The sequence below is a fragment of the Ochotona curzoniae genome, unplaced genomic scaffold (genome assembly GCF_017591425.1).
Source record: "Ochotona curzoniae isolate NIBS_2020 unplaced genomic scaffold, NIBS_Ocur_1.0 contig_199, whole genome shotgun sequence".
In the NCBI taxonomy this organism is placed as follows: domain Eukaryota; kingdom Metazoa; phylum Chordata; class Mammalia; order Lagomorpha; family Ochotonidae; genus Ochotona; species Ochotona curzoniae.
In genome coordinates, this window is record NW_024465286.1 from 92,815 (window position 1) to 164,903 (window position 72,089).

At 48.5% G+C, this 72,089-nt stretch overlaps 2 pseudogenes; one reads left to right on the forward strand and one right to left on the reverse strand.

Annotated features, from left to right (window-relative positions):
• Nucleotides 1–35,091: 35,091 nt before the first annotated feature.
• On the reverse strand, nucleotides 35,092–38,010 carry LOC121150063 (annotated as a pseudogene).
• An 8,920-nt stretch (nucleotides 38,011–46,930) lies between these two features.
• On the forward strand, nucleotides 46,931–48,969 carry LOC121150051 (annotated as a pseudogene).
• Nucleotides 48,970–72,089: the final 23,120 nt, after the last annotated feature.

Sequence of the window (72,089 nt, forward strand, 5' to 3'; positions counted from 1 at the left end):
TTGTTAATGCCAAATATGTGTTAACTATACCAGTGTCATCATAGCTGCATATTCTTTTAGTCCTTTTCTTTTTTAAGATATGTGGGAGGGACCTCAGGGCTCCCTCCCATGTATCGTAAAAAAAAAAAGACGCTCTTGGGCGTGGCGCGGTGGCACAAGTAGTTAAGGTCCTCACCTTGCACGCTCCAGGATGCCATATGGGTGCCGGTTCTATCCCGGCTGCCCCGCTTCCCTTCCAGCTCCCTGCCTGTGGCCCAGGAAAGCAGTCGAGGATGGCCCAAAGCTTTGGGACCCTGCACCCGCGTGGGAGACCCGCAAGAGGCTCCTGGCCTATGCTATGCCAGACTGGGCCACAGCACATAACCATCACAAGTGAGACCCATGGGAAAGCAGCAGAACCCAGTAGGGATGCTGCAGGGAGCTCCCCCACTGAGCCACTACTCCTACTGGTGAATGTGACAGCTGGTATTTGGGCAGATTAGTCCAGGCAGGGCTATAACATCTGCTGACCTGCATGTTTAATGCAACAAGGAAAATCCAAGATGGGCAGACTGTACCTACTGGATATATATAAGCCAGATTGGGTGAGGGTTGGGTTGGATGGGCTTTGCCACAGCATCACATAGCAGATGATGGATCCAAGGGGGTATCGGGGGATGGGGCAGATACACTTTCAATTAAGTGGCAGAAACACCTGGAGAGTGCAAGATCCAGGAATGGGAGAGAGCCCATGAGGGAAACAATAGGCACCTCTCTGATACACATTCATTGGTTTGTATGGGAAAGAGGGCTGGAGGCAGATCTGATCCAGCAATATCAACCAACAATATGTGCATAAGCTGATAGGAGGTGATGGAATGTGCTGGAGCTTCTATTGGCATGCACACAAGAATCAGGTCTGGGGTCACATCAGATCAAGTTTCTTTGGGGATTCCCCCAACTGAATCACTGGATTCAGAACTCCAACCATGGAGAGAACTGCACGTTCCATGACTGATCATGGAGGGCATTTGTCAGAGCCAGGCCTCAGTGGCTTCGATGGAGCAGTGGACAGCATATTCAGGTACACATGGAGGATATAGCAATACATTGGAGCATGCAGAGAACACTTGGTACCATAACAAAGCACAAAGAATAGAACAAACCAGAATCAAGATGGCGGAATAGGGTAAGGACATGTTTAAATGGACAGAAAAACATTTAAACAGTATGAAGCAGAGAGGACATATTCCAGGAAATAGGAGAGGACAGAACAGCAGAAGAGAGGGACCTGGAGACTGACAGGCACAGGGAAGCAGCGGACACAGTGGGGTGGTGTTGCAGTGACTGATACTCCAGCAGCATTCAGCTAATGGCCATCTGAACTCCACCAACTGCTGGAACTCCACCAGCAACCAGGTGGGAAGGGACTTTCACTGGGAGCTTGGGAGGTAAACCCAGACAAAGAACTGTTCATCCTGCTGATCCATTTGATCTGACCAGGAGCAGAGACAGAGCAGCCGATCTCAGATGGGAAGTGTGAGAATAGGATGGATTTCATAGCCCAGTCAGAACCCTAAAGCTGAATTGGGTGCCATTTTGCAAAAGCAGGCAAAGGCAAGGATGAGCAAACACAGAGCTGGGAGTGAACTCATTTCTGACTCTGTGAATTGCAGCAATGTGGCATTCTACAGGTTCCACCCAAGACAGGTCTAGGTAGCCCTCAGACCCCATGGCCAGCTGATCAAGAACTCTTATGTCAGACACCATTTTGAACACTGCGGCAATAGCTTTAGGACGGCAGGGGACAACAATGAACTGCACATGTGCTGAGCTTGTGAGAACTAACTGAGTTTAATTGATTGCACTCGTCCCACAGGAAAATAACACTGACTGTGGCATTGTATGGGTCAAAATAGGACCGTGTGGCACCCAGACTTAACATCCAACAGGTTCCACCAAGATCAGCACCACCAACAATCTAATTACACAGGACACCTTGTGTCTCTCTAATCCTTGGACCTGCTCCAACCACAAATGGGAGAAAGGTTGCAGAGACAATGGTGCTGCCTCAACACAGTATTACAGGGGGTGGAGAAGGTTGAGCCAAGAGCTGGGGTTACAGAGACCATGGTGGAAATCTGGCATAAGAACCCACACGTGGAACTCTCTGGAGGTTGTGGCACAGGTGGCTACAAGCAAAATTGTGTACCAACTGCAATAAGTAAAATCGCATTGTAGACCTGTGGGTGACACAGCTTAGAAACCCGACCCAAGGAGAAGACTCTGCTAAACGGAAGTACAATGACCAAGAGAAAAAGAAGAGACAAAGGCACAATGAATATTACTGATAACTCTCCTGCAATGGAGCAAAACCTGTGCCAACCTCAGAGTTAACTGAGGAAGACATCGAGAAAATGGGGGACACAGTCCATCAGATTCATTTTAAAGCTTCTGATCAAAAATTAGAAGCTCATGCAAAAGTTCAAATAATTTAAGGAAGCAATAAAGCATATCCAGGCTGGCATATCAAAAATTAAGGACACAGTAGAGTAAATTAAAAGTACATTGGAGAGTCAGCAAACTAGAATGAAGCAAGCAGAAGAAAGAATCTCAGAATTGGAAGACATTTCCTGTCACCAGAAGGGAAGCAAACAAAAAGCTGGAAGCAGAGCTGGATCAGGCCAAAAAAAGTATTCAAGAATTGAAAGACACTATTAAGCGGCCAAATGTAAGTTATGGGAGTCCCAGAAGGTGCAGAATGCAAAGCTGAGTTTGCAAATGTATTTAATGACATAATAAAGGAAAATGTCCCCAATCTGGAGAAAGAATTGGGAAACAAGATCCAGGAGGGGCACAGAACTCCTAACAGGCTTGATCAAAAGCGATCTTCACCAAGACATATGATTATCAAGCTCTCATCAATTGAACATAAGGAAAAGATCCTTAAATGTGCAGGTGAAAAAAATCAGCTGACATATAAAGGAATGCCAATTAAACTCACAGGAGAGCTCTCACAGGAAACTCTACTGGCAAGAAGAGAATCGAGCTAAGTTTTCTTTTGTCTTTGAAAATGAAATAAAATTCTTCCAGAGTAAAGAAAAGTTCAAAGAATTAGCCTCTTTCAAACCTGCCCTACAAATGATCCATAAAGATGTTCTCTTGACAGAGAAGAGGTGTTACGACTAACAGCACGAGTAACAGGGACACGTCGAGGGGTCTGAGGGATTGAGGCACCAACTGGAGACCTGGGATGGTGGAAGTCTCTCTCTGAAGCCTCAGAGAGGCTTTATTGCCTTCCCTCTTGACCTTTCACCTACTTCTTGTTTACTCTTTACCATGCACTCACATTAGCGCATATTGGATACAGCTGAGACCAGGTGCTTCTAGCCCCAAGCCCACTCCCTGTAGTGCTTGGCTTAGGGAGTGCTAGTCAACTCCTTAGCCCACAACAAAGAGGAATAGCACCCACCAAAACCAAAGGCAAACAGGAAGAACATCCCAGTAAAATGACAACAGAAGACTGAACCAATGAACAACCCATTCTTAAAATGACAGGACCAAAGTACCACCCATACATATTAAACCTGAATGTGAATGGCCTAAGCTCAATCAAACATTACAGATTAGTAGACTGGATTAAAAAAACAAAACCCATCTGTTTATTGTCTGGAGGAGATACACTTCACCAACAAAGATCAGCAGAAACTATATTGCATGGGTTTTGTTGTTTTCTGTTGGTTTCCTCTCTTCAAAACACTTTCTTTTGATTAAATCATTCAATGACTCGTAGATCATGCACTGGCATCATTTTCTTCAAGAAGGTTCTTGATTTTTATTTCTTCAGCTACATGTTACTCATTTAATAGCATGTCATTTAACTTCTTGGTGTTGCTAATTTCTTTTTTCTCCCTGATGTTGATTTTGTTTTGTGGCTTTTCACTAAAGGGGATGCATAGTAGCTGTGTAATGGAGACTGTCATATCTAGTAACATGTCATTTAACTTCATGGCATTGTAAATTTCTATTTTCTTTCTATTGTTGATTTTGTATTATGACTTTTCATTTAAGGGGAAGTACAGTAGCTGTGAAATGGAGACTAACGTCCAGATGTGAGGATGCAGTATAGTATGCATTTGTTCTTGCAGACAAAGATGGACTTACAATGAAACTGTTTACTATATCTTGACAATAGGTTTCTGGACTCTGTGCCATCGTCCATGCCCACAATGATGGACATATGACTATGTATGAAGAACTATATGTTAGTAATGATATAGAGGAACTAGGTGAAAGGGAAGGAATTGGGGAGGGGATAAGGGAATATAGAACTGTATCATAAAATGATAATAATCATAAAATGAGAAAAAAATAGAACAAACCAATCAACTACCCCAAAGAGTGCTGGAGGTGAATACGTGGGCAAACGGAGATTCTAAGATGGACTATATCAACCAATTCTGGAGATTTCATTGTGCTTGGAATGGTGAGATCAGCAGTAATTCAGAACTGTTGAACTATCAAAACCTCATGAGTAGGACCCTCAGAGCCTGCCCCACATCAGGGATCATGGGATGGCTGGGAGGCTGGGTGGGGCTTCTCCATTCATCTCCTCCCTTCCCCCAATGACCGGAAGGAAAAAGAGAATGTGGAAATGGTGATCTCACCTAACTTCCTGTAGCCTTGACCAACCGCCCTAAACAACTATGTAAAAATCACCAAAAATAAAAATATTTTTTAAAAAAGAATTTAAACAGTCCCCAATTAACAGGATATAAAGAATAGTGGCTTTTTAATTTAAAAAAAAACACAATTTACTTACTTAAAAGTGAGAATTACAAAGCAAAGCAACAGTCAAAGCCAGCCAGACAGAAAGATCTCCCCGCCACTTGTTTACTCCCCATGTGGCCACAAGAGGCAGCAAGGCCCGGGACAAAACCAAGAGCCTGAACTGCATTCTGATCCTCCACAGGGGTGCAGGTGTCCAAGGAAATGGGACATTTTATTCTATTTCCAAGCACATTAGCAGGGAAGTAGATCAGAAGGGGAACATCAGGGACTTAACTGGTCCTTACATAGACTTCTGGCATTGAAAGCAGCAGTGGAACATGTTATCTCAAAACACGTCACAAGGATTATTTAAATAAACAAATCTGGTATTCAAAAGTCAGGTTGCTTTTCCCACTGAACCTTCTACTCATCCCATACCTGATATACAATGATGTTATCTGGCATTTTGTATAACATAAATACCACTGCTGGAAAACTAACCTTGAAGCTAGATGGAAAGATATTTGCACTGTGTTTACAGTGTTACTGTTCACTTGACATGATGAATGACAGAAAAACAGATGATTTGTGCAGTTTTTTTTTTTTTTTTTTCTGAATGTGTTTCGTAGCTGTGGCTGTGTCAGACTGACTCCAGATCTTCCTCTGGCGTCTCACATGCGGGTGGGACATATGCAAGTATTTACACCACCACCAGATGCTTCTCAGATGCAACAGTAGGAGGCCAGATGGAAAGGGTGGAGGAGCCAGGATGAGAATTAAGTGCACTGTAATTACATGCACTCATCTCACATACTGACACACCCTTACATGATTTTATTCATTTTAATACCACTGTCAACTTATTGTCAATATATCTCAAGACAGGGCAAATTACAGATGTCTAGCAGCTATGTCCTCACCTTGAACGTGCTAGGATTACATATGGGTGCCTGTTCTGATCCAGGCATCTCCAATTCCCATCCAGCTCTCTGCTCATGGCCTGGGAAAGCAGTCAAGGATGGCCCAAAGCCTTGGGACCCTGCACCCACGTGGGAGATGCGGAAGACTATTTGAGCTTTTGGCTTCATTTTGGCAAGCACAGGGCATTTGGCAAGTGAATCATTGCCAGAAGATCTTCCTCTCTGTCTCTCTTACTCTCTGTATATCTGATTTTGCAATAAAAATACATACATCTTTTAAAAAACATAAATCTTATCAGAAAACCTGGAGAGGAAGTTTCAATCAGCTTTGACAGTTCCAATGTTTAGTTATCAAAATTTTACCTTCTTTCTCTCACATTTTTTCATTTTAGTTTAAAAACGATCATAAAGCTCCTGAAATACAACGTAAAGCAAGCTGAGAAGTAAACAAACAACTTACTGAAGGTGTGTTGGTGTTCTCCAGCCAGGGAAGCATGTAGCAGGCTGCAGGGCTACACCTGCAAGAGAAGGTGGAGACAGGGAGTTATGCATTGGTCTTAATTGTTCCTAGCCTCTTCCATGGTTCCTACTGTGCTAAGCAACGTCAACTTGGAGGCAGACACAGTGGCTGGAGAAATAAAAGCTATCAGCTTCCCTGGGCAAGAATAGTGCCTTATAATTGCCAAGAAGGCATCCTTGAAACAGTAACAATAATTTCAATAACTGGCATTGATTAAACTCATATACTCTGTAGGTCAATCTAAACAATTACTATTTATTTAAAAATAATGTTACTGGGACTTGCACTGTAGCCTAGTGACTAAATTCCTCACCTTGCACATACAGGGATCCCATATGGATGCTGTTTTGTTTTCTGGCTGCTATATTTCCCATCAAGCACCCTGCCTGTGGCCTGGGAAAGCAGTCAAGGACAGAACAATACCTTGTGAGCCTGCACCCGTATGGAAACTCACAAGAAGCTCCTGGCTCCTGGCTTCTGTTTGGCTCAACTCCGGCCACTGTGGTGACCTGGGGAGTGAGGCAGCAGATGGAAGATCTTTCTGTCTCTGCTACTGTAAATCTGACTATCCAATCAAAATGTTTAAAAAATCAAAAAATCATAATGTTACTGCAAAGCACTATTTTTGCAACAACTATTGTTAAAATTACAAAATCACAGAAAAACCATATTGTCACTAAAATGTATGCTTCAGAAAAATAACTGGATGGTATTAAGTGCTTCAATATTTCTACATTCAAAGTTATTCTGTCTATAACTATATATAAAACTTGAATATAATATGTAATCTATAAAGTTTTCTAGTAATTGTTCCAAATGAAAGCTCCCAAGTCTTCAATGACAGCTTTGGGCTGTCCTCAACTACTTTCCCAGGCCAAAAGCAGGGAGCTGGATGGGAAGTGGGGCTGCTGGGATTAGTACTGGTGCATATGGGATCCTGGCGTATTCAAGGTGAGTGCTTTAACCTCTAGGCCAGCATGCCGGGCCCTGATTGTAGTTTTTTGTTTTTTTAAGAATTTGTTCATTTTATAGCCTATTCTTCAAAGACAAGCACAATAATGTTTCCATTCTCCAAAACCTCTGGACCTGAAACTATCACTGTAATTTGTGTAACTGCTGTGACCATCCCTCATGGTTACATTTATATTCAAATGCAAAATACCCTATAGAGGAAAATCACGTTTAATGCAGATTGGAATGTGACCTAGTAAAATGCACCTGAAAATTTTGAAATGATTTATTGCATCCAGTTACAGTGTTAAAAATCACCTAAGAACTCACCACAAAATTTAGAAACTAAATTCATTGTTTTTCAATTATGACCATCACCACCATAATTTTTTTTTTCTGCAAAGCCTTTTTTTTCCCCATTTTTTCTTATATTTTTGACAATTTTACATAGTTAATTAGGGTAAAAAAAGTTCAGGAGCTACAGGAAAATGGGTAAGACTGTTATTTCCACATTGTTTCCTTCATGTGTCTGAGGTAAAGGGGGATTTAAAGGGAGAAGCCCCAACCAGTCTCCCACCCATCCCAGGTCCCTGATGTGTGGCATGCTCTGAGGGCCTTGCTCAAGTGGTTTTGATAGTTCAACAGTTATGAATTGCAGCCAATCACACCACTCCAAGTGCAAAGAAATCACTGCAGAATCCACTGGTTAACATGGTCCTTCATAGAGTCTCCATTTGCCCAGTTTTTCACTGCCAAAGTATACCTGAGGCTCCACCATCAATTTTTAGCTATTTTTACTTTGTAAAAACTGTTGGAGTTAATCAAAGTGATAATATTTCTGCTTAGGAGCAACAAAACCCAGAGTGCCTGGTTTGAATGCAAGCACCATGCCTGATTTCATTATACGTGCCAGCACAAATCCACCCTATGGCATCACTGAAATGTGAAGTTCAAGCAGAAATTTCAATTATGTTGAATACTTGGATTTAACACATAGCTTCCAGCCAGTAACAATTATTTATTTATTTATTTGAAATGCAAACAAAGCTTACATTTGGTGGTTCATGTTAGCCACACGTACGAGAGTCAAGCTGAGTCATGCCAAAACTAGAAAGGAGGAACTCTTTTTTCTTACAGATTTATTATTATTGTTATTATTATTATCATTACTATCATTATTATTATTTGGAAAGTCAGGTATACAGATGAGTCAAGTCAAAGCTAGAAGTGAGAATTCTATCCATGCTCCCATAGGGATAGTGAGAAACCCAGTTTGGTGGGATATTTTTTCAGTCTATCCAGGAAGTTGCTAATTAGAAGTAGCCAAGGGCCCAGCGTTGTGGCCTAGTGGCTAAAGCCCTCTCCTTGAATGGGCCGGGATCCCATATGGGCACCGGTTTTAATCCTGGCAGCTCCACTTCCCATTCAGCTCCCTGCTTGTGGCCTGGGAAAGCAGTCCAGGATGGACCAAAGCTTTGGGACCCTGAACCCGTGTGGGATACCTGGAAGAGGTTCCTGGATCCTGGCTTTGGATCGGCATAGCATCGGCTGTTGCACTCACTTAGGGAGTGAATCATTGGATGGAAGATCTTCGTCTCTCTCTCTCCTCCTCTCTGTATATCTGACTTTACAATAAATAAATAAATCTAAAAAAAATAAAAAGCAGCAGCAGCAGCCAAATCCTGAGCTAGCAATCTTGAAGGATAACATGGGTATCTATATAACTTAATAAACTTGCTGTGATGCCATACATGCCTCTTTAGTTCCCAGTTTTAACTTAATCTAATATGGTACAACAATTTGGGTAGGGAACCAGGCTCTGAGAGTAATCTCTTCATGCTCTCTGTCCTGGCCTCTAAAACAAAAACACACAGCAAGATGGCACCAGCATCCTTGGCTAAGCATCCACCATCAGTGCTGTCATCCCATATGGGTGCTGCTTCAGCTTGGGCCATTCCACTTACAATCCAGCTCCCTGCTAATGGCTAGGAAAGAAGTAAGGATGGTCCAAGTCCTTGAGCACCTGTGCTTATGTTGGAGGGCTAGGATAAACTCCAAGCTCTTCACTAGCACCAGCTACCTTCAGCTAATGAGGACAGTTAGGAAGGGAACCAGCAGATGGAAGATGCCTCTCTGTCCCTGCTTTTTCTGTAATGCTGCCTTTCAAATAAAAATACATTTTAAAACAATGTTTATTTCAAAAGAAAGAAAAGAAAAGGAAAGAAAAAAGAAAAGAAAACCAGTCCTCTCTGGACTCCTCCCTAATATCTTTAATACTTTCAATCCAAAGTCAATGCAAATGTGCTGCTTCTATAGAGATTCCCCCACAGTGGACACTGCATATGGTGAAGATGGGATCTAGGTGTCCTCAGGATCAATCAAGAGCCTCATCGCCCTTAAAGGCCCTGGGCCCCTTTCTCTCAGCACCACTCAGCCTGAGCATGGTTCTGGCAGCAGGCAACTGAAGATAGAAAAACAGAGGTCATCTGCTGGCAGTCAGCAGGAGGTGGAGGCCTGTGTTCTGAGTCGCAGTTGCCTGGAGTGCAGTATGCATTTCACCTGATCATGATGTGGGGGGAGGAACAAGTTCTAACTTCAAATAACACTAAGTCACCCTGCCTTGATCAAATCTTGAATATGTTTTTAAAGAAGGCAATTACCAGAAACTATGGTAACTGAGAATGTTTCAAAATGCCTTAGGTTCCTTTAGAAAAAGATGCGCATGGACACAGGAAACACCACGTGAGGGTACAGAAAGATGGAGGCTCTGAGTCGGCCAGGGAGTGACCTCAGCAGAAACCAAATCTAATACCACCTTGCTTTTAAACTTTCAGTCATTAGAAACACAAGAAATGAATTACTGTGATTCAAGACAGACATTCTATAGCGTATTTTTATGGCAACCACAATACATTCTTATTTTCCACTATACTTCTTACTGCCAATGAGAAAGAACCCACCATCAGAGCAATATAGAAACCAAAGGTTATGACTTTAGATGCCTAACACTTAAAATAACAATAGCAAAAACTGAAAGTTAAATAAGCAACTTAAGTATTGATCTCAAAGTACCAGAAAAATTAAAAAAACAAAAAAACCTAGGAGTAGTACAAGGAAATTAGAAATAAAGATTGGTGAAGAAATGAATAAACTATATATTAACCAATCCTGAAGGCAATGAAAATACTGAATTTTTTAAAGACAAAATTAATACACCTTTAGCTAGATTAAGAAAAATTAGGGCCCTGCATAGTAGACTAGCGGCTAAAGTCCTTGCCTTGCAAGTGCCAAGATACCATATGGGCACTGGCTCTAACCCAGCAGCCTTACTTCTGGTTAGACTTCTGTGTATTTATTTCTTAATACTTCTTCTGAAACAACTTCATACCCCAGAAGTCTAGTTTAAAAAATCATAAACCAGTATGCTTGATAAAAACAAAGGTAAAATTCCTCACATAAAGTGAATTCAACAACACCAATATATGCACACATGATAATCAAAACGCATCTAGCCCGAGAATGTAGAAAATGGGGCAAAAAATGCAAATCAACACACCAAATACCTCACACAAGCAGGATGAAGCATTATTAAAACCATCTTACTGAAAACATGCAGTAAAATGCTACATTTAGTTTATATTAATGTGCATACATAAGTTGAGCAAACCTACAAATATTCAAATATACTTCAACTGAGGTATACTGAGATATTTCTTCCAAGATATGCAATCAAATAAGAATGCCAACTTTTCACTGTTATTTAATATTTTCCCAAAGAAAGTAAATAACAGAAGGAAATGAAATGCACAGAAATGGGAATCAAGAGACTCAACATTTTTTGCTTCTTCATTTTTTCCCTGATTTTGTTGATAATGAAACCTAATGAACATCAAGACTGTATTCAGCAATTCAAAATAAAATATTGTTATTTGCTGCAAAAGAGATGAAATTGGATATGATAAAATCAGGAAAATGTACAAACAGATCTAACATGTTATATATATAACTCAGAAGCTCACAGCTGCACTTTGAGTGGTGATTATTACAGTCTGAGAAGAGTGAGGCCTGGGGAAAGGAAGGAGGTAGAACAGGTAGCAAAGAAAGTGAGACAAAAGGAACAAGATCCAATGTCCCATCCCAGTGTGTGGTGACTACAGTTCACAATACCATAGGCTTATGCAGAAAAATGGAACCGAGCACCCTGTTTACTGTATAAACAAAGGTACATGGATATCTGGGCACCTGGTTTACTCAGCTTAGGCTGTATCTGTACACAAATACTGCACTGTACCTTGTGACAGTATTCAAGTACATGGTCATCAAAATTCTGTAGAACTTTTAGAAATCAGAATCATCCCTTCACAGTAACAATATCTAAAAACTTTAAACTGCTCCAATCTACGCAGTATAAAATAGATTTAGTAACTACTGAGTCAGTGGTGACTGCTCCTTAGCAATCTGATTAGAGATCTCAGTTAACACGAGATGAAGAAAATAATGTCAATCCAAATTCTAAAGAAACTCAAAATATGTGTAAATGGAGGAAATGTAGGACTGTGATCCTTCTACCCTGCCCATACTTCTTACACCATTAGAATTTATGCAGTCTGTAATATAAATTTTCCCATATGCAAAATACTAGCAATGAATTAGCAAATGTAAAATAAAAAAGCAAGAAAAATATGGTCATCATATCAAAAAACAAAGAAAAGCCTAGCATCGTGGTATAATGTGTAAAGCTGCCAACCGCAACACCAGCATCCCATATGGAATCAGCTGTTCCACTTCCAGCCCAGCTCTCTGTGAATCTCCTGGGAAAAGCAGTGGAAGATCACCCAAGTGCCTGGGCCCTGATCACCCACATGCAAGACCTGGAGGAAGCTGCAGGCTCCAGGACTCAGCTTGGTGCAGCACTGGTTATTTTAGCCACCTGAGTAGTGAGCCAGTGCGTAGAAGACATCTGTCTTTCTCTCCATCTTTTTCTTTTTAAGCTTTATTTATTTTTATTTCAAAGTCAGATACATTCAGAGAGAGAGATAGAGGAAGAGAGACAGAAATGTTTCCAGTTCGCTGTTTCATTCTATAAGTGACCACAATGGCAGGTGCTGTGCCAATCCTAAGCCAGGAACTCTTCCATGTCTCCCACACAGGTCCAGGGTTCCAAGGCTTTGGGCCGTCCTTGACTGCTTTCCCAGGCCACATGCAGGGAGCTGGATGGGAAGCAGGACCGCAGGGATTATAACCAGTGTCCATATGAGATCCTGGCACACTCAAGGTGAGGACTTTAGCTGCTAGGCAACCTCACCAGGCCCTGCCTCATACTTGAACTCTCATTTAGCATAAAAAAATGAAACAAAAAACATTTAAAAAAACAAAAATAAACAAAGAGGTATCTTTAAGATTTATTTACCATACAATATCACTTTAAAAAATTCACTATAAGAAATCACAAACATCAATTCTCAGACAGTACTAGGATTCAGTCACCTCTGGGGATAGTAAAGCAGAGGCCAAGAACTGAACTGACAAGGAGTTTTTTTCTCAATAGGTATGCAGTTTATAGTATTTACAGTCTCACAGAAAATAAAGCTGTCAAGAATTTAGTTTTCTTTCTTTGAGTCCATTAAAATAAACTCAGGTTCCATGCAAGACAGCAAAGATGTAACACACCCAAATCAGGGCACAGCATTCCTGCCTAAGTGAGCAAACTCTGAATCAAAGCACCAGGACATGACAGAGAATGAGCTCTGGGAAGCAGCCTGCTTACACTTCACAGGGAGACCCACACTCAGCAGCTTCCCCACGTTCCCAGGCCTTGGGGATCACTCTCACTGAGGACACAGTGCCCAGGGGGGCTCACTGCACTGATGGAGGGAATCCTAAGCAAACAGAAATGTGACAGTGTGGACCCGGGAACTCCTCACAGCCTGCAGTGTCTCCTCCAGCATCTTACCTCTTTGATGCAAACACACATTTAAGATTAACTGAATGCTGTGGCCTCTGATTTTTTTTTTAACACCACATGTGCTATGTTTGCTTAATACCAATTTACCACCAAAAACTAATCAGAACACAATTGTATTATTTCAATATCTGCAATTAGTAGAGGCTTCAGGGTCAAGCTCAATCTCTATACACAATGACTGTGGCCACTTGGGGAGTGAATCAAAGAATGGAAGATCTTCCTCTCTGTCTTTTCTCCTCTCAGTATATCTGCTTTCCAATAAAAATAAAATTTAAAAAGGACCACTGTTCCAGATATTGAGCACAAATGACACTAATTCTTTATTAAGCCTGTCAAATACACTCACAATGTTAATTACTCTTTCTGCCAGCAGAATTGGACCACTGCAATTATTCCCTGAAATAACTAATGAATCCAGTCACAAATACACTCACTATCTGATAAGTGCTCTAGGCCACTAAAATTTCACTTCAGCAAGATCCTTTGTTAGTACAAATTATCCTCTGGCAAAACCAACTTGTGGATGCAAAATGAAACTGCTGTGTCCTAGGATTTACCTGAGCCTTTCCAAAGCTTTTACTCCTTGGTAGCCAAGGCTGAGAGAACCCAGAGTGCATCAATGTTTCCTTTAGATGATGTTATTATGCCACCAAGGAATGGAGCTCTGCATGGGGAAAGAAAATATTAATGCTCCGAGGGACTGCCTATATAAAATACATGGAACACAATAGATGCCTTCCAGGTTTAGAGCATCAGCTGCCACTCTGAATGGCCACCCCCATTCTACTGCTATCGTTCAGAAGGAATGAGCGAGTCAGAGGATCAGTTAGTCACGTGTGTTTGTTACCTAGTGTTTTGAAACTCAGAACAACAAAAAGAATGTAGTGAGGACCGTGTAACTATTTTAATGGGGGAACTTAAGTTGAGGATACGCTAATCAAATGTATGAACTTAAGTTAGGTAAAAGGAGATATATTAAGAAGTCGAAGCATAATTTAGTGTTTATCTTATTGACTGAGCAGACATTTTCATCCACTCTGACATCAAACACATGCCTGCAACAGCCACAACACCAAAAGCAAGTCAGGTTTTTCACACTGGTACCCAAGACACTGCCTGCTGCCTCCCAGCTTGGGCATTAGCTGCACACTGCATTTGCAAAGAAATGAAACTCTGTGAAATGAAACTCTGTGAAACATTTTCACAGAGACACAGGAGTCAAAATGTCATCTTCATTTCTTTTTTTCTTTTTAAGGTTTTATTGATTTTTGGGTCTAGCAGTGCGGCCTAGAGGCTAAAGTCCTCAATTTAAACACACCGAGATAGGGTATGGGCGCCAGTTCTAGTCCCGACAGCTCCACTTCCCATCCAGCTCCCTGCTTGTGCCCTGGGGAAAGCAGTCGAGGACGGCCCAAAGTTTTGGGACCCTGCATCCGTGTGGGAGACCCAGAAGAGGTTATTGGCTCCTGGATTCGGATTGGCACAGCATCGGCCATTGCGCTCACTTACGGATTGAATCATGGGACCGAAAATCTTCCCCTCTGCCTCTCCTCCTATCTGTATATCTGACTTAGTAATAAAAATTTTAAAAATCTTAATAAAAAGATAGGAGCCAAGAACTCATCCAGGCAAAAAAAAAAAGAGGTTTTATTGATTGTTATTGCAAACTCAGATATAAAGACAGGAGGAGAGACAGAGATGAAGAGCTTCCATCCAATGATTCACTCGCCAAGCAGCCACAATGTCTGGAGCTGAGCTAACCAGAAGCCAACATCCTGGAGATTCTTCCGGATTTGCCACGGAGCTCCATGGTCCCAAGGTTTTGGGTTGTCCCCTACTGCTTTCCAAGCACACAAGCAGGGAGCTGGATGGGAAGCATGGATGCCGGGATTAGAACCGGCAGCAGTTTCGGAATCTTTTACATTCAAGGCAAGGACTTTAACAGCTAATCTATGTCGCAGGAGTCCCAATGTCATCTAAACCACTGTCACACACACCCACACAGGGCAGTGATGCCTTCCTGTGCTGTGTCAGGTGGCCATTCACTGCTTTTCTCCCACACCTACTGTTCACGGCAAACAGTTCTTCTAAACAGCTAATGCTTCTTTTGTGACACAGGAAAAAGACAACTTACTGAATTGTATCTTGAAGGAAATAGTGACTCCTGGTGTGGATTTTCAGGGCAGAGAGCAGCACTTGGCATTGAGGCAAGAATTCTGGACATTCAGAGATTTATTCCCTGCCTTAATGCTTTCTGCTCAACCTGAATTATTCCCTCTACAACTCATGGGGACATTGAATCCCAATTGGGAGAACTGAAGGGAATGGGTGACAACATACCAGAAGCCATCAGGATAAATCAGTAGTGCTGCCTTCACAGCTCCTTCCTCAGGTTCTTCTAGAGAAGCCCCATTTACGTGGGTCCCCATGCACTCCCTTGGCTTGTCTACAAGGTCGCTGTGCCACCCCAGGCCTCTGCCAAGCACAGCGCCAGCACCACATGCTGCCCCTCAACCTTGCAGCAAAACTCGGAGCAAAACAAGGCTGTTTGTTCTAACTGCTGGAGTCTGTGCTGGTCTGGTGTGAGCAACAAGAAAACTGCCCCGGACCCTTAGGAGGAGCTTCACTGAGGACTGAGCTGGGGGCTCGAGACGCTGCTTCTCAACTCAGGAAAATCAGCCAATTTTAAAAACAAGTTGCAAGCAGGTAAAAAAAAAAAAAAAAAAAAAAAAAAAGAAAGGAAGGAAACAAAAGAAAAGAAAAGGGAAAATAAAAATAAAAATCCTGCCCAAAATGAAGATCGAACTCTCCCTGGGCACTCCCCCCTCCTCACTGCACAATGGGTTCCACTGTGAGTCCTAGTGTTCAAGGTCAGTGCTGCAGAGTGAGGACCCCAAGGTCCCCCTCCTGGCCCCCGCCCGCCCCGCGGCCTCAGCAGATGCTCTCACACACTCACCCTTCCCAGCTTCTCACCAGTCGGGTGTCCTGCACAGGCTCCTGCGGGGAGGGAGCTCACAGGGCAGCACTGGCTCAGCCACCTGCGCCTCTCCACCAGCACGACCAGCAACGTGGCTATGGCGGCGCCCACAACAACCTCCTGCCTGCTGCCACAGGACTTCCTGGGCGCGCCTGATTGGACCGCTCCCACAGACCTGAGCACGTCACAATGCGCAGGATTCTGGAGGGAGGGGGAGCGAGGGGCGGGGCTTCACCTCAGGCTGGAAGTGGCCTCCTCTCTTGCAGCTTGAGCCTTCCAACAGCAGGGGCCGCTGTCGCCTCTCACATCAGTCCACCTCCTGGCCTCTCCTTCCCTCTCTGCACCAGGTTCAAGTCCAGTAACTAAGAAATACATGACCAGAGTCTGCAGATGCACTACACTGAATCTTCAATAGACTCTGGGACTTATTTTCTTATATTGCTGTTTTCTTTCCATTAGTTCATTTCATGTTTTAAAATGCAGAACCAAAGAATGCTTGAAAATATACCCTTTTAAATCTCTGTTACACTACTCACGTTCATTTCATGGTCTGTATATTTGCATTTTCATAGTGTTCCATATCTGTTTCTTATTAGTACATATTAATTTGATTCTCTGTATTGATCTCCTGCCCAACCCATCTTTCTTGAATCTCTCCTCTCTTTAAATTTGGTTTCCACAAAAGCACCAGTAGTGTACATTGATAGTTTTGCTGCTTAAAACTTGACAATTTGGCTACCATTTATTTTCTGTGTTTAATTTCCTGATTACACATTCATAACAATTTGTGAGAAACTAAGAGAGAAGAGGGCTTCTCCAGGTTTTATCTACGGGAAAAAAACTTGCATTGCTCCTTGTAGATATAGTATATTTACATTTCCTATGTTATGCACTATATATGTATTTGTTGCTTGGTTTCCATAATGTGTGGCTTGTGGTTTTTTATTTATAACATTTTTTTGTAAGGATTTAAATTTTTTTTTTTGGAAAGTTAGATATGCAGAGAGGAGGAGAGACAGAGGGGTATATCTTCCTTCTGCTGATTTCGCTCTCAAAATGGCCAGAATGCCCAGGACTGTGCCAGTCTGAAGCCAGGAGCCCGAGGCTTCTTGCCAGTCTCCACATCGATACAGGGTCTCACACCTTGGGCCATCCTCAACAGCTGCCCAGCCAAACACAGGGAGAAGGATGGGAAGTAGGGCTGCTGGGATGAGAACTGGTGCCCAAATGCAAGCCAGCCACGTACAAGGCAAGGACCTACACCAATAGGCTACTAGCCCAGGCCCGGTTTAAACCCATATTACTGCTAAGTGTTTCAGAATATCTTTCATAAATTTGTGAGTGATTACAAATATTATGAAGAATGATATTTATATCCCATAATTGTGTTTATATTCCTGAAATTGATTATTTACATAGCATTTCTTTCCTTCACTCATTTATTTTGATATTTAATTACTTACTAACAACACAGATTTACACAGAGGAGAGACAGAGAGAAAAGGCATGAATCTGGTCATTCCCTCACAAGTGGACACAATAGCCAGAACCGAGTTGATCTGAAGCCAGGAGCCTCATCCAGGTATTCCATGTGTGTGCAGGCTCCCAAGGCTTTGGGCCATCATCTACTGCCTTCCCAGGCCACAACAGGGAGCTAGATAGGAAGTGGAGCAGCTGTGCCTGAACTAGTGTACATATAGGATCCCAGCAATGCAAGCTGAGGATTGAGCCACTGAGCCATCATGCCAGACCCCTAATTTTGATAATGGTGTTAATACATTGCCACAATAGCTGATTTTCAGTATACATAACCAAACTCATCTGAGGCTACAAATGGATCCCCACCTTCGGTGCTGGTTTATGTGGCATATTCCATATTTCCTCCTGTGTTTTAGAAACTTATACAAGCCTTGTCTGTCTGCTCATGTCTCGAACCATATATGCCTGTAGCTAGGCCTCGATTTGTATATCTCTGATTTTGCTCCTGGGACTACAGGTCATTGGAAGTTTCAACACCTCACATGAATGTGACCTGTGTTCATCCTTGCATTTTGTCATTATAGAAATCTATCATCTGTGCCTGGCACGGTAGCCTAGTGACTAAAATTCCTTGCCTTACACTAGCAGGGATCCCAATTGAGCCATGGTTCCTGTCCTGGTGGCCCCACTTCCCATCCAGCTCCCTACTTGTGGCCTGGGAAAACAGTGGTGGAGGGTCTGAAGCCTTGGAAATCTTAGCAGCATAGGAAACCTAGAAGAAGTTTTTCCAAGCTTTAAGCTTTTTTTTTTTTTTTTCTCTTTTGTATGCTTCACTCACAGCCACCCCTGATCCAGAGGGATGGGGTACAAAATAAGCTAATTAACAACTACTTACAAACAAAACAAAACGTTACTTGCTAAACTTGTTCAGTAACTTGCTACAACAGAACCCTCGAAAAACAATGAATATTCAACTACAGATTTCTACACCTTAAACTTTGATTTAAATAGAGCAATATTTTTAAAATGTGAACTTAAGAATACCCAGCCTCTTGTATCCTATGAACAATGTTTGTACCTGATTAAATGCAACCTCCTACGTAATCTCTAAAACATGTAACCAGTATATCAAGAATATACTGGCATAATATTAAAATCTTATCCACTGTTACATCGTTCCAAGATCACATGGAAACTCATGTGCTGTTCTCTGTCTTCTAGATTTTATATCAGCATTCAAAATGGTTACATGCTTGGTAATGTGTTCATGATGAGGAAGGCTGTGAAACAAAAATCTATGCATGATATAGTTGATGATAGTCCTTAAGGTATAACTTGTAGCATTTTCTAAATATTTATCATTGATACATGAAATTGAAGTCTGATCCCCTGATAAATAAACTGTTACAATATACATGTAATTGCAACATCTCCTTTTAAATGGTCTTTATGGCATCAACCTCAGGAACCAAGGTACCTGCCAGCTGCTATGCCAGGGCCAAGCCAGACAACTGGTGCACTCTGCACCCACTGTATGCATGCCATCTGCTCATCAAGTCATCCTGGCCAGTGTCCCTGCTTCCACAGGACTATAGTAGTTGCCTTCATGGCCAGACCCAATTGTGCTCTGGAGAGAGTGCACCTCTAACCAACACCCTCCACTGCCCCACTTGCTCATCCAGGCCAGGCTTGGTGAGCAGGTGCAAGCGTGCCTCTAGCCCATGAGCTCTGCCACTCCATCCACCATCTGCTGCTGAGAGCCAGTCAGGCTTAGCAGGTGGTCCCACTCCCTCAGCAGGCAGTGCACCTGTGAGCCATCCCAGGGCTTGGCCTGTTCTGCAGGCCCCAGCCCGCATACCTGAGTCCCCTTCACGAAACCTGAATTCTCAATGGCTTCTCCCACACCCCTGGCCTGCCTGCAAGCTGCTCCAGGGCCAGGCAGGCTGGGAAGCAGCTCCAACACTCACTTCTGGCCTGCCCACCCCCACAGACTTCCTGCTGCTCCAGGACAAGGCAGGCGAGAGTTGTAGGCAATTCCAAGCAAAACACTGCAGCAACCTGTTTCTTGTCTCACATGAAAGAGTTTTCATGCAGAGAACTCCAGTTTGCAAAGCAGTATTTATTTCATAAGAGGAAGAAAAATGCTTCTGTCCTAGCGGCAGGAGGGGGCTCCAAGAGAGAAAAGACCAGAGAAAATGTTGGAAATGGTATCTTTTAAGCACCATACTGGGGGTGGAGGGATCACAAGAGTCACCCCAAGGGCAGAGACAAAGAAATTCCAGAAAAAAAATGAGGATTATAACTTCCTTCTCCCAATATTGTGAGGTAGGCAACTAGTTCATGTTCAAGGGCTTGGAAGCCACACCCCAACCCAACATCTAGGCATTCTCTTCTGCACACCTGTGATGCTCCTTTATCATCACCTGGAACCTGAGAGGGGCAGAATTGCATTGTTGTATAATCACTTCCCTCCCACGCCCCCATGAAGGCCCATGAAATGGAGGGGCTCAGACTTTTGGTCACGTGCTTCCCTCACTCTTGCACTCCAACTCTTGGCCTCCCCAGTACCTGCTTGCTCTCTGGCTTCCTGTGGAAAAACTCCGAGAACAGGAAGTCCTTGACATGAACTCTGTATGTCTGTATTCCTCACCATCTCTGTTCAGTGCTTGGGAGGAACAGTAAAGATATTAATGCTAAGATGCTTTGTATTTCTTTTTTTAAGATGTGTTTTTTTATTTATAGCAAAGTCAGATATACAGAGAGGAGGAGAGACAGAGAGGAAGATCTTCCATCTGATGATTCACTTGCCAAGTGAAGGCAACAGCTGGTGCTGAGCCAAACTGAGGGCAGATGCCAGGAACTCTTCTGGGTCTCCCACATGGATGCAGAGTCCCAAGACTTTGGACCATCCTCAACTGCTTTCCCAGACCACAAGCAGAGAGATGGATGGAAAGCAGGGTTGTCAGGTTTAGAACCAGTGTCCATATGGGATCCCGGCGCATTCAAGGCGAGGACGTTAGGTGCTAGGCCACTGCAGGGGCCCTAAGTTGTACATTTGCAAGAGTTCCAGGAGTGGTGAGGCCTGGCAGTAATGGAATGTGGATACAGAAACCCGGGAAGGTGGATGTCTGCTGCTTTGTAAGTGTGTCCATGTATGTCTCTTGGAATAACTTATATTGCTTGGGAGGCTGCAACATAGCTCTTCAGTTTAATGGGTGAGCTTCAGGGCAATGCCCTTTGTTCCTCTTGGTGTTTCCATTCACACTGGATTTTCACATGAGCTTGTGACTTGCTATTTTCAAGTGGGCACCATAATCACCAATCTTGCTAATAAAAACTCCTTAGAACACTCTAGATTGTCTGGTGTGGTCTTGCTTTCCACCCACAACACCATCCTGAAGCTGAAAGCTGAAGTGCAATTCCTTTGGCAATAACCCAGGGCTGGGATTTGAGGGAGCTAGGGTGAGCCCTGTCTCACTGCTTTTGATTGGCAACAGCTCTAAGAGATGGAGATTGATATGCTGATTCTATCCTTTTGTTCCCTCCCCAGAGGGAGAATATGCTCCAGGAAGGATAAGGAAATAGGGAAAAACCCAGTTCTTACACTCTGAAGGAGAATTTTACCAGGCACCAGGAGATTCTGACTGCCTACTGTCCAGTCTGCCTCCTCACATACTCCTCCAGTGCTTTCATGCACACAGCAGCCCTCTGCTTGTTCCAGGGCAGGCAGCCTAGGACAGCCTCCCCTTTCATTAAGCATGCCTGCCCTGCTGCCACGCTTGTTGCTTAAAGGCCACACCAGCTCTGGCAGTGCCCACCATATCCCCAGCCTACCTGCTGGTGGCTATAGGGCCAGACCTCCTCAAAACACCCTGGCCTTGTTTGGCGTAATCTCACTTGCACCCCACAAACATTTTTGCTAGTGCTTCAGGACAGGAGCATAGCCTTTGCTAGTTTCTTAAATTATTTACAACACTCGTTTACAACAAATAAGTGAATTAATAATAAAAAGGTATGTTCACTCTGCGGGGCAATAAGACATTGGAAAATCCTGGAGAAGAGTTTTGAGTGTAACATATGGGAAATCGATATAAACCACAGCACCTCCAAATACAACAGAGAAGCAGGGACTGTGATGAAGGACAGTGGGCAGAATTGGCCATCAGTGATTCCTGCAGCTGCTCATATCTAACGTTTCCCCCTCGTATATGTGCCAAATTCTGATTGGTGTTATGTGGCTTATTTCATTTTTAATACTCACAGTAACTGCATGAGGTCAAAACTACTTATTGTACATCAAGGATATACAAGTTGGGGGACATATATAAGACACCAATAAAGATGTCCGGGCCCGGTGCGATGGCACAGTGGTTAAGGTCCTCACCTTGCACACCCGGGATCCCATATGGGCACCAGTTCTAATCCTGGCAGCCCCGCTTCCCATCCAGCTCCCTGCCTGTGGCCTGGGAAAGCAGTTGAGGACAGCCCAAAGCTTTGGGACCCTGCACCCGCATGGGAGACCCTCAAGAGGCTCCTGGCTTTGGATCGGCATAGCATTGGCCATTGAGCTCACTTGGGGAGTGAATCATTGGATGGAAGAGCTTCCTCTTTGTCTCTCCTCTCTGTATATCCGCCTTTCCAATAAAAAATAAACTAAATCTTAAAAAAAAAATAAAGATGACCACATTCCATGTTGGAGTGCTTAGGTTTGAATGCATGCTCTGAATCTACCTTCTTGCTATGACACACTCTGGGCAGGCAGACCCAGTGTTCAGAAAGTTAGCTGCTGGGCCACACACCCAGATTGAGTTCCTGCTTTCAGCTCTGGCCAGCTCTGGCATGCTAGTCATTTGAACAGTGAACCAGCAGGTGGAGGAACCCTGTTGTATTGTCTCTGTCCTCCTCTCACATAAATATGTAACAAACTGAGATTTCAGAAAGATGAGTAGCAGATTGCCTGCCGGGCTCCCTGGCATGTCAGTGGCCTTCGTTCCTGACTGGCTGCGGGGCAGTGCTGAAATCAATCAGGAGACCACCCAGCCGCTCCTGGAGGGGAATGATCAGCTCATTCACTGCATCCTGGAGGACCAGAACAAGGGCCAAGCCCACGAGTGCGTCCAGTAGCAGCATGTGTTACATAGAAATCTCATTTATCTAGCTACCATTACAGATGCAGCCCAGCCAGTACTTCAAAATCCAATAACCTTCCAGTTGGCTACTGTGAAATGAAACCAATATAATCCCTCTCCTACAAAATGGACACAAGATCTTTACCAATTCAACTACTCAGAATGTCAATCAAATCCCTATTGTAACAATGTGAAGAAGGTTAATAACTTAATTATGTTTTCAATGTAAACACTGATTTTCATAATCAAGCAGAACCCTCAAGAGATTGGCTCAGATGTCATCTTTCCTGAACAAAAGTATGTTTGGATAACAGACATGATGGGCATCTTCAAGGCCACATTTTTGTTGTACTTTAAGAAGTTTCCGCTGGGTTTGTGTGGTCAGACTCTGGCCTTGCCAAATGGAAATGCCATTGTGCCCTCCCTCCTGCCAGTTTATAAATATCTTCCTGACTGTTTTTAGGTTGCTTTGGAATAAACCTTGCTTTTCCAGGAAGAAAAAAAAAAGAAAAAGAAAGATGAGTAATTTGCCCATGGTAAATAATCAGTAAGTGGCAACATGAGATGAAATTCCACTATTAAAATTTCATTTTAATCCCAACTATTCACTACTTTCTGATCACTGAAGGGATGAAAACAGTCACACCAAGCAGAAAGGCACCTCTCCCCCCCCACACACACACATAGCTGTTCCGAAGCAACATCCAGACTGCAAAGACCAAGAGATCAAACAACAAGGTGAAGTTCACAGTATATTTGGTGGTAAGAGAACAACTGCTGGGTGGGAGACCCTGGAGGTGCTCCTGGCTCCTGGCCTTGAATCAGCTCAGCTCTGGCTGTTGCAGGCATGTGGGAAAGAGAACCAGTGGATAAAAGATTTTTCTTTCTATCTCTCTTTCTCTCTGTAATCTGACTTTCCAAAAAAAAAAAAAAAAAAATGTATAAAACAACCACCAGCAGGGATTCTTCCCTAAAACACACACACACACAAACACACACTCCATCATTCTCTCTGCTCTATAACTATATGTATATCTATATTTACTAAAAAGTTTGACAGAGAAGAAAACACTTTGATCCAGAAGGCTGGATTGAAATGGGAGAACAGTTACTTGTATCTCTTCCCTGCTGTAGATGTGCACATCACAAAGATCCAGACTGGACAGCACCAAGTGGCCCATCAGGCTCTGTGTTGGCCCTTCTCGCACTGGCACAGCACTACCCACCATGACTGGAGACTTTCAGGAAAATTTAAAATAACAGCTTCTTCCTTTGTTTGTTTGTTGGTTTAATGGTATCTTGAGAATCTGATTTGTGAGTCAAAGAACCCACCCCCCTTTTTTAAGCTTTTATTTACTTTTATTGCAAAGTCAGATATACAGAGAGGAGGAGAGACAGAGAGGAAGATCTTCCGTCCAAAGATTCACTCCCGAAATGAGCACAATGGCCTGTGCTGAGCCGATCCGAAGCCAGGAGCCAGGAACTTCCTCCAGGTCTCCCATGCAGGTGCCAGGTCCCAAGGCTTTGGGCCATCCTCGAATGCTTTCCCAGGCCACAAGCAGGGAGCTGGATGGGAAGTGAGCTGCCAGGATTAGAACCTGTACCCATATGAGATCCTGGTGCATTCAAGCTGAGGACCCTAGCTAATAGGCCACTGCACAGAGCCCAAAATAACAACTTTTATACAATCCCTCTGAGCCTTTACTAATCCTCCAACAGCCTCACAACCACAATCTGATGCCCACCCAGCAGCGGCGAGTTCTGTGGTTTGAGGGCTATGGATGGCTGCCTATGTACCTCCATGTTCACTGTGCTTCTGGGATGTGAATCAGTCCTGAAGACTCCCAGCAGAGTAAACTTTTCATTTGAAGGTAAGCAAGGGTACTGAGACCTGGTCATTTTGGGAAGAGGGACTAGATCATCTTCATAGGTCAGACTGATATACCAGCCGCCTTTGACACCTGTGTAGAACTTGTGATCACTGAACAATGCTGACCACCTTACACCAGTCCATGCAAAAGCTAAGGCTGAAAGCTTGTCTATTAAGACCAGGTCCTAGTACCTGACAGATTCATGGATCAGGAGACAGGTCACATTAGGCAAGGCCATGACATGAACCAGCACATGAGAGAACCATTTCCAGGAGTATTTTGTAGAGCATGTGTAGGTCAAACCCCATGGAAATACTAGTCCCACTGGTTAGCTCAAGAATTGGGGAGATGATGTACCAAGCTAGGTGTGACCAAGGAGCCTGCCATCACTCAAGGGTAAATGAACCGACAACAGTCTGGGCTGGTAAAGCCAACAGCACCCAAATGTGCATCCCAAATAGGGTGTGGGGTGTGCTGGGCTGCAATGATCTCCAGCTCATGCAAGGCCAAATGAAAGGCCAGACTATGCCCGACACTGGCCTAACACCCGAGCATATGTATGAGAACTGGGTCTGGGAGTGGGTCAAGTGGAGGAACTTGGGAAACTCTCCTGGTGTGTCACAGCTCCTGCTGCTGAACACATGGTCCAGGCCTGGGGGTCGGACAAGCTGGGCAAAGTAGCTCCAATGGCTGGATAATTTGTGGGTTGGTAATGGAACAGGGTAGACCGGGCAGGGCCGAGCAAACCTTAGATCACAAGCAAAAGTAGAAATCAAGATGAAGCACAAATCATGCTGAGCTAGGCTCTTACACCTACTGATCTGCATGAGCCAGGGATGCTAGGACACCACATTAAAGGCAAAGGCCAAGACAGGTGAGAGGCTGAGCCAAGCTGAGTCAGAGCAACCACTGGCATCCACACAATTTATGGCTTGGAACTGGCCTGGTTGGGGAGCTAAGGGTCCACCCTAGCTGAATTGGGGTTAACACTGAGGAGTGCAGAGGCTGTAGTGGAAATGGATTCTGGTCTGGATACAACTGCAGTCTCCCTTGGCACAAGTGTGGCCAAGCCAGGCCAGACTCCAACACCATCTGATGTTCTGGAGGACCAGGGTAGATGTGGGATGGACTAAGCATGGTCTCAATCCCTACTGAGCCATGTGTGAGCTGTGTTTGGGTATGGATAAGCCTTGGCTGCACTGAAACATCCAACAATAAGCAGAATGTGTTGAAGGCCAGTCTGGAAAGATCACTGTTTCTGCTAGGACAGGAGGTGGACTGAGAAGAGCTGGCTCATGAACCCACCAGTATATGCAAAATCTGGCATTGGGAGAGGTTCTGATGGAGAAGCCTGGGCAACTCCTCTGTCAGGACAAAACCCTGCAGGTAAGCACTATAAGCACAAAAGGAACAACCCATACCAGGCCAGAGAAAGGTACCCAGTACCACACATTTGGCACAGGTCAGGGGTGAACCAGGCTGAACCAGTTCACATCACTGCCAACGAATCTGAGCAACAGAACAATGTGGGTTGAACCAGTTGTGGACACAACACATATCAGCACACATTACAGCTGGAATTGGGGGTGGGCTGGGCCGGGCAGGCTACAGCACCCACTAGCAAATGCCAAGGTGAGGAGGGCCATGCCAGATTGGGCTGCAGTGGTAGCAGGAACCAGGGACGCAGGGAGGGGGTAAAGCTGGTAGGAAGAATGCAGAGGGCACCCTTGGTGGAACACCTCATCCACCACAAAGCATGAATTGATACCAGGCAGGGCTATAACATCTGTGGGCCTCATGCAAGCCAGATCAGGGAAGAGCCATGCTTGATTGACTGTCCCTACTGGGGCTCACTGCACTGATGGAGGGAATCCTAAGCAGCCAGAAATGTGACAGTGTGGACCTGGCAACTCTGCACAGCCTGCAGTGTCTCCTCCAGCATCTTAGCTCTCTGATGCAACCACAAATTTAACTACAAGTTAAGGTTGCATTCACTGAGACTTTTTTATAACACCAGATGCGCTATTTTTGCTTAATACCAATTTACTACCAACAACTAATCACAACACAATTCATTTATCTCATCATCTGCAATTAATAGAGGCTTCAGGGTCAAGGCTCAATCTCTATATACAGGTGCAGGTTAGTATTAGTGGATATCAGGTGTCAGCTCTTTCTGGTGTTTTGTCCCCTTTTAGAAGTTATGTAGAGGACCCAGTGCAGTATCCTAGCAGCTAAAAGCCACTCCTTGCAGGGGCCAGGATCTCATGTAGGTGCCAGCACTAATACTGGTGATCCCGCTTCCCATTCAACTCCCTACCTGTGGCCTGAGAAAGCAGCTGACAACAGCCCAAAGCGCTGGGACCCTGCACCCATAAGGGAAACTAAGAACCAGATTCTGGGTTCCTGGCTTGGATCAGCGCAGCTCAGGCCTTTGCAGTCACTTGGGGATGGAATCAATGCACAGAAGATCTTCTTCTCTGTTTCTCCTCCTCTCTGTGTATCTGTTTTCTAGTAAAAATAAAATTAAACTTCAAAAAAGACCCTTGTCCCAGATATTAAACACAAATAATACTAACTTTTTATTAAACCAGTCAAATAAACTCACATTTTTTTAACCCTTTCTGCCACCAGAATAGGAACACTACAAATATTCACTGAAATAACTTAGGAAACCAGTCACAAATACACTCACAAATTGAGAAGTACTCTAGGCCACCTAAATTTTACCTTCACAAACATTGTTGGTATAAATTATCCTCGGACTAAACCAACTTGTGGATGCAAAATGAAACTACTGCGTATATCAAGCTCACTACCCTAGGATGTAGTTGGGAATTTGAAAGGTTTTACTCCCTAGGCAGCCAGGGCTGAGAAAACCCAGAGTGCATCAATCATTTCTCTGCATGACATTCATACGTCACCAAGGAATGGAGTTCTCAATGGGCAAATCTCTGAGGGGCTTAGCTATATTAAACAGAAATGGAACACAACAGATGCCCTCACATTTAAGGGCATCAGCTGCCACTCTCAATGGAAACCCCCAATCTGCTGGACTTGTTCATGGGGAATGAGTGAAGCAGAGGATAAGTTAGTCATGGTTTCTGTTACAAAGTATTTAGAAACTCAGAAAAACAAAAAGAGTATAGTAGGACCATGTAAATGCTTCAGTGGAAGTTGAAGATATTCTGATAAAATGCATGCACTTAAGTTAGGTAAAATGAGATGTACCAACACTTTTTAAGCTTCGTTTCCTCTTTTTACTATTTACTCAGCTGACTTGTTCAAACACTCTCTCACTTCCCACATGCCTGCAAGAGCCACAACACCAAAAACAGGTCAGCTTTTTCACACTGACAGCCAAACCACTGTCTCTTTAATCCCAGCCTGGGCAGTAGCTGCACACTGCATTTGCACAGAACTGAAACCCAGGCATTCTGATGGAGACACAGGAGTCCCAATGTCATCTGAACCACTGTCACACACACCCACACAGGGCAGTGATGCCTTCCTGTGCTGTGTCAGGTGGCCATTCACTGCTTTTCTCCCATGCCTACTGTTCACAGCAAACAGTTCTTCTAAGAGCTAATGCTTATTTGTGACACAGAAAAAAAAAAAGGCAAGGAAAAGATGACATACTGAATTGTATCTTGGAGGAAATAGTGACTCCTGTTGTGATTTTCAGGGCAGAGAGCAGCACTTGGCATTGAGGCAAGAGTTCTGGACATTCAGAGATTTATTCCCTGCCTTAATGCTCTCTGCTCAACCTGACTTATTCCCTCTACAACTCATGGGGACATTTAATCCCATTTATGAGAATTTATGGGAATGGGTGACAACATACCAGAAGCCATCAGGATAAATCAGTAGTGCTGCCTTCACAGCTCCTTCCTCAGGTTCTTCTAGAGAAGCCCCTTTGCGTGAGTCCCCGTGCACTCCCTTGGCTTGTCTACAAGGTCGCTGTGCCACCCCAGGCCTCTGCCAAGCACAACGCCAGCACCACATGCTGCCCCTCAACCTTGCAGCAAAACTCTGAGCAAAACAAGGCTGTTTGTTCTAACTGCTGGAGTCTGTGCTGGTCTGGTGTGAGCAACAAGAAAACTGCCCCAGACCCTTAGGAGGAGCTTCACTGAGGACTGAGCTGGGGACTCAAGACACTGCTTCTCAACTCAACACATACCTTTACATAAAGAAAAAGGAAATCCTGCCCAACATGAAGGTCGAACTGTCCCTGGGCACTCCCCCTCCTCACTGCACAATGGGTTCCACTGTGAGTCCTAGTGTTCAAGGTCAGTGCTGCAGAGTGAGGACCCCAAGGTCCCCCTCCTGGCCCCCGCCCGCCCCGCGGCCTCAGCAGATGCTCTCACACACTCACCCTTCCCAGCTTCTCACCAGTCGGGTGTCCTGCACAGGCTCCTGCGGGGAGGGAGCTCACAGGGCAGCACTGGCTCAGCCACCTGCGCCTCTCCACCAGCACAACCAGCAACGCGCCTATGGCGGCGCCCACAACAACCTCCTGCCTGCTGCCACAGGGCTTCCTGGGCGCGCCTGATTGGACCGCTCCCACACACCTTGACTACGCATGACGTCACAATGCGCAGCCAATCAGAATCACAAAGGGCAGAGGGCAGTGAGGTAGGATTCTGGAGGGAGGGGGAGTGAGGGGCGGGGCTTCACCTCAGGCAGGAAGTGGCCTCCTCTCTTGCAGCTTGAGCCTTCCAACAGCAGGGGCCGCTGTCGCCTCTCACATCAGTCCACCTCCTGGCCTCTCCTTCCCTCTCTGCTTCAGGTTCAAGTCTGGAAACTAAGAAATACATGACAAGAGTCTGCAGATGCACCTCAATGAATCTTCAATAGACTCTGGGACTTATTTTCTTATATTGCTGTTTTCTTTCCATTAGTTCATTTCATGTTTTAAAATGCAGAACCAAAGAATGCTTGAAAATATACCCTTTTAAATCTCTTTTACACTACTCACGTTCATTTCATGGTCTGTATATTTGCATTTTCATAGTGTTCCATATCTGTTTCTTATTAGTACATATTAATTTGATTCTCTGTATTGATCTCCTGCCCAACCCATCTTGCTTGAATCTCTCCTCTCTTTAAATTTGGTTTTCCACAAAAGCACCAGTACTGTACATTGATAGTTTTGCTGCTTAAAACTTGACAATTTGGCTACCATTTCTTTTCTGTGTTTAATTTCCTGATTACACATTCATAACAATTTGTGAGAAACTAAGAGAGAAGAGGGCTTCTCCAGATTTAATCTACGGGGAAAAAAACTTGCAGTGTTCCATGTAGATATAGTATATTTACATTTCCTATGTTATACACTAGATATGTGTTTTGTTGCTTGGTTTCCATAATGTGTGGCTTTTGGTTTTTGATTTATAACATTTTTTTGTAAGAATTTAAAAATATTTTTATTGGAAAGTCAGATATGCAGAGAGGAGGAGAGACAGAGGGGAATATCTTCCTTCTGCTGATTTCACTCTCAAAGTGGCCAGAATGCCCAGGGCTGTGCCAGTCTGAAGCCAGGAGCCCGGAGCTTCTTGCCAGTCTCCACATCGATACAGGGTCTCACACCTTGGGCCATCCTCAACAGCAGCCCAGCCACAGACAGGGAGAAGGATGGGAAGAAGGGCTGCTGGGATGAGAATTGGTGCCCAAATGCAAGAAAGGCATGTACAAGGCAAGGACCTACGCCAATAGGCTACTACCCCAGGCCCTGTTTAAACCCATATTACTGCTAAGTGTTTCAGAATATCTTTCATAAATTTGTGAGTGATTACAAGTATTATGAAGAATGATATTTATATCCCATAATTGTGTTTATATTCCTGAAATTGATTATTTACATAGCATTTCTTTCTTAATGACTTTCGCTAATTTATTTTGATATTTAGTTCTTTATTAACAACACAGATTTACAAAGAGAAGGAGAGACAGAGAGAAAAGGCATGAATCTGCTCGTTCCCTTCACAAGTGGACACAATAGCCAGAACTGAGTTGATCTGAAGCCAGGAGCCTCATCCAGGTATTCCATGTGTGTGCAGGCTCCCAAGGCTTTGGGCCATCATCTACTGCCTTCCCAGGCCACAGCAGGGAGCTACATAGGAAGTGGAGCAGCTGTGCCTGAACTTGTGTACATATAGGATCCCAGCAATGCAAGCTGATGATTTAGCCACTGAGCCATCATGCCAGACCCCTAATTTTGATAATGTTGTTAATGCATTGCCACAATAGCTGATTTTCAGTATACATAACCAAACTCATCTGAGGCTACAAATGGATCCCCACCTACTGTGCTGGTTTATGTGGCATGTTCCATATTTCTTCCTGTGTTTTAGAAACTTATACAAGCCTTGTCTGTCTCCTCATGTCTCGAACCATATATGCCTGTAGCTAGGCCTGGATTTGTATATCTCTGATCTTGTTCCTGGGACTACAGGTCATTGGAAGTTTCAACACCTCACATGAATGTGACCTGTGTTCATCCTTGCAGTTTGTCATTATAGAAATCTATCATCTGTGCCTGGCACGGTAGCCTAGTGACTAAAATTCCTTGCCTTACACTAGCAGGGATCCCAATTGAGCCATGGTTCCTGTCCTGGTGGCCCCACTTCCCATCCAGCTCCCTACTTGTGGCCTGGGAAAGCACTGGTGGAGGGCCTGAAGCCTTGGATATCTTACCAGCATAGGAAACTTGGAAAAGTTTTTCCAAGCTTTAAACCTCTTTTTTCTCTTTTGTATGCTTCACTCACACCCATCCCTAATCCAGAGGGATGGGTTACAGGATAAGCTAAGTAACAACTACTTATAAAAAAAACAAAACAAAAATGTTAGTTGCCAAACTTGTTCAGTAACTTGCTACTACAGAGCCCTCCAAAAACAATGAATATTAAACTACAGATTTCTACACCTTAAGCTTTAATTTAAATAGAGCAATATTGTTTGTGTGTTATAGACACATCATATTTATTACCACAGGGCTTTAAAAGACATGTTATTTATGTATTTGAAGTGCAGAGAGAGAGATCTTCCACCTGCTGGTTCATTACCCAAATGACAGTATGTGTGTGTTCAGTAAGGTTTCAGCTTTGGTTTTCAACCCCTCCAGGAGCCCTGGGATTGTCACAGGTAAAGACAGCTTGCACTGCCTGAATTTTCAAAAATGTCTTTCACATATTGGAGAGACAGAGGGCTCCTCTCTATTGACAACCTGCAACAGCCAGGCTGGGCTGAAGCTGTGAGCCAGGCACCACAAGGGTGGCAAGGACACAACTGATGATTTAGCTATCACCTGGTACCTCCTAGGGGATGCATGAGGAGGGAGTGAAAGTGGGACTGGACCTCACACACTGACTCGGGATGTGGTGTCCTGTTGGTGTCCAGCCTCGGTGCCAAATGCCTGTTCCCACATGCACTGTCATCACAAACATCTGAATATGCGCCTAGAGACGAAGAGAACAGGGATTCTCTCAGTCAGCTCCTCACCCTGCCGCCGCAGGCCACATTCTGGAATCTTCTCTGAAGCTGTCTCAGCCTGCTGCCAAACCCCATTCCTCTTATCATTTCTTGCACCTTTTGCTGTCTCTCCCTTCCCAAAGGCAGCAGGTATCCTGTCCCAGGTAGGGACCTGGGAGGAGCATGTTTGACGTGGGAGTTGTAGTACTCACCCCAGGATTGGGCCTGGGAAAGTTGAGAGTGGAAACCCAGAAACGTTACCATTCCAGCTAGTGCCTGTCTGAGGCTGGGCGAACCCAGGGGACCCACTAGACCAACAGCCCCTCAAATGGCCTATGTGTAGAACTGGAGAAGGGTGTTGGGGGCTGGCATGGAGTTCTTGGAAGGGGGGAAGGTAATAGCCTCCGTGGGGGGTCCTCACCCCCACCAGCAGATCCCAGCCCTTCCTTTCCCATGTGTGCAGACTTGTCCAACTTGGTGGCCGTCATGCTGGGGCTGCTGGCATCCCTGGCAGTCCTCGGGCTGGTGGCAATCAGAAAATGTGTCTCCAAAAAGAAGCTGCAGTTGAGGTAAGCATTGGGTGGTAGTGGGGGGTGGGTGACAAGCAAACAGCACAGGGGGCCCGGGACCCAGGGCCCCATGCAGCTGTGTCTGTGCCTCCCAGGGAGAAGACGGAGAGCTCAAGCCGAGACTGGCTCCTAGGCACAGGGGATCACCACTCCCGGCAATCGGTGCGCTAGCAGCCAAGACCCCGTCCCACCTCTGACCCAGGTGTCCTCAAAACTACCCAGTTCTGAACTGTTCCTGACCAAGAGATCTGATAAAGTCATTTATTTTTGAGATGTGACCCCCCCACCCCCGCCATGTGGCTATGGGAGAGGTGAGGGTGCTGTATAAATGGGCCTCTTGGTCCTAGGGAGAGAAGGATCAGGGAGGGAAGAGCTGTGGAGTGGGGGACCCCTTTCTCCTGAGGGACAAATGGGACTTCACCCAGAATCCCACTTGCTGCAGCCGAGGGCTTGCACTGGTGGGGTGCAGGGAAAGGACCACTGCCTGCTGGGGGGCACAGGCTCAGGAGGTACTGATGCACTGGGTCCCTCTTGTGGTGATGGTCTGTGAGATGATTGGGCACCACGTTCCTGGAAGGAAACAAGACCCAACCTGGGATGGTATCAAAAAGATCCCTTGGCCAGGCCTGTCGATCCAGCATGACTTTTCCTCCTCCCTACTACGGCTCAGCTGGGAGAGCTGCTCAGGCCTTGGGGAGAGGAACTCACAGGCTCAGAGCTCCCACACCTCTCTTCCCGTTCCCTCAGCCTTTATTTGCTGCTCCAAGGATCACCTTATCGAGCCTGATATCTGTTGGCAGGGAAGGGTCTGGCTGGACTGGTGCCCTCCAAGTGGATCCTGCATCCCTCTTGGGGATACACTTTGGCGGCTCTGTCACCAAGGCAGAGGGACCCAGAGACAAGGATGCTGAGGTTGGAAAGCAGCTTCCTGAACTAAGAGAAGGGAAGCGGAGACTTGGGGTCATCCCACACTGACTCTCACACAAGAGGGGGGCGACAGACACAGGAGTAGGAAGAGCAGTGGTCCACCAGGATGGTCCTCCTGGGCCAGCCCGAGCCTGTGTTCCAGACCAACCACAGCAGGGAAAATATGGGGGTGGCTGGAGGGGACTAACCCCATTCTCATTTCTTAGGGAGAAACTGAGGAAAGCTAAAATCAGGGGGCATCCCATCCCCTTCCTGAGGCCCAGAATCTGCAGTGCAGCACCCTCAAGGGATTGTCCTCCTTAAGACCCAGGCCAGCCAGGCCTGAAGGTGGAGCACAGGTTTGGGGGGGTCCCTGCCTACCACACCCAGCACCCCTCCCCCACAGCTAAGGTCAACCGACCCCCCTGCTGCTGTTATGCCAGCCCCAGCTGTCAACATCTGTTCCCCATCTGTCTGCTGCTGCTCCCCCCTGGCCAACTCCCACCCTCACTCTTGGGGGGAGCTGCAGGCCAGGGTCCTGGGCTTAAGACCTCCCCACCCTCCCTCAGGCCCTGTAAGCAGGGGAGGGCAGCAGCCCCACCCTGGAGGTGCCCCAGGCGCTTGGCAGAGGCAGCTGGAGCCGTTAGAGCAGTAGGAATGACTCATCGCCCCTTTCCCCTCTCTAAACACACAGGGGCTGAGGTGGGGGGCTTAGAACCCACCTTTCACAGACTCCCCCAGAACTAGGACACATCCCATGTTCTTTTATTAATACAAAAAAGTTTCTTATTTTAAATATAATTTAAGAATGCTGCCAGGCACCGGGATCTGTCTCTGACTTCCACCTTCTCCCCTGCCTCTCACACTCCCTCACCCTCCTCATCCACAACCCCCAACTCCACAGCGTGCGGACCCTTGCGGGATGCAGGGATATGTCTGGAGCCACCATTCACAGGAAACAGGAGGGTACCCCTGCTTTGCCCTAGGAGGAAAGGAGGCAAAGAGGTGATGGCTAAACGGTGTCCTCCCACACAGAAAGTTGACAGGAAAACAAACAAACAAACAAACAAACAAAAAACAAATGGGGAAGGAAGAAAAATAAGACCAAAACAGAAAAAAAAATTAATAAAAAATAAAACTCAAAGTCTTCAATATGAAGGCAGATGGGGGGAGGGGCATTTACAGGGGGAAAGGCTTGAGTTGGGGGCCACAGCAGCAAGCCGGGGCACTGCAGCACAATGATTTCATCACTGGGCCCGTACCCCTTCCTGCGTCCACTCTGGTGGGCAGGCCAGTCGCCTCTCTCTTTGGTCTGCAGGGACACGGTAAGGTGACGGCAGCACTTGGGGACACTGGCAGACACTGGGCACATCCTGTCCCTTGGGTCACGCCCAGTGCTGAGGGGCAGGCCCTCACCCACCCTTGTTCTGGGGGGAGGGTCCCCTCTGAGGGGTAGGAGGAAATGTGATACCCACATTCCCACAGGTAGGACCCCCAAATCCAGCTCCCCTTCCCCACAGGTTCAAAGTGCAATCCAGCAGCGGCGCCCAGGGAGGAGACCCCCGCTGTTGTCCCACTCCAAAGCTTAGAACTGAGGTGGCGGCATGGCTCCTGCCGTGGCACCTGGGGTGTTGGCCTTGGCCTAGGACTTCATGTGCTGGACACTGGCCAGGATCTTCTTCTGGTGTCTCACTAGGGTGACTCCAATTCGCAAGAGGCCCTCTGCGGAGATCCGGCTGACCAGCTCGAAGGAGCCGAACCCAGCAGCTGCGAAACTTTGCTCGTATCTTCCCATCTTGATGGCTCGAAGCCACTCGCCCACCGAGCCGAAGGCTGAGTACTGAGGCTGCCGCTGGTCCAGGAGTGGGTGGGAGGCGCCACCGTTCTCTCTGGCCGCAATTTTGAGGCTGGCTGGGTTCCGGATCATCTTGTTCAGGGCACTGACCACCTGGGGGAAGCAGGGCCGAGCGTTGCGGTCCTGTCAACAGTCCAGCATGAGCTGGTGCAGGGAAGTGGGGCAGTCTGGGGGTGGGGGCAGTCAGTAGTCCCTGTTCAATGGCGTTGATCACATCTTGATTGCTCATTTCCCAATATGGCCATTCCCCGAAGGACATCACCTCCCACATGACAATCCCCTAACTCCAAGCATCACTGGCTGATGTGAACTTGCGGAAGGCAATGGCTTCGGGGGCCATCCATCTAATGGGAATCTTCCCTCTCAGGGAGCTCTCATGTAGGTGGGATCAGACGAGTTCTCTTCCAGGAAGCGTGAGAGGCCAAAGTCGGAGACCTTGCACACCAGGTTGCTGTTGACCAGGATATTGCGGGCGGTCAGGTCCCAGTGGACATAGCTCATCTCTGCCAGGTACTGCATGCCCGAGGCGATGCCCCATAACATGCCCACCAGCTGGATGACCATGAACTGCCCGTCGTTCAGCCGCAGGAAGGAGTCCAGGTCGCCATTCTCCATGAACTCAGTGAGGATCATTACAGGCACACTGTTGGTGACCACACCCTCCAGGAGGATGATGTTGGTGTAGCCACCTTTGAGGGTCTTGATGGCCGCGCAGCTCTCCTTCTTCCCAGGATTCTCCCCTGCACGAATCACCTCTTCAATCTTGACATAGGAGACGTCAATCTCTTTGGCAAACTCCCTCACAGCCTCATTGGGGTCTTCATAAGTGAAGGGGTCCATGTAGACCTTCGTACCATGACCGATGAGATACTGTCCATGTTTGTCCGAGTACTCCACGTCTCTCCCACTGCTCTGCTTCCTGAGGCGGAGGATGGCGATGACCACGACTACCAGCACCACTCCCATGACTGCTGTGCCAGTGATCAGAGCCAGCTGCTCTCGCCAGCTGTCACCCTCATCCAGCTGGGTCTGGCTGTGGTGCTCCTGGCCGAAGGGCCCATAGCCAGCTTCGGATCGCGCCCGCACCTGCACCAGGTAGCTGGCCCCGCACTTCAACCCCCGCAGCTCAGCCCGATTTTCTGACGTCTTCAGGAACCTCATGCTGCTGAGGCCCTCTGCACCCTTCTCATGGTACTTGATCTCACAGTCCAGCACTGCCCCGCTGGGCACCTGGGGAACTGCCCAGGCCAGGCTTAGGCTGCTTGGTGAGGAGCGGGTCACCCGGATGTCAGACACAGCAGGAGGCACTTCCCGGTCAGGGGTGACATTGACCACCTCAAATGGGACCGGCCCGCTAGCCAATGAAGACACCCCGTTCAAGGCGGCGACCTCAAAGGTGTAGGTGAAGTCGGGACGCAGCCCCTGCACTACCACCCTGGGCTCCACCAGATCTCGGGGGCCAGGGTCAAAGGTCAGGTCTCCCCCACAGGGTTTTCAGGAGCCCCCAGGGCGGCACTCTCCACAGCGGATGGCATAGGTGAGGTCATTTCAGCCGCCCGACTCAAGGGGGGCACTCCACTCCAGGTGCAATGCCGAGCCATTCAGGCGGGGAACCAAACTCCGCAGGGCAGAGGGCAGAGTCATGCAGGATGCACTTTGGGGATCTGCACGGGCCTGGAAGTACCCAATGCGACACTGGCACATAGTGGACCCAATGGTGTTGGAGTGACTGTTGGGTGGGCATGGCTGGCAGGAGCCCTCCCCCGACAAGGCCTTGAAGGTTCCCTGGCCGCAGGCTCTGCACTTGGTGTTCTCCTAGGCGGCCTCAAACACTGGACCACAGCGGCAACCTGTGACAGGCTGCTCGGCCGACTGGCCATCCTCCCGGCAGTACAGGCTAAAGTTGGGGCCAGGGGCAGGGACACCATCCGCCACGCAGATCCCAGCCATAGGCACCACAAGTTCGCAGGGCAAGGTGTCTATGAAGTAGGTGAGTTTCAAGGTGAGCTGTACACACTTCTTGTAGAAGAGATGCAGGGAGAGCAGGGCCAAGCAGACGCCCTGGTCCTGGAAGGCCAGGTAGAAGCCGGCCTTGCTGAGCAGGCCCAGATGCAGCGTCGTCATGTTCACCTACCCCGTGCCTTTGGTCCCAGGACGCTTCTGGGTCAAGTGCTCTGCGGCCACTGTGTCTACCTTGATGTAGGGGTTCTCCATCCAGGCTGGCGTGAGGGCCGTGGCCATGTCGGCATCGCTCTCATAGTAGAAGACAGTGAAGGTCTCCTCGCAGGAGCGGCCAGCCCGGGGAAGTGACAATCACTCCAGCATGGTAAAACATAGCGTGGCGTACGCGTGCACAGCACCACGGCGAGTCACCCAGCCTGTGCTCAGCCAGTGGGCCGTGCCCGCGGTGCGCTGAGGGTCACACACCTCGTAAGTGCGCATGCTGTGTTGCTCCTCATCCAGGCCACTCAGTCCCTTCCACTGCCCATCGCCTGAGGGAAGGTCACCCACTTCAGCTCGGCAGTTTCCAATTTTGTACTGAGGAGGGTCTCTAAGAGAGGGGTAGGCAGTCAGTGCTTGGGTGCAGGGAGATATGGCGTCTAAGGCGGCAGCGAGGGAAGACCAACAGAGCAGCGCTTGGAATTCCATGGCACCGCCTCGCTCAGGCTGGATCCGATCCGAGTTTGGGGATCCCTAGCCCCCCCAGATCTGACCCCCAACCCTGGGCGGGTGGACGCCGACTCACCACCCTCTCAACCCCCTTTTCGCTAAGGACACCGGGTCCGAAACCTCAGCGTGAGCCCATGCGGGCGTGCTGGGCACCAGGGCGGCAGGCGCCCAGGTGATGAGCAATATTTTTTAAATGTGAACTTAAGAATACCCAGCCTCTTGTATCCTGTGAACAATGTTTGTTTGTACCTGATTAAATGCAACCTCCTACGTAATCTCTAAACCATGTAACCATTTTATCAAGAATAAACTGCCATAAAATTAAAATCAAATCCACCGTTACATTGTTCCTAGGTAAACAGGGGAACTTATGTTCTCTGTCTCCTAGATTTTATATTAGCATTCAAAATGGTTACATGCATGGTGATATGTTCATGATGAGGAAGGCTGTGAAACAAAAATCTATGCATGATATAGTTGATGACAGTCCTTAAGGTATAACTTGTAGCATTTTTTTAAAGATTTATTTATTTATTTATTTTATTGGGAAGGCGGATCTACAGAGACGAAGATCTTCCGTCCGATGATTCACTCCCCAAGTGAGTGCAACGACTGATGCTATGCTGATCCGAAGCCTCTTCCGGGTCTCCCACGTGGGGGCAGGGTCCCAAAGTTTGGGCCGTCCTCGACTGCTTATCCAGGTCACAGGTTGGGAGCTGGATGGGAAGCCGGGCTGCCGGGAATAGAACCGGTGCCCATATGGGATCCTGGGCGTGCAAGGCGAGGACCTCAACCACTTGCGCCATTGCACCGGGCCCAAATTGTAGCATTTTATAATTATTTATCATTGATACACAAAACTGAAGTCTGATCCTCTGATAAATAAACTAAGTTTTACAATGTACATGTAATTGCAACATCTCCTTTTAAATGCTCTTTATGGCAGCCACCTGAGGACACAAGGTGCCCACCAGCTGCTATTCCAGGGCCAAGCCAGACAAATGGTGCACTCTGCACCCATGTCTGCCTGCCATCTGCTTCATTGTCAAGTCATCCTGGCTGACGTCCCTGCTTCCACAGGACTATAGTCATTGCCTTCATGGCCAGACCCAATTGTGCTCTGGGGAGAGTGCACCTCTAACCAACGCCCTCCACTGCCCTGCTTGCTCATCCAGGCCAGGCTTGGTGAGCAGGTGCAAGCGTGCCTCTAGCCCATGAGCTCTGCCACTCCGTCCACCATCTGCTGCTGAGAGCCAGTCAGGCTTAGCAGGTGGTCCCACTCCCTCAGCAGGCAGTGCACCTGCTAGCCATTCCAGGGCTTGGCCTGTTCTGCAGGCCCCAGCCCGCATACCTGAGTCCCCTTCACCAAACCTGAACTCCCAGTGGCTTCTCCCACACCCCTGGCCTGCCTGCAAGCTGCTCCAGGGCCAGGCTGGCTCAGCAGCTCCAACACTCACTTCTAGCCTGCCCGCCCCCACAGACTTCCTGCTGCTCCAGGACAAGGCAGGAGAGAGTTGCAGGGAATTCAAAGCAAAACACTGCAGCAACCTGTTTCTTGTCTCACATGAAAGAGTTTTCATGCAGAGAACTCCAGTTTGCAAAGCAGGATTTATTTCATAAGAGGAAGGAAAATGGCTTCTGTCCTAGTGGCAGGAGGGGACTCCAAGAGAGAAAAGACCCGAGAAAATGTTGGAAATAGTATCTTTTAAGCACCATACTGGGGGTGGGGGATCACAAGAGTCACCCCAAGGGAGGAGAGAAAGAAATTCCAGAAAAGAAAGTGAGGATTGTAACTTCCTTCTCCCAATAATGTGAGGTAGGCAACTAGTTCATGTTCAAGGGCTTGGAAGCCACACCCCAACCCAACATCTAGGCATTCTCTTCTGCACACCTGTGATGCTCCTTTATCATCACCTGGAACCTGACAGGGGCAGAATTGCATTGTTGTATAATCCCTTCCCTCCCACGCCCCCATGAAGGCCCATGAAATGGAGGGGCTCAGACTTTTGGCACGTGCTTCCCTCACTCTTGCACTCCAACTCTTGGCCTCCCTAGTACCTGCTTGTTCTCTGGCTTCCTGTGGAAAAACTTTGAGAACAGGAAGTCCTTGACATGAACTCTGTATGTCTGTATTTCTAATCATCTCTGTTCAGTGCTTGGGAGGAACAGTAAAGATATTAATGCTAAGATGCTTTGTATTTCTTCTTTTAAGATGTGTTTTATTATTTATAGCAAAGTCAGATATACAGAGAGGAGGAGAGACAGAGAGGAAGATCTTCCATCTGATGATTCACTCACCAAGTGAATGCAACAGCTGGTGCTGAGCCAAACTGAGGGCAGATGTCAGGAACCCTTCTGGGTCTCCCACATGGGTGCAGGGTCCCAAGACTTTGGACCATCCTCAACTGCTTTCCCAGACCACAAGCAGAGAGATGGATGGAAAGCAGAGTTGTTAGGTTTAGAACCAGTGTCCATATGGGATCCCGGTGCATTCAAGGCAAGGACGTTAGGTGCTAGGCCACTGCAGGGGCCCTAAGTTGTATATTTTCAAGAGTTCCAGGAGTGGTGAGGCCTGGCAGTAATGGAATGTGGAGACAGAAACCCGGGAAGGTGGATGTCTGCTGCTTTGTAAGTGTGTCATTGTATGTCTCTTGGAATAACTTATATTGCTTGGGAGGCTGGAACATAGCTCTTCAGTTTAATGGGTGAGCTTCAGGGTAAAGCCCCTTTGTTCCTCTTGGTGTTTCCATTCACACTGGATTTTCACATGAGCTTGTGATTTGCTATTTTCAAGTGGACCCTGTAATTACCAACCTTGCTAATCAAAACTCCTTAGAACACTCTAGATTGTCTGGTGTGGTCTTGCTTTCCACCCACAACACCATCCTGAAGCTGAAAGCTGAAGTGCAATTCCTTTGACAATAACCCAGAGCTGGGATTTGGGGGAGCTAGGGTGAGCCCTGTCTCACTGCTTTTGTTTGGCAACAGCTCTAAGAGATGGGAATTGATATGCTGATTCTATCCTTTTGTTCCCTCCCCAGAGGGAGAATGTGCTCCAGGAAGGATAAGGAAATAGGGGAAAACCCAGTTCTTACACTCTGAAGGAGAATTTTACCAGGCATCAGGAGATCCTGACTGCCTACTGTCCAGTCTGCCTCCTCACATACTCCTCCAGTGCTTTTATGCACACAGCAGCCCTCTGCTTGTTCCAGGGCAGGCAGCCTAGGACAGCCTCCCCTTTCATTAAGCATGCCTGCCCTGCTCCATGCTTGTTGCTTAAAGGTCACACCACCTCTGGCAGTGCCCACCATATCCCCAGCCTGCCTGCTGGTGGCTATAGGGCCAGGCCTCCTTAAAATACCCTGGACTTCTTTGGTGTGATCTCACTTGCACCCCACAAACATTGCTAGTGCTTCAGGACAGGAGCACAGACTTTGCTAGTCTCTTAAATTATTTATGTCACTCATTTACAACAAATAAGTGAATTAATAATAAAAAGGTATATTCACTCTGCCGGACAATAAGACATTGGAAAATCCTGGAGAAGAGTTTTGAGTGTAACACATGGGAAATTGATGTAAATGACAGCACCTCCAAATACAACAGAGAAGCAGGGACTGTGATGAAGGACAGTGGGCAGAATTGGCCATTAGTGATTCCTGCAGCTGCAGCTGCTCATATCTAACATTTCCCCCTCGTATATGTGCCAAATTGTGGGTGGTGTTATGTGAATTATTTCATTTTTAATACTACATAAGGTCAAAACTATTTATTTCACACCAAAGAAATATAAGTTGGGGCACACTTTCTTTTCCTATAAGAGACCAATAAAGATATCTACATCCCATGTTGGAATGTTTATGACTGATTGCATGCTCTGAAGCTAGTTTGTTGCTATCACGCACTCTGGGGAGGCAGACCCAATGTTCAGAATGTTAGCTGCTGGGCCACACACCCAGATTGAGTTCCTGGCTTGCAGCTCTGGCCAGCTCTGGCATGCCAGTCATTTGAACAGTGAACCAGCAGGTGGAAGAATTCTGTTGTATTATCTCTGTCCTCCTCTCATATAAATGTGCAACAAACTCAGAGTGCCTGCTGGGCTCCCTGGCATGTCATTGGCCTTCGTTCCTGATTGGCTGCAGGGCAGTGCTGAAATCAATCAGGAGACCAACCAGCAGCTCCTGGAGGGGAATGATCAGCTCATCCACTGCATCATGGAGGACCAGACAAGGGCCAAGCCCATGAGTGCGTCCAGTAGCAGCATGTGTTACATAGAAATCTCATTCATCTAGCTACCATTCAGATGCAGCCCAGCCAGGACTTCAAAAGCTGGATAACCTTCCAGTTGGCTATTGTAAAAGGAAACCGATAAAATCCCTCTCCTACAAAATGGACACAAGATCTTTACCAATTCAACTACTCAGAATGTGAATGAAATCCCTATTGTAAAAATATGAAGGTTAATAACTTAATCATGTTTTCAACGTAAACACTGATTTTCATAATCAAGCAGAACCCTCAAGAGATTGGCTCAGAGGTTGTCATTCTTGAAATGAAAGTATGTTTGGATAACAGACACAATGGGCATCTTCAAGGCCACATTTTTGTTGCACTTTAAGAAGTTTCAGCTGGGTTTGTGTGATCAGACTCTGGCCTTGCCAAATGGACATGGCATTGTGCCCTCCATCCTGCCAGTTTATAAATATCCTCCCATGACTGTTTTCAGGTTGCTTTGAAAAGCTTGCTTTTCCAGAAAATGAAAAAATAGAAAAAAAGAAAGAGGAGTAATTTGATCAAGGTATATAATCAGTAAGTGGCAACATGAAATGAAATTCCACTACTAAAATTTCATTTGAATCCCAACTTTACACTAATTTCTAATCACAAAAGGCATGAAAACAGTCACATCAAGCAAAAAGGCACTCCCAGCACACACACACAGCTGTTCTGAAGTAACATCCAGACTGCAAAGACCAAGAGTTCAAACAACAAGGTGAAGTTCACAGTACATTTGGTGCTAAGAGAACAACTGCTGGGTGGGAGACCCTGGAGGTGCTCCTGGCTCCTGGCCTTGGATCAGCTCAGCTCTGGCTGTTGCAGGCATGTGGGACAGAGAACCAGTGAATGAAAGATTTTTCTTTCTTTCTCTCTTTCTCTCTGTAATTTGACTTTCCAACAAAAACAAATGTTTAAAACCACCACCACCCGTGATATCACTGAGATTCTCTCCTAAAACACACACACACACACACACACACACACACATATTCCATCGTTCTCTCTACTATATCTATGTCTACATCTATGTCTATATCTATATATAAATTTACTAGAAAGTGTGACAGATAAGGAAACACTTTGATCCAAAGGGCTAGATTGAAATGGGAGAACAGTTACTTGTATCTCTTCCCTGCTGTAGATGTGCACATCACAAAGATCCAGACGGGACAGCACCAAGTGGCCCATCAGGCTCTGTGTTGGCCCTTCTTGCACTGACACAGCACTACCCACCATGACTGGAGACTTTCAGGGAAGTTTAAAATAACATCTCCTTCTGGGCCCAGCGGCGTGGCCTAGTGGCTTAAGTCCTCACCTTGAACGCGCTGGGATCCCACATGGGTGCTGGTTCTAATCCTAGCAGCTCTACTTCCCATCCCGCTCCCTGCTTGTTGCCTGGGAAAGCAGTTGAGAATGGCCCAAAGGCTTTGAGACCCTGCATCTGTGTGGGAGACCTTGAAGAAGTTTCGGGATCCTGGTTTCAGATCGGCATAGCATCGGCTGTTTTGCTCACTTAGGGAGAGACTCATCAGACAAAAGATTTTCCTCTTTGTCTCTCCTTCTCTCTGTATATCTGACTTTCCAATAAATAAATAAATCTTAAAAAAAAAAGCATCTTCTTTTGTTTGTTTTTTTAAATGGTATCTTGAGAATCTGATATGTGGGTCAAAGAACCTCTTTTTTTTTAAAGATTTTATTTCAAAGTCAGATATACAAAGAGGAGGAAAGACAGAGAGGAAGATCTTCCAATCAATGATTCATTCCACTAGAGACCACAATGTCCAGTGCTGTACTTATCTGAAGCCAGGAGCCAGGAACTTCCTCCAAGTCTCCCACATGGGTACAGGGTCTCAAGGCTTTGGGCCATCCTGGACTGCTTTCCCAAGCCACAAGCAGGGAGCTGGATGGAAAATGAACTGCTGATATTAGAACCTGAGAGCATATGGGATCCTGGTGCATTCAAGCCGCGGACCCTAGCTGCTAGGCCACAGCATCAAAGGCAAAGGCCAAGACAGGTGAGAGGTTATGCCAAGAAAGTCAGAGCAACCACTGGCATGCGTACAATTTATGGCTGGGACAGGCCTGGTTAGGCAGCTAAGAAGACACCCTAGCTGACTTGGGGTTCCCAATAAGGAGTGCAGGGGCTGCAGTGGGGAATGCATTCTGGTCTAGGTACAGCTGCAGTCTCTCTTGGCACAAGTGTGGACTGCGAATGGACGCACCCAGCCAGGCCAGACTCCAATGCCATCTGATGTTCTGGAGGACCAGGGTAGCTGTGGGATGAACTAAGCTTGATCTTTGCCCCTACTGAGCTATGTGTGAGCTGTGTTTGGGTATGGATGAGCCTTGGCTGTGCTGAAACATCCAACAACAACCAGAATGGGTTGAAGGCCAGTTAGGAAAGACTACTCCTCCTGCTAGGACAGGAAGTGGACTGAATAGGGCTGGCTCATGGACCTACCAGTATATGCAAAATCTGGCATTGGGAAAGGTTCTGATGGAGCAATCTGGGCAACTCCTCTGTCAGGACACAACCCAGCAGGTAAGTGCAATAAGCACAAAACAAACAGCCCAGAGCAGGCCAGGGAAAGGTACCCGATGGCAGACATTTGGCACAGGTGAGGTTGAACCAGTTCACATGACCGCTGATGAATCTGATCAACAGAACAGTGTGAGTCGAACCAGTATGGTTGCAACACATACCAGTACACATTACAGCAGGAATTGAGAGTGGGCCTGGCCAGGTAGGCTACAGCAAACACTAGCTGGCAGGGCGAATGTAGGAAGGCACCCCTGCTGGAACACCTCACTCACTTCACAGCATGAGTTAATACCAGGCAGGGCTATAACACCTGTGGGCCTCATGCAAGCCAGATCAGGGAAGAGTCAGGCTTGACTGACTGTCTCTCCTACAGGACCTACATTCTACATAGGTCAGGGATGGGCCAGGCTGAACCAGTTCCCATCAGCCAATGATGAATCTGAGCAACAGAACAGTATGGGTTAGGACAGTAATGGCTGCAACACATACCAGCAGTACACATTACAGCTGGGATAGGATACACGCTGGGCTGGAATTGACTATAACCCTCATCAGCTAGAATTGGGGCTGAGCCAAGCCAGGCAGGCTAGAGCACTCACTAGCAAATGCTAAGGTGAGGCAGGCCATGCCAGATTGGGTCACAGCACTCATAGGAACCAGAGAGAAAGGGGGTAAAGCTTGTAAGGAGAATATGGAGGGCACCCTGCTGGAACATGTTGCTCACTGGACAGCATGAGTTGGGATGGGGACAGACCAGACCAGGCAAGGCTATAACACCTGTGGGCCTCAGGTGAGCCAGATCAGGGAATAGTCAGGTTTAATTGGCTATCCCTATTGGGGCAAACATAAAGCAGAATAGGTGAGGGTTGGCTGGGTTTTACAACAGCATCAGATAGCAGATGCTGGCACCGGTGGCTAATCTGTCAAGTTAAAGTACAGAATCATGTGAAAAGTGCATGATCTGGGAGTTTTGAGTGATCTAGGAGGGAAACAGTGGGCACCTCCCTCTTGGCTTACCACTTCCACTGCAGAGCATTAAAACCAGCACTGGGGGAGGGGTGGTTGGACAGAATGGCTACAAACAGAATGTGTGTGGGCTGGATAGTGGAGCTGGTTAGGTTGAACTAGGCTTCAATGCCTTTGACGTGCATGAGAGCTGAGCGGGATACGGGACAGACTGAACTAGTTGGCTGCACAAATTGGCAAGCATGGGAACTAGGGCAAGGCACGGGCCTGGTGGGGGTTACTGTGGCTGGCCGCAACTAGTTTGCAGTTCCCATTGGTTTATGTAAGGATCAAGTGTGTGCTGCGCAGAATCAGGCTGAACTGCAACACCCATTGGTTCCAGTGGAAGACAGGGCTGAAAACAGACCCAACATAGTAATTACAACCACAGCTGATTGGGGCGATGGACTGTATTGGGCCCTGTACCTGCAAGTACACACAAGAATCTAGTCCAGGAGCACCTCAAAGTTTCTTTGGGGATTTCTCCACTGAAACTGCTAGACTCAGAACTCTACCCATGGAGGGAACTGCAGGTTCCAGGGTCTGCCATGGAGTGCAAGTGCCAGAGCTGAGCCACCTAGGAGGCTCAGACAGAGCAGTGGAGGGCATAACCAGGTACACATGGAGCACATGGCAGTCTATGGGAACGTGCAGAGGATACCTGGCACCCCAACAGAGGACAGAACGCATCAATCAACTACCCCAGCCATATGTTGGCAGTGAAAAACTGGGCAAATGGAGACTCTAAGATGGGCTATGTCAGTCAGTGGATTCTGCAGTGAATTCATTGTGCTTAGAATGGTGAGATTGGGCCCGGCGCCATGGCCTAGCTGGCAAAGTCCTCACCTTGAGCACTCTGGGATCCCATATGGTAGCCGGTTCTCATCCAGGCAGCCCACTTTCCATCCAGCTCCTTGCTTGTAGCCTGGGAAAGAAGTCAAGGATGGCCCAAAGCTTTGGGACCCTGCACCCAAGTAGGAGGCCCGGGAGAGCTCCTGGCTCCCAGCATCAGATTGGCACAGTACTGGCCATTGCGGTCACTAGGGGAGTGAATCATTTGACGGAAGATCCAACATGATCCTACGCCATATGCCGACACCCATCCAGCACAAGCCAGCAAGGGTGGTGTACCCCAAGCTGTACCAACCAACGCCTAAACCCTTGGCACCTGTCGGTGCCACACTCACCATCCAGGGCGAGCTGGGCTCCCTCCCACCACAGCCCAAGGCACCACAGAACCTGACCTCCATGGCAGCTGGCAAGGCTGGCCAGAACGTGGTGTTGTCAGGCTTCCCTGCACCTGCCCACCCTGCAGACCAGCGTCTTCAGGCAGCCACCAGCCACCACAACTGGGGCGGTGCCACAGAGGCCATCAGGCATCCTGAGCAAGCCCGTGAACGTGCACCTGCTGAACCAGGGCAGCAGTATCGTCATCCCAACCTAGCACAAGCTGCCTGGCCAGAACCAGTTCCTGCTGCCCAGCGTCCCCAACGTCCAGCTCCCGCAACCACTCTCCTCCCTGCCAGCCAATGTGGGTGGCCAGATCCAGGCTGCTGCGGCCCCTCACACACACGGACAGCTCATCGCCAACCCCATCCTCACAAACCAGAACTTGGCAACCCCTTTGAGCCTGGGCCCTGTGCTGGCCCCACCCTAGGCTGCACACAACACTGCCACACACATCCTCTCTGCTGCACCCATCCGGGTGGGCCAGCCCACGTTCTTCCAGATGCCCATGTCACTGGCAGCGGGCAGCCTGCCCACACAGAGCCAGCCTACAGCCCCAGGCCCCATCACCACCACCACCACAGTCCTGCAGGGCATCACCCTGCCTCCTAGTGCCTTGGCCATGCTCAACGCCCCCATGGGCTGGTACAGCCAGCAGCTCTTCCCGCTGCTGCGGCGGCTGCCTCCTCCACCACTACCACCAGGAGGCCACCCCCGTGCTCACCATGCAGCCCACCCCACCAGCACCCCCTGCAGCCAGCACGCTGCTGACCCTGGACCTCCAGCAGGCGCAGGTACATCTCCCCATTTGCTGGCAGCCTCCCAGCCCTAACTGTGACCAAGGAACCTGTATCTTAACTACAGCTGAAGAAGGCCCCTGCACTGCAACCCAGCAAGGAGGCCTGTCTCCTGGAGCATTTGCACAAATACCAAGGGTCTGTGCTGCACCCCGACTGCAAGACCGCCTTCCCCTACCTGCAGGATGCCCTGCAGGGCCTGCTGCTCTACCACGTGTACCAGGGCGCCCTCCCCTCCCCCAGCGACTACAAGGTGGACAAGGAATTTGAGACAGTCTCCACCCAATTATTGAAACGCACCCAGGCCGTCGCACCTGCCCACCAAGCTTGTGATCCGGCATTGCGGGACTGGTGGATCACCTTCCATGACCTGGGCTGATGCGTCCTCCTCCCTGTCTTCCTCCTCATGGCCCGCTGCCTCTTTCCTGGACTCCAATGAGGACAGCCCCACGCCTTCCCGCAACGGCCCGCCAATCAAGACCTACGAGGTGCGAAGCCACATCAGTCTCAAGCTCAAGATCAAACAGGAGACCAGGCTCAGCAAGGTGGTGCACAACAAGGCGCTGGACCCTGGGCACCAGCCGTCCCCCGCGCCCCAGAATGCGGAGCCCCTGCAGCGTCCACCCCCGCCACCATCAACCCCGGCCACCCAGATGAACGGCATCGTGGACCACACGCCACCGCCGGAGCCACCCGGCACTCACAAGGCTGCAGGCCTACGCCACCATGGCCGTGCCTGCTGCTCTGCAAGAGCTACCCAGAGCATGTGGCCACCAGTGCCACGCCCATGCCCGCCAAAGTGGACAAGGCCACAAGTGGCGGCCGTGGAGGACGAAATGTACCAGCAGCTACTTAAGGCCACCACCACACTGCCTGAGCCCAGCCACGCAGCCGCCCATGCAGGCTGGGAGGCCCACACAATGCCACCCGCCAAAGTGACGCAAGCCCCAGTCCACAGACATGGACCAGGCCAGCTTCTCAAGCCACAGTCCACAGAACGACACTCTCATGGAGCACTTGCAAAGTGCCATCGACAGCATCCTGAACCTGCAGCAGGTGCCGGGCCAGCCACATACACTAGCACCTTCCGTCTCCCCGCACCCCTGCACAGGCTCAACGCCTACCCACCCTCCAGCTTTCCCCGGCCACAAGCACAAGGCTGGATGGGAAGCAGAGCTGCCGGGATTAGAAGCGGCACACATATGGGATCCCAGAGCACTCAAGGAGAGGACTTTAACTACTAGGCAAAGGCACCTGGCCCTTTCCCTTACTTGAACTCTCATTTGAACACAAAAAAAAAAAAGCAAGAAAAAAAATAAAGATATTTTTAAGATCTATTTACCATACCATATCACTTTAAAAAATTCAATTTAAGAAATCACAAACATCAATTATCAGACAGTACCAGGATTTAGTCACCTTTGACAATGGAAGATCAAAGAGACCAAGAATTAATTGACAAAGGATTTTTTCAAATAGATTGTCTACAAAGTCGCTGTGCCACCCCAAGCCTCTGCCAAGCACAACTCCAGCACCACATGCTGTCCCTCAACCTTGCAGCAAAACTATCCACCTTTCCAATAAAAAAATAATAATAATAAAAATAAATCTTTAAAAAAAAAAAAAGAATTGGCCAGTGACACAGTATCTGCTTCACACCACCCACCTGACTGCCACTCCAGAGACAGCTCTGTTCACCCTGTGCCTACCATGCAACTCCCACATTCACCACACCTGCTACTCCAAGGCCAAGTTGGGGACGGGTTCTTCTAGGGTAGATCCTGCTTCCACCCCCTACTCTGGAATCAGAGGCTGGAGTCTTCCAAGGCCCATGTTACTTCCCTCCATCCTCTGCCCCTCCTATTCCCCAACAACCAGCAGTCTGGGTTATGGTCTTCCAGTGGTGGGTCCAGATTCCCTATGGGTAGTTTCCTCTGCTTGTGCTCCATCGCCTGTGACTTGCTGTCTGTAAGCGTGACTGGATGTGGAGACTCATCACCCTTACTCTGCTGGTGCTTGCAAGATGGACTCCTGGTGCCATTTCTGCATGAATTCACCCCAAGCTGCATGTGATCCAGCACAGGGTTTGACCCAGGACCAGCTCTGCCTGTCTCAGGCCATGTTGGTGGGCACCTACACCTTCCTCGATATCACAGTGCAGGGAACAAGGGACCCTCCACTGAAGGCATGGCAGATTGATTGATTGGAAAGGCATGGTAACAGAGGGAGGGATATCTCCCATCAGCTGGTTTATCAACTGTTTCAAAAACTCGGCAGTATTAAAGCGATGTATTGAGGCCATTAACGTCATCAACAAAGAGAGTGGTTGCAAAAAGCCTTAGTCAGTTAAGAAAGAGATCAAATGATATGTTAAGATTACAGGGGATCTTAATGGTGAAATAACCAACATCATACTGATTGACAGTAAAGACCTTGAATTAAAATAACCAGCTTGGACCCAGCACAACAGCCTAGTGGCTAAATCCTAGCCTGGCAGGCCTGGGATTCAATATGGGTGCCAGTTTGTGTGTCAGCAACTCTACTTATCTTCCAGCTACCTGGTTGTGGCCTGAGAAAATGGTAGTGTTTGGGAAAAAGCTTTGAAACTGCATGCATGCGGACAACCTGGAAGAGGCTCCTGGCTCCTGGTTCCTAGCTTCTGATCAGGATACTGCACCAACAGGGGAGTAGAAGAAAAGGCTCCTGGCTTTTCTTTTTCATTGTGGTCACTTGGAGAGGGAACCAGGGGACAGAAGATCTTTTTCTCAGATATAGAGAGAGGAGGAGACAGAGAATAAGATCTTCTGTCTGCTGGTTTATTCCACAATTGATCATAATGGCTGGAGCAGAGCTGATCTGAAGCCAAGAGCCAATTTTTAGTGGCAAGTGAGATATACAGAGAGGAAGAGAGAAAGAGAGAGAGACAGAGAGAGAGAGAGAGAAAAGAATTTTCCACCCACTGGTTCACTCCTCCAGCAGCGGCAATGTTTAAAGCTGAGCTGATCCAAAGCCAGGAACCAGAAACTGTTTCCCTGGTCTCCATGGGGGTTCAACATTGCAAGGCTCTGTGCCATCCTTGACTGCTTCCCAAGGCCATAATTGGAGAACTTATTGTGAAATCCAGCAGCCAAAACATAAACCGACACCTATATGGATTCCTGGCACATGCAAATACTTTAGCCACTAAGCTACCATGCTGGGTCCTAAACAGTAATCTTGAAGGAAAATGAAAATGAATTGAGGAAGCACACAAGGAAATGGTCCACTATGAGTTAGAGTCAGAGAGTGCCCTGAATGCACTGGGGGAGAGCTCAGCTCCATCTGCCCACCCAGATAGAGACCAGAAGATTTTACTCCAGCAGTTCTCAAAGCTTTCCCTTACCCTGAAAAATAAAAAAAAAAAATAAAAAATAAATAAATCCCCACTTCCTTTCAGATTATCAAGATCTGACATGTGATTCTAACAGTTTTAGAAATTAGAAAAACAAATGATAAAGAAAATATCACTCATTTTCCCTCCTCTCAGAAATTATCCTGGAATTCTGCTACCCTGGTTCAAGCTGATGCCTGCAACACTGCCATCCCACATCAGAGCACTGGTTTGAGTCCTGGCTGCTCCACTTCCCATTCCAACTCACTGATAATGCACCTGGGAAATGTCCCTGCACCCACGTAGGAGACCTGTATGAAACACATGCTTCCTAACTGTCCTGGTCAACCAGGGAGTAAACCCAGCTGATGGAAGATCTCTTTCCCTCTGTTACCATGCCTTTCCAATCAGTCAATCTGCCATGCCTTCAGTGGAGGTTCCCTTGTTGCCTTTACTGTGACCTCCACAAAGGTGCTGGTGCCCACCAGCATGGCCTGAGGAGGCCCTAGGTCAAACCCTGCACTGGGTCACAGCAGGAAGTCATGCAGGAACTGGCACCAGGAGTCCATCTTGCAAGCACCACCAGAGTAAGGGTGATGAGTCACCACATCCAGCCATGTATAGAGGCAGCAAAGTCAGGGGCCATGCAGCAAAATCAAAGGACACTACACCCAGGGAAGCTCGACCCACTTTTTATGATTATAGCACTGATATCCAGGTGTTGGGGTAGAGAGGAAGGGGAAGGGCAGGTTACAGAGCAAAACAGCAGCACCTCTGGAATACTCCAGTCCCTGACCACGTGGGGGTCAAGGGGTAGATGAAAGCAGGATCTATTCTTGGAATAACCTGGTCCCCAACTTGGCCTGGATCAGCACATGTGGTAGGGATGTGGGAGATGTATGGTAGGTTCATGGAAAACAGACCTGGCTCTGGAGCTGCAGGCAGGGGAGCAGCCTGAAGCAGACACCATGTCACTGGCCAAGCCTGCCTGGGCCTGGAGCAGCAGGCAAGGTGCTGGGAGGACTACAGTTGCAGGGACCCTGGCTGTGCCCCCTATCAGGAGCAGATATAGTGGGTGCTGAGGCTTGGTGGAGCACCCAAGGGACAGGTCTGGCCATAGAAAAGAGGCCTGGGCACCAACTAAGTCCACCTGGCCCTGCAGTCCCTTACAGGTAGGCTGGGAACTTGGGGTGGGGAGGGATGGGGGATTTATTGGTGTGAGTGAGCTGGCCTGGCCCTGAAGTGGATGGCTGGCAGTTGAGATCAGAAGAGGCACTGCCCAAATCAGCCTGGTTCTGGAACAGCTGCCGTGCCAGTGGATCAGGAAGGCTAGAGTCCCGGGGTCAACAGTGCAGTTGGCCTGTCCTTGTAGCAATGGTGGCGTGGGCATGCTAGATCTACAGCTGGCACAAAGAAAGTGGCAGGTATGCCAGAGCCCAAACTCACCTGACCCTGGGGCAGCAAGAAGGGAGGAAGTGCTGAATGACTAGATCTGTAGGGGTGCCAGGCTTGGGACCCTGGAGGTACATCAGATGGTGCTGAGTGCTGGGGGAACAAGGCTGGCTGAGCACGCCTGGCCCTGGAGTGGATGGTAGGCAGATGGGGCCTGGGGATGACATCCAAGCTGGCCTATTTCGGCAGCAATGAGCATGTCAGCAGGGTAGTTGTGTTGGATGTGTGGGGATTCTGGAAGAGCTACCATGGTTCTGGAGCAGGTAGGGGAGGTCAGCCATGACAGGGGTGCTGGGGAGCTGGCCTGGCCCTGGAGGGACATCATGGGGGCTTGCTACAGGCACTGACAGGAGTGCTGGAGGCATGGTGGGCACAAGGCAAGCAGGGCTCACACTAGAGCATGGTCCCTGGGGAATGGGGTGCTTGTACACTGGCTAAGCTGACCTGTCCTGGCACTGGAGCAGTGGGCATGGTGACAGGGCTGGCAGTCAGAAGCGCAGGATGCAAAGAAAGAAGTAGCATAGTGTTCCTGGTTTGAAAGCAGCTGGTGGATCAATGACTGTCAGAGGGAGCGCGTTGCTGGCTGAGGCAGCCTGCCCCTCGAGTTGTGGATGGGGCAGAAGGACAGGCATGTGTGTGAATCATGGAATGGTGGCCAAGCCTCTCAAACCCTGGAGGGTTTGATAAGCAGGTTTCAGAACGGGAAGTTCTGCCTGGGACCCTATACCTGGCATTGGCATAGCATAGCAGTGGGGTAGTTGTGTTGTGGCACATGTTACTCTGGCCATGCTGGTCCATCCCTGGAGAGGCAGGCCAGAGCACCTGGAGGAGCCTGAGGGAGGCGAGACAGGCAGGCTACAAGCATAGGCTTTGCCAGCTCTGAAGATCTGTGTTTGCTGCAGCAGCCAAGGCAGAAATACAAGAGGTGCTGAGGACCCAGGAAGAGTAAGCCTATTAGAGGAGCAAGATGGAGAACAGGGCTGGCAAGATCCCTGGCAGAACTAACCTAGAGCTGGCACTGCCTGCAGTGTTACAGCCTACCCATTGAAAACATGGCACTCTCCTGTGGATGTCCAACTCACCTGGTTCCGAAGGCTGTATAACTCACTCTTTCCACAAAAATACATCTAACTTTCACATTGATGTTACTCTCTGAAAGACAGAAGAGCTGAGCCATGCTGCTTGGTCTGTTTATCTGCCTCCTTCATCAACTTTGCTGTTTAGCAAACAGGCTGAGGCCACAGGGTCAAGGGCAAAAGGGGCCCGGGTCTAGGCTGCTCTTCTTGAAAAGAGGCTCTGGCTGCAGACATCCACCTTTCCCTGGATTCTCTGCCACATACCCTTACTGCTAGGCCTCAGCTTTGCTGGAACTCCTGAAAGTACAAATTAGAAACACAGGGTATGCAAGAATTAGCATCTTCACTGTCCCACCCAAACTGTGAACAGAGGGTGAGGAATACATACAGGGGCCATGCACAGGGGCTGCCTGTCCTCAGAGTCTGTCTGCAGGAAGCCAGAAAGCAGGTACTGGGGAGACCAAGAGTCAGAGTGCCAGAGTGATGGAAGCACGTGAGCAAGAGAGCGAGTCCTACCTATCAGGGGCCATTGTGGGGACTTCTCAAGGGCATGGTTACACAACAATGTAACAGGCTGGGGCTGCAGGGACACTGGCAGAAGGGGCCTAGCCCTGGAGCGGCTGGCAAGCACACTGCCTGCTGAGGGAGCAGGATCACTGGCTGCCCTTCTTTCCCCTCTCCTCCATGCAATTAGGTCTGGCCCTAAAATGGGGGACTACAGTGCTTCATGAACAGGGACACCAACCAGGATGTCTTGGCTATGAAAGATGGCAGGTAGAGAGGGGACTCATAGTGCACCTGCCTGTCCAGCTTGTCCCTGCAATTGCGGCCAGTGGGTGCCTTAGGCTCTGGCCTTACTGCCATGACCCATTTGCCCTGGAATGCACGGTGTGTGTACTGGTGGCACATGTGGATACCGACCAAGCAGCATGTGGGGCTAAGTGAACTGTGAGCAAGGGCTGAGGGTTGCACTGGCCTAGGTGGCTTGCGTGATGTGGCCCTGGAGCAGATGGAATGCATGCTCAGGGCTGTGAAGTGCTGTCTGAACAGGCCTGGTCCTAGACCAGCAGTAGGGGGCAAAGGTGATGCAGAGTTAGATGTGTGTGGAGCACCAGTTGAACCCACCTGATCCTCGAGTGGCTTGCAGGCAAGCTAGGTAAGAGGGGTGTGGTTAAGGGGAGCAGGGTTGTAAATATAGTACACATATGTCAAACTGGGAGCATGGGGAGGCAGCTAAACGTGCAGCAGTGGTCTATGGGCTGCTAGCAGAGCAAACATACCTTACCATGGGCTGGCAGGTGGGCAAGCAGCCTGTTGAGGTGCCAGGTGACTAGCAGAGCCCTCCTGATTCTACTGCAACAAGTGGAGCAGCTGGGCAGGTGTGCTGGGGTCTTGGGCAGAGTGAGCCTTGACCTGGAGCAGTGGGAAGCATAGAGATATAGGGGTCATCAGACTGGCCCTTTGGCTCTGGAGAAGGTGGCAAGCTGGCAAAGATAGCAGGGGCACTGTTCATGCAGGGCAGGCCCTGGAGTGGCCATCCTGAGTCATGTCAGAGGTGCAAAAGAGGTGGCAAGCACTGGCTGATTCTACCTGCTCTGGAGATACCTGTGGCAAAGAGGGTCAGGTGGGCAAGAGGTAAGGTGTCTCTCTCCAAGCAAGCCTGTCCCTGCAACAGGGGACAAGGCAGGAATGCTAGGGGAAGTGTAGGTGCTGGGTGAGGAGGTCTGGTGTTGGAATGCAGGCAGAGTGTGGTGCATGAAGGCTGGGGTCCATGTACTCTGGCCCAGGAGGCCTGGCTCCATCCTGGACAAGAGGTCATTGTGTCGGGTGGGGAGCGGGTGCAGGGGAGGCAGAGACCAGCCCAGGCTCCCAAGCGTGGCAGCAGCTGGTGGGCAAGAAGCTGTCTGAAGAATTAAGTGGCCGAATTGGCCTTGCCATAAAGCTGTGGACCGGGCAGGTGTGTTACAGGCTCATCGGGGATGTAGACAGGGGGTGGGCGCAGCCTAACAGCCTGGCCATGACCAGCACCAGCAGGTGGGCAGGGTGTACCTGCTGTGGGGCGGGTTGCTGTGGCAAAGACGATCTAGCCCTAGAGCAGCCTGTGGGGTGATGGGGTGGGCTGAGAAGTGGCACAGGGGATGCCAGCAGAGCTGTCTTGGAGCAAGTGAGGGCAGCTGTGAGCACATGGGGCGCTGGCTGAGACCACCTGGCCCTGGTGCAGTGGGCTTGTGGGAGGGGGCATGCTAGAGACTCACTGTGGGCCAGCATAGCCCAGCTGGGCCGGGAAGGGTTGGCATGTAGGTAAGGGTTGCTGGGGACACCAGCAGAACCTCAAGAGCCTGGAGTGGCATGCGGGGCAGGTTGGCTACAGATGCAACTCGTAGCGGATCAGCCATGAAGTGAACAAACTAGAAATCAAAGCACCAGGACATGACAGAGAATGAGCTCTGGGAAGCAGCCTGCTCACACTTCACAGGGAGACCCACACTCAACAGCTTCCCCACGTTCCCAGGCTTTTGCCCCCTTTAGAAGCTATCTAGGAGGCCCATGTCAGTATTCTAGCAGCTAAAATCCTCCCCTTGCACGCACCGGGATACCATGTAGGTGCTGGTTTTAATCACGACGACCCTGCTTCTCATTCAACTACCTACTTCTGGCCTGGCAAAGCAGTGAAGGACACCTGAAAACCTTGGGAACCTGCATCCATGTCAGAGACCCAGAAGAGGATCTAGGCTCCGAGTTTTAGATCGGTGCAGCTCAGGCCTTTGCAGTCACATGGCGACTGAATCAATGAACAGAAGATCTTCCTCTCTGTCTCTCCTCTGTGTATCTGCTTTCCAAATAAAAATAAAATGGAATTTTAAAAAGGACACTTATCCCAGACATTGAGCACAAGTGATACTAACTTTTTATTAAACAAGTAAAACACATTCACAACTTTTTGTACCCTTTAGCCACCAGAATTAGATCTCTGCAAGTATTCATTCGAATAACTTATGAAACCAGTCACAAACACACTCACAAACTGATAAGTGCTCTAGGCCACCAAAATTTTACCTTCACAAAGATTCATTGTTGGTGCAAATTAGCCTTTGACTAAACCAACTTGTGGATGCAAAATGAAACTGCTGTGTATCCCAAGCTCACGACCCTAGGATGTACCTGGGCCTTTGCCAAGGTTTTACTCCCTAGGTAGCCAAGGCTGAGAGAACCCAGAGTGCATCAATCATTTCTTTAGATGATATTAATATGTCACCAAGGAATGGAGCTCTGGAAGGGTAAAGAAAATATTAATGCTGCAAAGGGTTAGCTATATAAACTGGATGAAACACCAAGAATGTCCTCAGGTTTTAGGGCATCAGCTGCCACTCTGAATGATAACCCCCACCCAATCTACTGCTATCTTTCAGGGGGAATGAGTGAGAAAGAGGATAAGACAGCCACACTTGTTTGTCACAAGTGTTTTGAAACTCAGCAAAACAAAAACAGTGTAATTAGGACCATGAAAATGTATGAATGGGGGAACAAGAGTTGAAGAATGACTAACAGATAATTTAGTCTTTTTCTTATTTAAAGGCAGACTTTTTCATTCACTCTCCCACTTCCCATACGCCTGTAACAGCCACAGAACGAAAAATAAGTCAAATAATTTGCACACTGGTACCAAAACCACTGTCTGCTGCCTCCCAGCATGGGCAGTAGCTGCACACAGCATATTCACAGAAAGGAAACCCAGGCATTCTGATAGAGACACAGGAGTCCCAATGTCATCTGAACCACTGTCACACACACCGACAAAGGGCAGTGATGCCTTCCTGTGCTGTGTCAGGTGGCCATTCACTGCTTTTCTCCCATGCCTACTGTTCACAGAAAACAGTTCTTCTAAACACCTAATGCTTATTTTGTGACACAGAGAAAAAAAAAAAAAGAAAGAATAAGAAGACATAGTGAATTGTATCTTGGAGGAAATAGTGACTCCTGTTGTGATTTTCAGGGCAGAGAGCAGCACTTGGCATTGAGGCAAGAATTCTGGACATTCAGAGATTTATTCCCTGCCTTAATGCTCTCTGCTGAACCTGACTTATTCCCTCTACAACTCATGGGGACATTGAATCCCAATTGGGAGAACTTAAGGGAATGGGTGACAACATACCAGAAGCCATCAGGATAAATCAGTAGTGCTGCCTTCACAGCTCCTTCCTCAGGTTCTTCTAGAGAAGCCCCTTTGCGTGAGTCCCCGTGCACTCCCTTGGCTTGTCTACAAGGTCGCTGTGCCACCCCAGGCCTCTGCCAAGCACAACGCCAGCACCACATGCTGCCCCTCAACCTTGCAGCAAAACTCTGAGGAAAACAAGGCTGTTTGTTCTAACTGCTGGAGTCTGTGCTGGTCTGGTGTGAGCAACAAGAAAACTGCCCCAGACCCTTAGGAGGAGCTTCACTGAGGACTGAGCTGGGGGCTGGAGACACTGCTTCTCAACTCAAAAATAGATTCCTTTACATAAAGAAAAAAGAAATATGCCCAACATGAAGGTCAAACTGTCCCTGGGCACTCCCCCCTCCTCACTGCACAATGGGTTCCACTGTGAGTCCTAGTGTTCAAGGTCAGTGCTGCAGAGTGAGGACCCCAAGGTCCCCCTCCTGGCCCCCGCCCGCCCCGCGGCCTCAGGAGATGCTCTCACACACTCACCCTTCCCAGCTTCTCACCAGTCGGGTGTCCTGCACAGGCTCCTGCGGGGAGGGAGCTCACAGGGCAGCACTGGCTCAGCCACCTGCGCCTCTCCACCAGCACAACCAGCAAAGAGGCTATGGCGGCGCCCACAACAACCTCCTGCCTGCTGCCACAGGGCTTCCTGGGCGCGCCTGATTGGACCGCTCCCACATAGCTGAGCACGTCACAATGCGCAGCCAATCAGAATCACAAAGGGAGGAGGGGCAGTCAGGTAGGATTCTGGAGGGAGGGGGAGTGAGGGGCGGGGCTTCACCTCAGGCAGGAAGTGGCCTCCTCTCTTGCAGCTTGAGCCTTCCAACAGCAGGGGCCGCTGTCGCCTCTCACATCAGTCCACCTCCTGGCCTCTCCTTCCCTCTCTGCTTCATGTTCAATCTAGAAAATGAGAAATGTAGGACAAGAGTCTGCAGATACACGTCACTGAATGTTCAACAGAATCTGGGACTTTTCTTTATGTTTTTTTTTTTTTCCATTAGTTCATTTGACTTTGTAAAATACAGATCTGACCCGTCGAATTGGTCTAGTGGCTAAAGTTCTTGCCTTGAACACACCAGGATCCCATAGGGTTCCAGTTCTAATCCTGGAAGCCCGCGCTGCCTGCCCATCCAGCTCCCTGCTTGTGTCCTGGGACAGCAGAGGAGGACAGCCGAAAGCCTTGGATCTGGAGGAATTTTCTGGCTCCTGGCTTCGGATTGGCGCAGCTCCAGCTGATCTGGTCACTTCGGGAGTGAATCAAAGGACAGAGCACATTCCTCTCTCTCTGTCCTCCACTCTGTATATCTTATCTTGCAATGAAATTAAGTAAATTAAAAAAAAAATTTATAGGGCCCGGCGGTGTGGCCTAGCGACTAAAGTCCTCGCCTTGAACGTGCCAAGATCCCATATGGGCGCCGGTTCTAATCCCGGCAGCTCCACTTCCCATCCAGCTCTCTGCTTGTGGCCTGGGAAAGCAGTCAAGGACGGCCCAATACTTTGGGACCCTGCACCCACGTGGGAGACCAGGAAGAAGTTCCTGGATCCAGGCTTCAGATAGGCATAACATCGGCCATTGCGCTCACTTGGGCAGTGAATCATCGGATGGAAGATTTTCCTTTGTCTCTCCTCCTCTCTGTATATCTGACTTTGTAATTAAAATAAATAAATTTTTTAAAAATATAAAAATTTATAACTGAAGAATATTTGAAAATTGATAAAAATGAATCTATTCTGTTTCATTTCTCCATTGTTCATTTCCGTGTTAGTACTTTTTGTTTTCATATTGTTGCATATCTGTTTCTTATTATTACAGAGTAATTTGATGATATCTAATAATCTCCTGCCCAGAAATCTTGCTTGATTCTCTCATGATTTTATGTTTGGTTTTCCACAAAAGCACCATTAGTGTATATTGATAATTTTATTGCTTAAAACATGACCATTCTGCTACAATTTCCTTTCTGTGGTTAATTTTCTGATTACACATTCACAACAATGTATAACAGACAAAGCGAAGAGGGCTTTTCCTGATTCGATCAAACAAAAGAAAACCTGCAGTGACATATGTAATTCATATTATATTTCCTGTGTTATGTTGTGTTATGTGATGTTATGTATTTTTGTAACTTAGTTTCCACAATTTATGGTTTTTGGTTGCTGTTTTAAAACAAATTTTTAGGGATGTTTTAAAAAATTTTGTTGGAAAGTCAGATATACAAAGAGGATGAGAGACAGGAAGATCTTCCATCCGCTGATTCACTCCCCAAGCGATCACAAAGGCCAGTGCTGTGCCAGTCTGAAGCCAGGAGCTCAGAGCCTCCTCCAGGTCTCCCATAGGGGTAGAGGGGTCCAAGGCTTTGGACTGTCCTCAACTGCTCTTCCAGTCCACAAGCAGGGAACTGCATGGGAAGTAGGGCTGCTGGGATTAGAACTGGTGCCCAAATGCAATCCCAGCACATACAAGGCAAGGACTTGGGCCATTAGGCTATTACCCAGGCCCCTATTTTAATACATCTTACTCCTAAGTATTTCAGAAAATCCTCTCATAATCTGGTGAATGATTACAAGTTTTATGAAGGATGATGTTTAAATCTCAGAAATTGATTATTTGCAAGGCATTTCTTTCTTAGTGATTTTACTATTTTTTTAATTTTGATATTTACTTATTTATATATTTGTTGGAAAGACAGATTTACATAGAGAAGGAGAGACAGAAAAAAATCTTGTATCTGCTGGTTCCCTTCACAAGTGGATACATCAGCCAGAACCGAGTAGATCTGATGTCAAAATCCTCAACCAGGTATTGTATGTGTGCGCGGTCCCAAGACTAGGTACCACCGGACTGCTTTCCCAGGCCACAGGCAGGGAGCTGGATGAGAAGTGCAGCTTCTGGTTATGAACAGGCACCAATACAGGATCCCAGCACATATACAAGCCGAGGATTTACCACTGAGACATCATGCCAGACCCCTATTATTTGTTAATTTTGTTAATGGATTGCCACAATGGCTGGTTTTCACTAAATGTAACACAAACTTGAGACTATAAATGGATTCCCACCTACTGTGCTGGTTTATGTGACATGTTTTGTAATTCTTCCTGTCTGTCTCCTCATGTCTCGAGCCCTATATGCCTGTAGCTAGGCCTGGACTTGTATCTTGTTCCAGGGATTATGCAGTTTCAACACCTCACATGAATGCGACCTATATTCATCCTCACAGTTTGTCATTATAGAAATCTATCATTTGGGCCTGGCACGGTAGCCTAGTGGCTAAAAGTCCTTGCCTTACATGAGCCGGGATCCCATTTAGGCACTGATTTCTGTCCTGGTGGCCCCATTTCCCATCCAGCTCCCTGCTTGTGGCCTGGAAAGCAGTGGTGGATGGTACAAAGCCTTGGAAATCTTACCAGTGTGGAAAATCTGGAGGAAGTTCCTGGCTTCTGAGTTAGGATCAGCTCAGCTCTGGCTTTTGCAGCCACTTGGATATTCCTTGTGCCTACAGCATAAGCCAGCTGCCTGTACAGCGGTATTATTTACTCTGACCAATAATTAATAATCACACTGTGCTCCACCTACTTCTCACATCTCACTCCTTCCTTCACCCTCCTCTGTCTGAAGTTCCCTAGCTAGCTTTCCTCACTGAGAATCTGAGCGGCCACAACCACTTCTCCCCCTCCTCCTCCCTCTTCCTCTGCTTGAAACTGCAGTTTTTCCAAGGTTTAAGCATTTTCTTTTCTCTTTCATATACTTCACCCACCACTACCCCTAATCCAGAGGCATGCATATACAGGACAAGCTAAGTAACATCTACTGGCAAACAAAACAAAACAAAACACAATGTTAGTTGCCAAACTTGTACAGTAACTTGCTATAACAGAGCCCTCCAAAGGCAATGAATATTCAAGCAGAGATTTCTACACCTTAAATTTTGATTTAGGGCCTGGTGTGTTGGCCTAGCAGCTAAAGTTCTCGCCTAGAATGCACCGGGACACTTCTTGGGCATTAGTTCAAATCCAGGCAGCCCTGCTTCCCATCCAGCTCCCTGCTTGTGGCCTGGGAAAGCAGTCAAGGATGGCCCAAAGCATTGGGACCCACCACCTTTTTCCCTACGCCCGCTACTCTGGGGTGGAACCAGTCTGTCCCAGCCCTCTTGCATGGCACTCTGCCTGAGATGCAGGGCCAGACCCACACACCTGCCTACACTGCCTCCAACATTCCTGCCCTGTCACAGGCCTACTTGGAAGGAGACCCCTAACACTCAGTCTACCCTGATCTCTGCTCCACAGGTGGCTTGAAGACAGACAGAATCAGTCAGTTCTGCCTGCTCACCCTGCACCTCTAGCGCTCATCAGGATGGCACTCCAGGGTCAAGTCAGCATAGATGGAGCCACATCCCCCTAGCCTGCCTGCTGAGTGTTCCAGAGCTTCAAGGGCTAGGTCGATGATCTTCTCGCCTCTAGCCCTCCCACTATGACTGCTGACCAATAATCAATAATCACACTGTGCTCCACCTACTTCTCACATCTCACTCCTTCCTTCACCCTCCTCTGTCTGAAGTTCCCTAGCTAGCTTTCCTCACTGAGAATCTGAGCGGCTACAACCGCTTCTCCCCCTCCTCCTCCCTCTTCCTCTGCTTGAAACTGCAGTTTTTCCAAGGTTTAAGCATTTTCTTTTCTCTTTCGTATACTTCATCCACCACTACCCCTAATCCAGAGGCATGCATATACAGAGGACAAGCTAAGTAACCTAGGATGCTCACCTATCATCACATGGATCCAGAGAGGGGGAAATACTGCATTGTTGTGTAAACAATCCCCTGACAACCCCCTATGAAGCCCATGATAGGGAGGGATCACTCTCTTGGTCACGTGCTTCCATCGCTCTGGCACTCTGACTCTTGGTCTCCCCAATACCTGCTTGCTCTCTGGCTTCCTGCAGACAGACTCTGAGGACAGGTAGCCCCTGAGCATGACCCCTGTATGTCTGTATTCCTCAATTTTGTTCAGTTTGAGCGTGACACTAAAGATGTTAATTCTAAGGTGCTTTGTATTACTAATTTGTGTACTTTTAAGAGTTCCAGGAGAGATGAGGCCTAGCAGGAATGGAATGTAGGCAGAGAAGGCAAGGAAATGTGAATGTCTGCAGCCTTGTAAGTGTGTCCTGGCTGTTTGCTGTATGTCTCTTAGGATAACTTATATTGCTGGGGAATCTGGGACATAGGTCTTCAGATTAACAGACAGACTTCAGGGTAATGACCATTTCTGCCTCTCAGGGTTTTCATTCAGACTGGATTATCACATGGACTTGGCATTTGTTCTGCTGTTGCAGAACCAGATCAACTTGGATGGCAACCCCAGGGCCAAGCCCACCTGCCAGCCTCTAAAGGTACACGTGTTCTCAGCCAGCCACGGTCCTCACCACCACCACTGCCCCAGCACTCAACACCACTTGCGGCCTCACCAGGGCCTCAAAACCCTGCACTCCCAGCACAACTAGCCAGCCTGACCTGCCTCATAGCAGCTGCCCCAGGGCCAGGCACACTCGCTCAGCCACCTGCACACTCAGCAGATCATTGACCCACCTGCTGCTTCCCCTGTGCCAGTCGACAACTAGCACTCCCACCCTGCCCATTCCTACAAGGACAGGCTGGCTGAGGTGCCCACCCCGGGACTCTAGTCAGCACAGCCCATGGCAGTGGCCGCTGTTACAGAACAAAGGCAGTGTGGACAGTGCCCCGCTGCCCTTGACCACCAGCCACCCACTCCAGGGCCAGGCCAGATCACTAACACCAATAAATCCCTCATCCCTCTCCACTCCACATTCCCAGCCAGCCCACAAGCCACTCCAGGGCAAGGTTAACTTAGCTGGACCCTAGCTTGCTGCTCCAGGGCCAGACCTCTTCCATGGTCCTCCACCAGCCCCCAGACACACACCATTCACTCCAAGACTGGGGGCATGTCTGTGGGCCCCTCACGTGTAGCCTGCCCACTGCCCAGCGTCATGCTCCAGGACCAGGCTGAATTGTCCAGTGACACAGACACTACTTCACACCACCCACCTGACTGCCACTCCAGAGCCAGCTCTCTTCACCCTGTGCCTACCATGCATCTCCCACTTTCACCACACCTGCTACTCCAGGGCCAAGTTGGGGACTGGGTTCTTCTGGGGTAGATCCTGCTTCCACCCCCTACTCTGGAATCAGAGGCTGGAGTCTTCCAAGGCCCATGTTACTTCCCTCCATCCTCTGCCCCTCCTATTCCCCAACAACCATCTAGCACTCTGGGTTATGGTTTTCTAGCGGTGGGTCCAGTTTCCCTATGGGTAGTTTCCTCTGCTTGTGTTCCATCGCCTGTGCCTTTGCTGTCTCTAAGCATGGCTGGATGTGGAGACTCATCACCCTTACTCTGTTGATGCTTGCAAGATTGACTCCTGGTGCCATTTCTGTGTGATTTCACCCCAAAGCTGCCTGTGATCCAGCACAGGGTTTGACCCAGGACCAGCTGCACACTCCTCTCTGCCTGTCTCAGGCCATGTTGGTGGGCACCTGCACCTTCCTGGAGGTCACAGTACAGGGAACAAGGGACCCTCCACTGAAGGCATGGCAGACTGATTGATTTAAAAGGCATGACAACAAAGGGAAAGAGATCTTCCATCAGCTGATTTATCAACTGTTTCAAAAACTCGGCAGTATTACAGCGATGTATTGAGGCCATTAACATCATCAACAAAGAGAGTGGTTGCAAAAAGCCTGAGTCAAGAAAGAGATCAAATGATATGTTAAGATTACAGGGGATCTTAATGGTGAAATAAACAACATCAAAGTGATTGACAGTAAAGATCCTGAATTAAAATAACCAGCTTGGACCCAGCACAACAGCCTAGTGGCTAAATCCTAGCCTGGCAGGCCTGGGATTCAATATGGGTGCCAGTTTGTGTGTCAGCAGCTCTACATACCTTCCAGCTACCTGCTTGTGGTCAGAGAAATTTTAGTGTTTGGGAAAAAGCTTTGAAACTCTGCACGCATGTGGGTGACCTGAAAGAGGCTCCTGGCTCCTGGTTCCTAGCTTCTGATTGAGACACTGCACCAACAGGGGAGTAGAAGAAAAGGCTCCTGGCTTTTCTTTTTCATTGTGGTCACTTGGAGAGGGAACCAGGGGACAGAAGGTCTTTTTCTCAGATATAGAGAGAGGAGGAGACAGAGAATAAGATCTTCTGTCTGCTGGTTCATTCCACAATTGACCACAATGGCTGGAGCAGAGCTGATCTGAAGCCAAGAGCCAATTTTTAGTGGCAAGTGAGATATACAGAGAGAGAGAGAAAGAGAGACACACAGAGAGAGAGAAAAGAATTTTCTGCTCACTATTTCACTCCTCTAGCAGCCGCAATGGCCGAAGCTGAGCTGATCCAAAGCCAGGAACCAGAAACTGCTTCCTGGTCTCCATGGGGGTTCAACATTGCAAGGCTCTGTGCCATCCTTGACTGCTTCCCAAGGCCATAAGCAGGAAACTTATTGTGAAATCCAGCAGACAAAACATAAACCGACACCCACATGGAATTATGGCACATGCAAGTCAAGTACTTTAGCCACTAAGCCACCATGCTGAGTCCTAAACAGTAATCTTGAAGGAAAATGAAAATGAATTGAGGAAGCACACAAGGAAATGGTCCACTATGAGTTAGAGTCAGAGAGTGCCCTGAATGCACTGGGGGAGAGCTCAGCTCCATCTGCCCACCCAGATAGAGACCAGAAGATTTTACTCCAGCAGTTCTCAAATATTCCATCACCATGAAAAATTAAAAAAAAAACAACAATAAATACAAATCCCCACTTCCTTTCAGATTATCAAGATCTGACATGTGATTCTAACAGTTTTAGAAAGTAGAAAAACAAATGATAAAGAAAATATCACTTATTTTCTCTCCTCTCACCCATTGTGGTGGAATTCTGCTACCCTGGTTCATGCTGATGCCTACAACACTGCCATCCCACATCAGAGCACTGGTTTGAGTCCTGGCTGCTCCACTTCCCATTCCAGCTCTGATAATTCTCCTGGGAAATGTCCCTGCCACCACGTTGGAGACCTGCATGAAACACCTGGTTGCTAGCTTTAGCCTAGCCTAACCACGACTGTCCTCGTCAACCAGCTGATGGAAGATCTCTTTCCCTCTGTTACCATGCCTTTCAAATCAATCTATCTGCCATGCCTTCAGTGGAGGATCCCTTGTTGCCAGTACTGTGACCTCCAGGAAGGTGCAGATGCTGACCAGCATGGCCTGAGGTAGCCCTGGGTCAAACCCTGCAATGGGTCACAGCAGGCTGTGGGATGAAGTCACACAGGAAATGAAACCAGGAGTCCATCTTGCAAGCATCGCCAGAGTAAGGGTGATGAGTCACCACATCCAGCCATGTATAGAGGCAGCAAAGGCAGGGGCCACACAGAAAAACAAAGGCCACTACACACAGGGAAGGTAGAACCACTTTTTAAGATGATAGCTCTGATGTCCAGGTGTTGGGGTAGAAAGGAAGGGGAAGGGGAGGGGAGGGAAACAGCAGGACCCCTGGAATACTCCAAACCCTGACCTGGTGGGGGGCAGGGGGTAGATGGAAGCAGGATCTACTCCCAGCAGAACCCAGTCCCCAACTTGGCCCTGCAATGGTAGGAATGTGGGAGATGCATTGTGGGTGCATGGAAAACAGACCTGGCTCTGGAGCTGCACGCAGGCGAGCAGCCTGATGCAAACACCATGTCACTGGCCAAGCCTGCCTGCTCCTGATGCAGCAGGCAAGGTGCTGGGAGGACTACAGTTGCAGGGACCCTGGCTGTGCCCCCAATCCTGGAACAGATATAGTGGGTGCTGGGGGTTCTTTAAGCACCCAAGGGACAGGTCTGGCCATAGAAAAGAGGCCTGGGCACAGCTAAGTCCACTTGGCCCTGCAGTCGCTTACAGGTAGGCTGGGAACTTAGGGTGGGGAGGGATGGGGGATTTATTGGTGTGAGTGAGCTGGCCTGGCCCTGAAGTGCATGGCTGGCAGTTGAGACCAGAAGAGGCACTGCCCAAATCAGCCTGGTTCTGGAACAGCTGCCGTGCCGATGGATCAGGAAGGTTAGAGTCCCGGGGTCAACATTGCAGTTGGCCTGTCCTTGTAGCAATGGTGAGGTGGACATGCGAGATCTACAGTTGGCACAGAGAAAGTGGCAGGTGTGCCAGAGCCCAAGCTCGCCTGACCCTGAGGCAGCGAGAAGGGAGGAAGTGCTGAATGACTAGATCTGTAGGGGTGCCAGGCTTGGGACCCTGGAGGTACATCAGGCGGTGTTGTGTGCTGGGGGAACAAGGCTGGCTGAGCACACCTGGCCCTGGAGTGGATGGTAGGCAGATGGGGCCCAGGGATGACATCCAAGTTGGCCTAGTTCAGCAGCACACGCAGGCCAGCAGGGTAGTTGTGTTGGATGTGTGGGGATTCTGGAAGAGCTACCATGGTTCTGGAGCAGGTGGTGGAGGTCAGCCAGGACAGGGGTGCTGGGGAGCTGGCCTGTCCTGGGAGGGGCATCATGGGGGCTTGCTAGAGGTAGTGACAGGAGTGCTGGAGGCACGGTGGGCACAAGGCAAGCAGGGCTCACACTAGAGCATGGTCCCTGGGGAATGGGGTGCTTGTACACTGGCTAAGCTGACCTGTCCTGGCACTGGAGCAGTGGGCATGGTGGCAGGGCTGGCAGTCAGAAGCGCAGGATGCCAAGAAAGAAGTAGCATAGTGTTCCTGGTTTGAAAGCAGCTGGTGGATCAATGACTGTCAGAGGGAGCGGGTTGCTGGCTGAGCCAGCCTGCCCCTCGAGTTGTGGATGGGGCAGACAGGACAGGCATGTGTGGGTTTCATGGAATGGTGGCCAAGCCTCTCAAACCCTGGAGGGTTTGATAAGCAGGCTGCGGCATGGGAAGTTCCGCCTAGGACCATCTACCTGGCATTGGCAAAGCAGAGCAGTGGGTAGTTGTGTTGTGGCACATGTTGCTCTGGCCAAGCTGGTCCATCCCTGGAGAGACAGGCAGAGCACCTGGAGGAGCCTGAGGGAGGCGTGACAGGCAGGCTACAAGCATAGGCTTTGCCAGCTCTGAAGATCTGTGTTTGCTGCAGCAGCCAAGGTGGGAATACAAGAGGTGCTGAGGGCCCAGGGAGAGTAAGCCTATTAGAGGAGCAAGATGGAGAGCAGGGGTGGCAAGATCCCTGGCAGAAACAGCCTAGAGCTGGCACCTCCTGCAGTGTTACAGCCCACCCATGGCACTCTCCTGTGGATGTCCAACTCACCTGGTTCCGAAGGCTGTATAACTCACTCTTTCCACAAAAATACATCTAACTTTCACATTGATGTCATTCTCTGAAAGACAGAAGAGCTGAGCCAGGCTAGTTGCTTTGTTTATCTGCCTCCTTCATAAACTTTGCTGTTTAGCAAACAGGCTGGGGACACAGGGTCATGGGCAGAAGGGGCCTGGCTCTGGGCTGCTCTTCTTGAAAAGAGGCTCTGGCTGCAGACATCCACCTTTCCCTGGATTCTCTGCCCACATACCATTACTGCTAGGCCTCAGCTTTGCTGGAACTCCTGAAAGTACAAATTAGAAATACAGGGTATGCTAGAATTAGCATCCTCACTGTCCCACCCAAACTGTGAACAGAGGGTGAGGAATACATACAGGGGCCATGCACAGGGGCTGCCTGTCCTCAGAGTCTGTCTGCAGGAAGCCAGAAAGCAGGTAGTGGGGAGACCAAGAGTCAGAGTGCCAAAGAGATGGAAGCACTTGACCAGAGAGCGAGTCCTAACTATGAGGGGCCATTGTGGGGGCTTGTGAAGGGCATGGTTACACAACAATGCAATATCTCCCCTCTTAGGTTCCAGGTGATGATAGGTGAGCATCATAGGTGGGCAGAAGGGAACATCTAGGTGGTGGGGTGAGGTGGTGTGGCTTTTAAGTTTTTGCCCCTGAACTAGCTCCTACCCCACAGCACTGGGAGAAGGAAGACACATGCCTCACCATTTTAATTCTGGAAGAGGTGGTAGACATTACTGCCCATTACTTTGAATAAGTTTCTTTCTCTCTGCCCTTGGGGTGACTCATGTGAACCCCTCCCTGAGTTGGTGCTGTATGGACACAATTTCTACCATTACCTCAAGTCTATACTCCCTTGGAGCCCCTCCTGCTGCTAGCAGAGGCTACCTTCTCCCTGCTTCTTAAATAAACTCTGCTTTGCTAACTAGAGTTGTCTACATGAATATTTTTGACGAGACAAGAAATGCTTTTTTCGATTTCCTTCCACACTAGTCCGCTTTGCCCTGCAGGAGCGAGAAGGCTATGGGGGTGGGCAGGCTAGAAATAGTGTTGGGGGGCCCAAGCCCTTCTGGCCCAGGAGGAGCTTCCAGGCAGGCCAGGGGTGTGGAAGATGACACTGGAGGGTCAGGTGAGGTGGCAGAGTGGGCATGATTTGGGGCAAGGGACTCAGGGCGTGCAGGCTGGGGCTGCAGGGACACTGGCAGAAGGGGCCTAGCCCTGGAGCGGCTGGCAAGCACACTGCCTGCTGAGGGAGCAGGATCACTGGCTGTCCTTTTTTTCCTTCACCTCCGTGCAATTAGGTCTGGCCCTAAAATGGAAGACTACAGTGCTTCATGAACAGGGACACCAACCAGGATGTCTTGGCTATGAAGCAGATGGCAGGTAGAGAGGGAAATCATAGTGCACCTGCCTGTCCAGCTTGTCCCTGGAATTGCAGCCAGTGGGTGCCTTAGGCTCTGGCCTTACTGTCATGACCCATTGGCTCTGGAATGCACGGTGTGTGTACTGGGGGCACATGTGGATACCGACCAAGCAGCATGTGGGGCTGAGCGAACTGTGAGCAAGGGCTGAGGGTTGCACTGGCCTAGGTGGCTTGCATGATGTGGCCCTGGAGCAGATGGAATGCATGCTCAGGGCTGTGAAGTGCTGTCTGAACAGGCCTGGCCCTAGATCAGCAGTAGAGGGCAATGGTGAGGCAGGGTTAGATGTGTGTGGAGCACCAGTTGAGCCCACCTGATCCTGGAGTGGCTTGCAGGCAAGCTAGGAAAGAGGGGTGTGGTTAAGGGGAGCAGGGTTGTAAGTGTAGTACACATATGTCAAACTGGGACATGGAGATGCAGCTAAACGTGCAGCAGTGGTCTATGGGCTGCCTAGCAGAGCAAATCTACCTTAGCATGGGCTGGCAGGTGGGCAAGGAGCCTGTTGAGGTGCCAGGTGACTGGCAGAGCCCACCTGGTTCTACAGCAGCAAGTGGAGCAGCTGGGCAGGTGCGCTGGGGTCTTGGGACGAGTGGGCCTGGACCTGGAGCAGTGGGAAACATAGAGATATAGGGGTCATCAGACTGGCCGTTTTGGCTCTGGAGAAGGTAGCAAGCTGACAAAGGGAGCAGGGGCACTGTTCATGCTGGGCAGGCCCTAAAGTGGCCATCCTGGGTCAGGTCAGAGGTGCAAAAGAGGTGGCAAGCACTGCCTGATTCCACCTGCCCTTGAGATACCTGTGGCAAGGAGGGTCAGGTGGGCTAGAGATAAGGTGTCTCTCTCCAAGCAAGCCTGTCCCTGCAACAGGGGACAAGGCAGGAATGCTAAGGGAAGTGTAGGTGCTGGGTGAGGGGGTCTGGTGTTGGAATGCAGGCAGAGTGTGGTGCATGAAGGCTGGGGTCCATGTACTCTGGCCCAGGAGGCCTGGCTCCATCCTGGACAAGAGGTCATTGTGTCGGGTGGGGTGTGGGTGCAGGGGAGGCAGAGACCAGCCCAGCCTACCAAGCGTGGCAGCAGCTGGTGGGCAAGAGGCTGTCTGAAGAAGTAGGTGGACGAATTGGCCTGGCGATAAAGCTGTGGGTCAGGCAGGTGTGCTACAGGCACACTGGGGATGTAGACAGGGGGTGGGTGCAGCCTAACAGCCTGACCATGACCAGCACCAGCAGGTTGGCAGGGTGTACCTGCTCTGGTGCGGGTTGCTGTAGCAAAGACGATCTAGAAGTAGAGCGCCCTGTGGGGTGACAGGGTAGCCTGAGAAGTGGCACAGGGGATGCCAGCAGAGCTGTTTTGGAGCCGGCAAGGGCAGCTGTGAGCACATGGAGTGCAGGCTGAGACCACCTGGCCCTGGTGCAGTGGGCTTGTGGGAGGGGGCATGCTAGAGGCTTGCTGTGGGCCAGCATAGCCAAGCTGGGCTTGGAAGGGCTGGCATGCTGGTTAGGGTTGTTGGGGATGCCAGCAGACATCATAAGCCTGGAGTGGCATGCGGGGCGGGCTGGCTACACATGCAGCTCACAGTGGCTCAGCAGACAGGCCTGCATGAAGTGAGCAAACTGAAAATCAAAGCACCAGGACATGACAGAGAATGAGCTCTGGGAAGCAGCCTGCTTACACTTCACAGGGAGATCCACACTCAGCAGCTTCCCCATGTTCCTAGGCCATGGAGATCACTCTCACTGAGGACACAGTGCCCAGGGAGACTTACTGTATTGACTGAGAGTCCAAGCAGCCAGAAATGTGCCAGTGTGGACCTGGGAACGCCTCACAGCCTGCAGTGTCTCCTCCAGCATCTTAGCTCTCAACTGCAACCACAAATTTAACACCAACTTAATGCTGTGGGCTCTGTGATTCTCTTTAACACCAGCTGTGTTATGTTTGCTCAATACCAATTTACTGCCAACAACTAATCACAACAGAATTCAATTATTTCATCATCTACAAGTAATAGAGGCCTCAGAGTCAAGGCTCACTATCTATACAAGATGCCCGTTAATGTTAGCGGACCGCAGGTGTCAACTCTTTCTGATATTTTTGTCACGTTTAAAAAGCTGGGCCCGGTGCCATGGCCTAGCGACTAAAGTCCTCGCCTTGAACGCGCTGGGATCCTATATGGGCACCGGTTCGAATCTCGGCTGCTCCACTTCCCATCCAGCTCCCTGCTTGTGGCCAGGGAAAACAGTTGAGGATGGCCCAATGCTTCGGGACCCTGCACACATGTGGGAGACTCGGAAGACATTCCTGAATCCTGGTTTAGATCGGCACAGTACCGGCCATTGCGCTCAATTGGGGAGTGAATCATCAGACGGAAGATCTTCCT